This window comes from Chlorocebus sabaeus, chromosome 20 (genome assembly GCF_047675955.1).
Source record: "Chlorocebus sabaeus isolate Y175 chromosome 20, mChlSab1.0.hap1, whole genome shotgun sequence".
Classification (NCBI taxonomy): domain Eukaryota; kingdom Metazoa; phylum Chordata; class Mammalia; order Primates; family Cercopithecidae; genus Chlorocebus; species Chlorocebus sabaeus.
This window is the reverse complement of record NC_132923.1, coordinates 17117065-17175105: the sequence shown is the minus strand read 5'-3', so window position 1 is coordinate 17175105 and position 58041 is coordinate 17117065. Positions and strand designations below refer to the sequence as shown.

The 58041-nt window shown below is 43.5% G+C and overlaps 1 protein-coding gene, 1 long non-coding RNA gene and 2 pseudogenes across 2 annotated transcripts; 2 read left to right on the top strand and 2 right to left on the bottom strand.

Annotated features, from left to right (window-relative positions):
• The first annotated feature begins 1303 nt into the window (after positions 1–1303).
• LOC103224102 (3 beta-hydroxysteroid dehydrogenase/Delta 5-->4-isomerase type 1-like) lies at positions 1304–13045 on the top strand (annotated as a pseudogene).
• Positions 13046–28881: 15836 nt separating this feature from the next.
• Positions 28882–30554, bottom strand: LOC103224103 (glyceraldehyde-3-phosphate dehydrogenase pseudogene; annotated as a pseudogene).
• A 4323-nt stretch (positions 30555–34877) lies between these two features.
• LOC103224104 (3 beta-hydroxysteroid dehydrogenase/Delta 5-->4-isomerase type 1) lies at positions 34878–42655 on the top strand. Its single transcript, XM_073008436.1, has 3 exons — positions 34878–35111; positions 39001–39165; positions 41433–42655. Exons 1-3 carry the CDS (start codon positions 34967–34969, stop codon positions 42242–42244), a joined length of 1122 nt encoding a protein of 373 aa, XP_072864537.1. The 5' UTR covers positions 34878–34966; the 3' UTR covers positions 42245–42655.
• A 1737-nt stretch (positions 42656–44392) lies between these two features.
• LOC140709353 (uncharacterized) lies at positions 44393–57090 on the bottom strand. Its single transcript, XR_012089864.1, has 3 exons — positions 56664–57090; positions 45348–45452; positions 44393–44476 (listed from the first exon to the last, which is right to left on the bottom strand). It is a non-coding gene; the product is annotated as an uncharacterized lncRNA (long non-coding RNA).
• Between the last annotated feature and the right edge of the window lie 951 nt (positions 57091–58041).

The following is a 58041-nucleotide window of genomic DNA, read 5'->3' as shown; positions in this document are numbered from 1 at the left end:
CAAGTTTTCTGTACTCCATGAACAAAACTTCATTTCAGAATGATTTTATATTTAAATATATATCCAGGACCACAGAAATCTTAAAAGAAAAAATTAGGAAAAGATGGGAATAAAATAAGAATAAAAATCAGAAAGTGGTTGCCTACCAAGTAGGTTGGGTACAGTGCGAGGAATTAACTAAGAACTTCTTTCCAAGAAGAAAATGGCCTCTGTTTTTTTGGGTGGTACTTACATGGGCATACATAACTGTCAAGTTTCACTGAACGGAACACTTGAGATCTGGGCAGTTTAATGAAAATAAATTACATTTTTTTAAGAAAATAAAGTGTCTCGGGAGCTTATGGTGGGTAAATTCAGGCAGTTCTAATGCATAGGCTTCAGCAGCACTCACAGCATGTTCGGTTCAGGAATTTGCTGAAAATGGTTTCGCAGTCAAAAATATGGGATACGTTCAAACATCTATGACAAGAGTCATTGGGGCAAACAACTACAAATCTCCACTCTTGTGGTACAGGCCGTATTATTAAGCAGTTACCAATAGATAGCTTTCCTTCAATGATGTTCTTCATCTAGCAACCCAGAGCTCTTCAGGGGAAAATGGCAATTGAGGTTTTGGATGTATTCAGTAGGAAAGAAAGTCACCTCACATAAAACTAAGTGATTGGAGATGTCACCATTGCAAATTTCTAAACTTTGCAAGACAGCAGCAACATTTCAAATGCCACTCAGGCAGGAAATAATGGGTTCATATGGATTTCCCTCCAAACATATTTACTGCACAAAGACAAAGTTCACATTGCACTTGGAGATTTCTCCCAGTCTAGTTTAACTTCACAGATTGCAGATCCTAGACAGCTGGTATCAACTGACCAGTGTCTGTTAAGGCTAAGTCTAAGACTCTTTACCACAGTCTTTTCCACAGACTCTTTACCACACACTTTACCACTTACTCCTTTTCAAGAGTAGCCTTAGGATTGGATTTCTCCTCCTGTTCCTGGGAAGAATCAGAGATGTAACCTAAAGGTCACTATTCTTCTGAGAAAAAGAATGCTTGAGGAGGTGGGAGCAATGAGTATGTGGCAGTTCAAAGTGATAAAGGGCAAGCCAGGAGCCACAGAGCATAAAGCTCCAGGGCTGCCTTAGGGGATGAAGTGACCAGCACCCCAACTCTTCTGTCCAGCTTTTAACCATTTAACTAATGATTAGAGCTTTTTCATTTTCTTTCAGCTACTCTTGGCAGTGGTGGGGACATGGAATTTTTGCAAAAAAATAGGGTGGAGGAAAACAAGGCATCTGTGCAAGTCTATAACCATTTTACCTCTGTTTTTAGTCTTCTCCATGGTCACCCTAGAATAAGATCTGCTCCCCAGCATCTTCTATTTCCTGGCAAAGGTTTCCTGAAATCTTGGATTGGCCATGACGGGCTGGAGCTGCCTTGTGATAGGGGCAGGAGGGTTTCTGGGTCAGAGGACCGTCCACCTCTTGGTGAAGAAGGAGCTGAAGGAGATCAGGGCCTTGGACAAGGCCTTCAGACCAGGACTGAGGGAGGAATTTTCTAGTAAGTAAACTTGAGTTTTGGGTGTGTGGCTCCATTTTAAACCCTGCATAGGTGTGGGGAGGTGGAGCTTTTCTGGCAAGTTATGGAAAGTTGTAGCCAAATCTAAGCCAATCCCACATCCAAAGTCATCAAAAAAAGAAAATTAAATAGTATAAAATGGTATAGTGTGAAAGATACTGGACAGGCTGTCCAGAAACTGGATTCTGGCCCTGACCTGGAACTTGAGAGGCAGCCACCTCAGCCTCCAGGCCCCTTTTCTTTTCATCTAGAAAATCCCACATCAGTTATCTTTCTTGTCTGCAACTCTTTTATGCTCTGAAGCTTTTTGTCTTGGCAATTGCTTTACAACATTCATAAAGGACAGTATGTACCTGGAGACCTCACAAGTGGGTCCCTGCCTCTCTGGACTGCCCTGAGCTTTGTTTTGTTTTGTAGCATCTTCAGCATCTTTAGTGGAGGTAAAATAAAAGGAAGCAAAGGTAAAGATGAGTGTTTAAGCATGTGTGTGTGTGCATGTGTGCCTGTGTGTATGTATCAGAGAGTGAGAAAGAGAGAGAAAATGAAGGGGAGGGAAAAATCAGAGAGAGAAAATGAGAAAGACAGAGAATGAATGAGAAAGAGTGAGAGAGAGAGCATCAGTGAGAGGGAGAGAGTGTGCACAGGTGCACAACACAGAGGAGAGACAGAGTAAGGGGCAGTATGAGACCAGACATGCCTCATTTTCATTTCTCATATATGGCTTTTTAAAAACCATTTGTCTCTGTTGCTCAATACCACCCCCCTCCAAAAAAAAAAACTGCAGAATTTGTTGTAGCAACTCCTTGTGCAAATAACACTATGAGGAAGGTAGAAAAGGGGTGACATCCAAGTGGACAATGAATGTATCATCAAGGTCCAAAAACATAAAGCGACTTGCCAAGGTCATCTGATTAATGTGTAGCAGAGCTCAGACCAAAGCTTCATCCAGAAGAGCTCAGACCAAAGCTTCATCCAGAAGAGCTCAGACCAAAGCTTCATCCAAGCTTCACTTGGCTCTGGGGCTGATGCTTGGCAAAGTGGGTCTTCAGTCTCTCCCTTTGCCTCCCTGTGTGCCCAATTCCCTGTCCTCCTCCCCATCCCATGGGATTGGGAGGACTGTGTGTCTACGTGTGGGCTCTGACTGTGCAGAAGGTCATGCCCTGCCCACAGAAGAGTCCCCCCTTGACAGCATTCAGGGACCACACCCAGCACTCTACTCTTCTTTTGCTCTTCTCTGACCTCTTCTGATTTCCTCCACCCTCTGTTCTAATGGTGTCTTTGATAAACACATATTAACACTTGACCAATTTTAAATGATTGTAATCCTTATGTCTCACCAATATTTGTACTCTAACAGTTAATACAAAGAAAAAGCAATGCTCAGCCTAGAGGAACAATTCCCTGTGTGAAAATGCAGGGGATATAATGGATGGGCAGAAGATTGTATGAAGATAAAAACAGAATGCTTTTGATGTTTTTTCTGTGCCAGGCACTGTTCTACATGGTTTGCATGTGCCCACTCATTTGCTTCTCATAACAGCCCTATGAGATTGTTAATATTATTATCCTCCTTTCTTACAGATGAGGAAACAGTCAGAGAGAGGTTAATGCACTTGTCCAATGTCCCGCAGTTAGAACATGGCAAAGTTGGATTTGAACCCATGTAGTCTAGTGCAGCATCTGTGCTCTTAAGCAGTAGTTCGTCTAGCAGCTTGGGGAACGAGGGAACTATGGCTCCATCCACAAAGTCCCCTTTCCTGGTCTCTTTAGTTCCCTGTGAACTCGTTGGGGAAGAGTGATTTTCTCTTGCTTTAGACTTCTTCAGTTTTGAAATGGCAATTCCTTTGAGCCAGTCTGTCTGAAGTCAGCAGCAAATGGGAAGCAGAGGAAGGGAGCAGGAAGCGCAGAGGTGGAAATACAACCAGAGAAAATTCAACTCTCAGGCTGTCACCCACCTCCTCCCCAGCAGCCTCTTCCCTGCCTCCCCCATTGTAGGGCCTCCTTGGAGGTGCCTGACAGTGGGAAGGGGCTGGGAGTAGATAAAACAAGGCAGAGGCATCAGGAGAGTAAATAGTCCCACCTGTACCACAGAAAAGAATTTCTCCAGCCTTGAATTTTTCACTCTGAATTTTACTCTCACTGTTCTTTGGCCTTTGTTGCCAATTTCAGTTAAACTGACTTATTCTTACTCTTTCTCAGAAAAGTTGATTCTAAACAGCTAGTCCTGCACCTGGTGTACAGGGTACAAGACTCGGAGGTGGGGTGGGCAACTTTGAGCCTTCACTAGAAACGTGACTTTTAATCTGTCCCTTAACCTGAGCCTCAGTTTCCTCACCAATAAAATGGGACTCAGAATAGCTACCTCATGAGATAGCAGTAAAAGGAAAGAAGCAAGCTGTGAGCCGTATGCCGATTATAAAGCACAAATGAGTGTAGAGTATTTATCTGAGCTCCATGTAGCATGATGTTCATTTTGTGGGCTAATTCCAGGTGACAACTTTACTGGCAGCATCACTTCCTGTGGATTTCAGAGGAGCCTGAAGACATTAACGTTGTAACTGCTGCCCTGGGCTACACAGCTAGATGTTAGTCCACTGGTGACTAACTCATTTTCAGCATTGCTACTTGTTTTTGATAATATCCGATAAGAATTTTCAATAGAATTCATTATTTAAACTCTTCTGCAATTCCCTAATAATGGCTCCACTCTCCTCTCAGTTGCCCAAGCAGGAAACTGTGGGCATGATTTTATCTTCTCCTTTTCCTCTCAGCCCAGCTTCAACAGGTACCAGGATCGTCAAGGTAAGGTCTGAAATTCCAACCTGGTGTATCTCTCCCCTCCTCTGCTTCCACTGCTGGACCCTGCCTCCAGCCCTCATCTAAACTTTGGCACAGACATTCTGATTAATCTCTTGATCACCTGGCTTTCTCATGTCCCCTATACCAGTCTGTTTTATATCCTTGATGCAAGGTTAACTTCTACACTACAATTCTGCTTCTGTTTTTCTTTTTCTTTTTGAAACAGGATTTTACTGTGCCACCCAGGCTGGAGTCCAGAGGCATGATCTCTGCTCACTGCCACCTTCACCTCCTGGGCTTCATCCATCCTCCTACCCCAGGCTTCTTATTAGCTGGGAATATAGGCACTCACCACTAAGTCTGGCTAATTTTTTTATTTTTAGTAGAGAGGGGGTTTCACCAGGTTGTCCAGGCTGGTCTTGACCTCCTGGATGCAAGCAATCCACCTGCCTCAGTCTCCCAAATTGCTGGAATTACAGGGGTGAGCCACTACCCCTGGCCTGTTTCTCTACTTATTCCAAATATAAATAAGGGGTTTTCTTTGACGTGGTGCTGGAGACCAAAAATCATGATTCTGCATTACCTACAGAATTAAATTCAAACTTTTCCCTCTTAAACCCAACTCTCCACAGTCACCCTACTCTCCTTAAAAATTTTGGTGAGTCTCCCATGATCTTAGCAATGCTTATATTCCAGGCACAGCTGGCAGCTCATTGCTCAGATTACTTTTCTGAAATGAGATGGGGTAGAAACAGATGTGTGCTCTTTCCCAAAAAATTGCTAAACATGCTGACTTCTCTGTCTTTGTTTACTTGTTCCTTCCATGGAACGTACACCCTCCACTCTAACAACTCGACTCTAACCATCCCCAAACACCTATGTAACATCACCTTTATCAGGGAACTTCGAAGCCAGATTTGGAAACCCTTCCAAGGACCTGACCTGTGTTCTTGCAGAGCTCCAGAACAAGACCAAGCTGACAATGCTAGAAGGAGATATTCTGGATGAGTCATGCCTGAAGAGAGCCTACCAGGACATCTCGGTCGTCATCCACACTGCCTCTATCATTGACTTCTTCGGTGTCACTCACAGAGAGTCTATCATGAACTTCAACGTGAAAGGTACAGTAGCCTGAGGAGGAGATGGAGCAAGGTGGGGCAAACAAGGATGAGAAAGACAAACAACGAAGGAAGAGAAGTCCCTCCACTGAACACCTGCTGTGCTCTGGGCCAAGTGTCTCTGCTAATCACTACCAACTGGGGGAGTTCAAAGCTGCTACCTTCAGTTTTTTACATGAGAAGACTAGGGCTGAGAGATGGCAAGTAACTAGTCCAAGGCCTCCCAGGTAAGTGAGTAGGAGAGTTAGACTTTAAACTCACCCCTGTGTGACTCCAAACACTGTGGACGCTCTTTCCACTGTGGCTCCAATCAAAAGTCAACTAAACTCTGACTTCAGACTCTTGATATCCAGCCACCCCTTGCCTTGCCTCTGTGGGCCTGCCAGGTGCCACCATAGTCATCATTTTAAACCTTGTTTGTAGGCTGATGATCATGAAATGGGAAAAATCCCTTGTCCCCCTCACAGTGTGTGTGATGGGGGTGTGGCTCCCTCCTTCAGTGCCCCGGCTCAGACCTCTAGGGGAGCATAGAGACGAGCAGGCTGGGGGCCTCCAACTCCAAAGCAGTGTCTGGGGTGAATGTTTACAGCTCCCGAAGCCCCAGTGGGTGTGTGTTACATGGTGCTCCTTTAGTTTTGCTCTTTTAGTTTTGCCGTCTATAGGCAGCTTGTGTTAACCAGCTCAGTTAGACCTTAGACCTTCTACCTTGTCACAAGGACAGAAGGCTTTGTATATCCTGGGTTCTTCTCTTAGTGTACCAGAAAAATTTAATCATACCTGAGCTTGGAGAATGAGTGCAAGTTTTTATTGAGTGGAGGTAGCTCTCAGCAGATGGGGGAAGCCAGAAAAGCATGGTTTTCCCCTGGAGTCTGCTGCTCAACGGCCTGACTCTTCTCTAACTGCTTGGCCAAACTCTGCATCCTTCTGCTGGTCAGTGCATTCCTCTCGACGTCCAACTGCCCTGTGTTCCTTCACTGATGTGCTTCCCTCGACATCTAGCTGCTTCTGTCTCCTTTCCCTGATCTGCTCCTCTTGACATCCAGCAGCTTGCGTGTGCCTGCTAGAATCTTGGGGCTTTTTAACAGGTACAGGATGGGGGTGTGGCAGACCAGGGTGGCCTTGGGAAATGAAATATTTGGGCAGAAAATGCCTGTCCTCACATAGGTCTGTGGGGGTGGAGTCTTAGCCACAGACCACTCCCTCCCGCCCCTTCCCTCCTACCCAGCACGTCTTTTTCCCCAGTCCATATCATTTAAAGGGACCATGCTTTTCCCTTTATGGCGCTTCTGTATCGTATCCCCCCTCTGAAGAGGTACATCTAACTGCCGTTAGAATATGGACAATTACCAGTGTTAGCTGCCTCCTGCTGACAGGAGGTGTTGTTTTGGGGAAAACAGCAGTCAGATTCTTTCCAGAGGTCTATCTAAGGGTTCCTAGCAAAGGGGAGCCATCCTCTGAGGCTCCAGTTGCCTTACTGTTTGGGATTTGTTGGTTCCTAGGGAGAAAAAACAAGTTTTATAAGGTTAAGTATGCATGGGTTAAACATGTATATTACACAAGGAAAGAATTTAGTGCTAAACATTACAGAGACAAAATGTAAAATGTACTAACAACATTGTACCCTGATCTGTTTCACCCTGGACTGGTTAAACTTTAGAAGAGACATAACTGTTCTTGGTATATCTTCAGCAGTTGACAGGTGCGCTCCGGGAATTCTGGGGTTTGTGGACTTGCACCAAGGCCGTTAAAGGTTTTGTTTTTTTTCCTGTATCTCCTATCTCTTTCCTGGACCTTTCTGTCTCTATTGTGAAAGACCGAGATGGCCACTTTCAGGAGCTCCTCTAATGTACTATCTGGTCCCAGGGCCTGTTTCTGCAACTTCCTCCGGATGTCAGGAGCTGCCTGAGTAATAAATTTATCGTTTAGGATTAGATGTCTCTTGGCTGAAGCAGGAGATAGAGAGGTGTGCATTACTAAGACCTCACTTAGCCTTTCCAGTGGGATTTTCATCAAATCCTTGGTCAGTCATGGACAACTTGATATAATTGAGAGGCTTAGTCTTAGTTCTACATAAACCTTCCATTATTCACACCTGAAAGTGTCTCATTTTCCAGTCTTCCATCTCATCATTATGATCCCATGTAGGGTTTGTCACTGGTACTGCTTCTCTTTCAGTTGGATAATATTCACCCCTTTCCCTGACATTATATGTGATACAAAGCTCATCCTGAAATCTCTCTGCCGCTTGCGCAGTGGCCTGTTTCTCAGTATCTGTCAGGGTCTGATTCAAAAGTAACATAAGATCTCTCCAGGAGAGTTCAAATATTTGGGTGAAATCCTAGAAAGCCTCTATGTATCTATCAGGGTCATCTGAAAGCTTCCTAACATCCCCTTAATTTGCTTTAAGTCCTGTGGGAGAAGGAGACCTGGAACTTACTGAGCCCAAATTCACTGGGCATCTGTTGGAGGGGCAAGAGTGAGACTGGGGCTTGTTTAGGGTGAGGATTTCTAGGAGGGGCTTTGAAGCTGGATAGGGAGGTCAGGGTGAACACAGAGGAGCAAGGCTGAAGGGATCTGGCTTCTCTGGTGGGAGTGGTTCTGGGATTCTTATCTTTAACTCTGTGGGCTTGCCCCTTGCAGCCTTTCCTGTGATAGCAAACAGGAGGGTTGGATCAATCCTACATTGTCAGCAAAGGTCTGGATCACCTTGCAAGGTATAGAAAGCCTGCTCATATGGAGCCTCAGACCATCTGTCCTCGCATCTACAGAAAAGTTTCAACTGCCAGATGGTATAAATAAATGGTCCCTTCCTGAGGCCAAGTCAGTCCTTCATATAAATCATAATTTGGCCAAACCTTTGTGCAGAGGGATATGAGACATTTTTTTTCTCCAGATTCTGAGGGTCAAAGCAGTCCCAAAGGTTTACAATACACTCCAGAGGAATATAAGCTGGGGGTGGTGTAGAGAACTGGTTGCCCATTCTGAAAGACAGGGAACAGAGGCATCTATCATTTCTTCTTTCAGAAAATACTCAGGGTGTGATGGAGAGAGAAAGAAAATGTCCTCCCTTCACTTTCCACCTCTTATTCCTGAGACTCAGTGACCTTGGCAGGTGCTGGCCATAGATACCAATGTGGTGTGTCCTCATAAGGCAGGGAAAGCCTAGAGAGTAGGAATTACCTGCCCTTGCCTATGCATCCATTCCTCCCTACTGTTGGCAAACTTTGAGTTCCCTGGATCTGTTTATGCCATGAAGCATGGCCTCCTTCTGTAGAGTGGGGTTCATTCAGCAGGAATTGGTCCTGCCCATTTACACTGTACCTGTTGACTGGCTTTGGATCCCTCACCTGTTTTTTCTTTCTGGAGTCTAAGCATGAAGCTTGGAATTGAGTTTAGGACTGAAAAGGCATTTCAGAGGCTCTTTGTATCCATGAGCCATGCTGAATTTGCAGTTTTCAGCCAGCAGGGGTCACCCCTCCATTAACTTCTCTATCAGAAACAGAGTCAGAGGGGGGCCCCTCTCACCTACAAAAGGAAAAAAGAGAAAAACAGTTAAAGGGACAAAAAAGTGGGGGATGCTAGGGGAAGAAACCTTTGCTTAGTGCAAGTGGGCCCCTTTAATCCTTATAACTTTCCCCTGGTTCAGACCAGGTTAAATTCCTTGGCCAGGGGAGGAAAGGTCCCATTGGCACAGCAAGTGAGAAATGTGTCCATTCCTTGGCCCTGTGGGGTCCCAGCTACCCCTGGTTTTCTCCCGCCCCAACTTGTCGCTGTTAGGCTCAGCCTTTGCCTGCTGTGGGCATGCCCATGTTCCTGAACTGGGAGGGGAAAGAGTAACTGAAGGTGCCCTGAGCCATGCATGCCTGTAGCTGTCATCATGGAGGCATACATGGCACCTTTAGGAACAATTGGTCTGATTTGCACCTTAGGTGTCTGAGTCTAAAGCTCATTACATTTAGTAACATTGCCATAGCCTGTAGCAAAACCCTTAACATTATAAAGAAAGAGATAAGAGATTTCAAACTGTGGGAGAGGGAAAAAGAGAAAAAAGTAACAGAGCATCTTACCCACAGGAAAGAGAGAGAGGTGGCAGGGTTTTGGAAGAAAGGTAGACCATAGAGGTTTGCGTTTGCTCACACTTATCTTCCTGAGAGCCTGGATGAGCCCCCAGTAGAAATGGAAAAAATTCTCTTGTCCCCCTTGCAGGGCATGGGATGGGGTGTGCTTGCTTCTTCAGTGCCCCACTGTTCAAATCTCTAAGGAAGCATGCAGATGGGAAGGCTGTGGGGCTCCAGTCCCATGGCAGTGACTAGGGGTGAATGTTTACAGCTCCTGAAGTCCCACTGGGCATGTGTTACAGGGTGCTCATTTAGTTTTGCTGTCTATAGGCAGCTTATGTTAACAAACTCAGTTAGACCCTCTATCTTGTCACAAAGACAGAAGGCTTTCTGTATACCAGGTCCTTGCCTTGGTGTACCAGAAGACTCAGATCACACCTGGGCTTGGAAAATGAGTGCAAAGTTTTATTGAGTGGAGGTAGCTCTCAGCAGATGGGGAAATCCGGAAGGGGCTAGTTTTCCCTGGAAGTTGGCCACTCAATATCTCAACTCGTCTCCGACCACACAGGCCAAACTTTGCATTGTTCTGCCAGTTGGTGCATTCCTCTTGACATCCAGCTGCCTGTGTGTTCCTCCACTGATGTGCTCCATTCCACATCTAGCCCCTTCTGTCTTCTTCCACTGATCTGCTGCTCTTGACATCCAGTAGCTTGTGTGTGTGACTGCTAGGGTCTCAGGGGTTTTTATAGGCACAGAATGGGGACATAGCAGGCCACGGCAGTCTTGGGAAATGCAAATACAAGACCTCACCTAGGTCTGTGGAGTTGGAGCCCTAGCCAGGAACCACACCCTCCTCTACCCAGCACTTCCCTTCTCCCCTTCCATATCATTTAAAGGGATCATGCTCTTCCCTTCCAACCACTTCCATATCAAGAACATACAGAGCTGTCCTGACCACGTCAAAGAAATTCTCTCGAGAGAACTAGCAAAGCTGGTTCACAGAGGTCTATCAGAACAGAATTATCCAGTACATGCTTTCTCACAATATTTTCTTAACAATAAGAGTTTCCCAGTATCCAGAATACGGTCTCTTCAGCTCACCACAGGGGCTACTATTACCGAGCTATTTTCTGTAAGGTGCTCAAAATGCACTCTCATTCAGTCCTCATTCCTTAAATGCTTGGTGGTCTTTCCGAATTGCGACTTACCAACCTACTTTAAATTCAGACACATTTCCTTAAGCAATCTTTCCATGCAGTCTCACCTGCTGATTCCCAGAGCCCAGTCTCTTAAGCACCACAGTACACAACTGCTGGCCTGGCCCTCCAAATTCAATCTACTCTGATGCGTTTTCTAACAAAACTAATTGCTTTTGGGTCTCCAGCACCATATATAAAAAAAAAAAAAAAAGAAAGGAAGAAAAAGGAAAAAAAAATCTTTCCAGTTTCTGGTTAGCCATACCTCTAAGTACCCCTACAGTGCAAGGAGGGTGCTAAGAGTAACCAGTTTTTCATTTTAATTCTTACTCTCCACAGCTCCCAACAACAGGGGATGTGAAATGATAGGGAAGTGTTAGAGGCATCTGTTTCCTCAAACCATTGTCACTCCCAGGCTTAGAAAATACTTCACAATGTTGGTCAATTCCCCCTTGAAGGTAAACTAACTATAAATTTTCTCTGCCACCAGATTAATTTTTGAGAACATAAGGCTGTCTCTCCAGAAACCCAAATTCCACAGAGAAGGGGCCAAGAATTAAAATAATAATAATAATATTTTGCCTAGGAAATTTCTTCCTTCTTCAAGGGAAGGCACTCCAGATACCTCGCTTCCACACAGCTCAGTGGAGGCTGCCAGGTCCTCCCAGTGCAGATGTTACAAGCAGAGGACACACTCCCTCCCCAGTCCTCCACCAGACTCCACAGGAAATGCTGGTGCAGAGTTTAAAGGAAGGTTTGTCACCCCCACTATGCATTACCAGGTAAACGGAGTCACAGCCAGAATTGGAAGCATCTTTTCCAGGGAACTCACAATCAGGAAAAGAGTGTGGGTTTCCAGCATGTTCCCATAACTCACCGTTTGCTCAGTGACTCCAGGGATAGTCCTTGTGACAAAGTTTTATTAGTCCTCAACAAAAGGTAATAAATATCAACAATTTCATGTATATTTAAGAGGTATATTGCCTATATACAACTGTGAATGTGTGTGTGTGTGATGTGAATTCTTCCACTGCCTCTTTGTGCCTAAGGACTGGGACTGTCTGTATTCTCATAGTATAGCCTCCTGATTTTTTAGATTTTAAATGATCTATTTTCAAAGGTATTGATGACAAATTATTATTTTTCAATATCTCTTCTTGGCAAAATATAAAGTGATAACTTTATATATGTCCCTTTATATAGTTCCTTTTCCAAAATCATGGTACACACACAAGCACACACACACATGTCCATGAAACCCCAAAGTCTAGAAATTCTTGCTCTCCAGAACCCAAATGTCAGTTTCTTTTCGTTTTTGTGTTTTTCCTATGGCTGTAGCATGACCCAGTCTCAGTCAGATCCACTGAAGAATGCACCTCGAGTCTATTACAACCACTGAACTTGGGAGTGGGGAGTGAGACACACGGATCTGTTCACATGGTTAGCACCCCTTAGGGATATTTCCTGACATTGACAGCATGCTCCTCATGGACAAGTACTCAACAGCTGTTGGAGGCCTGTGTCCAAGCTAGTGTGCTAGTCTTCATCCACACTAGCAACATACAGGTAGCCTGGCCCAACTCCTACAAAAAGATTGTCCAGAATCAACACGAACAAGAGCCTCTGGAAAACACACAGCCCGCTCCATATCCATACAGCAAAAAACTTGCTGAGAAGGCTGTGCTGGCGGCTAATGTGCGGCCTCTGAAAAATGCTGGCACCTTGTACCCTAGTGCCTTAAGATCAATGCATATCTATGGGGAAGGAAGCCCATTTCTTACTGCCAATGTAAATAGGGCCCTGAAAAACAATGCAATCCTGTCAACTATTGGAAAGTTCCCCACAATCAACCCAGTCTATGTGGGCTGGGCCCACATTCTGGCCTTGAGGGTCCTGTGGGGCCCCAAGAAGGCCCTAAGTGTCCGAGGACAGTTCTATTACATCCTAGATGACAGGCCTCACTAAAGCTATGATATCCCTAATTATACCTTGAGCAAAGAATTCGGCCTCCGCCTTAATTCCAGATGGAACCTTCCTTTATCCCTGGTATGCTGGATTGGCTTCCTGCTGGAAATAGTGAGCTTCCTTCTCAGGCCAGTTTACACTTATCGACCGCCCTTTAACAGCCACACAGTGACATTGTCCAACAGCATGGTCACCTTCTCTTATAAGAAGGCTCAATGAGAACTGGCATATAAGCCACTTTACAGCTGGGAGGAAGCCCAGCAGAAAACCATGGAATGGGTTGGTTCCCTTGTGGACCGGCACAAGGAGAACCTGAAGTCCAAGACTCAGTGAGTTAAGGATGACAAAGATGTGCATGTGGTTATTATTAGGAGAAGTTATCAAGCTCTACCCTCCTGGCTTCATACAGAAGGTGACAAGTGCACAAGCCCGGGTCCTGCTGCCTCCCTTTCACACAATGCCCAACTTATTGTCTTCCTTGTGTCATCAAAACCTGTGCAGTCACTGGTCCAACCAAAAGCTTTCTGTCCTAATCGTATACCGGAGGACACACAATGCGACTTGCTGTTACCAAATCTCATGGGCTGCTTCTGAACAATTTGGGATCTCTTTTAACTTGAGGGTCTCTTTTGACTACCATAGCTCCATTCCCCTCTTAAATGAGAAGGGATTTCTTTTCTTTTAAATTTCCTATTTCTTCACAGCGTTCAATGAAAAGAGTAATAAATGATTCAATGCTTAACGTGGAGAAAGGTGTGGTTACTGTTAATACATAGTTTTCTCCTTTCTCTTACATTTCCAGGTATCACCATCCCTCATTGAGAAGAGTTGGATGAAACAGGGGTTAGCGGGTAGGCAGAGTAGTGGGAGGGTCAGGAAGGGCGGATGAAGACTGAATGAATAAGCTCTATGTTTCACACATGTACAACATGACCTACATATGATATATATTATCTCATTTAATACTCATCAGAAACCTGTGAGGTAGAGTGACTATTTCCATTTTATCAGCAAGGAAACTTGTGCACAGTCACACTGATTAGCGACTAGGCCCACTATGAGGGAGTTGGCCTTGAAAGTCCTTATCTTTCCACCCAGTTACACAGCCTGAATTCTTGTCAGTGGTATGGCGGAGCACTGAAGCATGGGGTGCCGATTTATGGGAGAGCCCTGGCTACCTTGTATTACCTCCTTCTTGCCCAGTCCCTTGCAGGGGACTCTCTAGAACCCAGAAAAATCCTTGAGGAGCATCTGGAAGGGTTTGCATGCCTTAGCAATTGGCCCTGAGCATGGGAGAGAGAAGCAAAAGTGCATCCAGCCTCCACCTTCAGTGCCAATTTCCTTGAAGGTCTGTAGAACACACCTGGCTGTGTGTGTGTTGATCATTCTGGTTATTCATAACCCTTCATTTCACCCTTTCAAATCACACAATGAAGCCACACCATGTTGTCCTGGGCAAGTAAAGAAAACAAGTGTGAACTTCCCCAAAATATACCTTCTATTCAGCCCCAAAGCAGAAGTCTCAGCCCCACATCTCCAGATTTACTGGTCTCTCTCTCCTTTCTCTTTTTCATTTTAAATTACATCTGTTCTTCCTTCATTCTTCCATCTCCTTAGCCACTTTCTTCTCTCTATCTCCCCTTTAATCACTCTCATTTGTCTCAATTTCCCTGAAGAGAGGAGGCCAATCAAGACAAGTTTGAGGACTTCAATGACAACATAGTTATTAAGCAACCAACAAAAACACAGTCAAAAGAACCACTGTCAGGGGCATCAGGGACAGAGTTGAACTGAAGCAGGTGAGGAGGTTGCTGTGGGTCCAGAGTGTGGGGAGGGAAGCTGTCTCCCTCTCGACCTGGGTGTATCACAGCATGATTAGAGTAATACCCAACATCAAGATGACTTGTTTCTTACACAGGAAATTTACAGATCATTAATCACTTGAATTTGATTACCACAAAGGAATTAGTTTCAGTGTTCAACTGTAGAGAAAGGGAAACCATATTCTGGCCCAGATGAGCAGGTTTCCACCACCATCAAAACCACAAGGGACAGATGATCAGCACTAGCATCGGGGGGAGTGGCCCCATGCAGTGGGGTAACGTGGAAAATGGAACACCCATCCTTCCCCAGCCGCTGCACAAAATGCAAGAGCCAGCATCTGTCCAGCTCTTGAAAGGCATCCACACCATCCATATGTTAATGCCAAATAGAGTGGGAAAAAAAAGGAGAGTGGTGGAATCTGAGGAAAGACTGCTTCCCCCTGATTTTTCAGCCTAGCGAAACCCCACGCCTATAAAACCACCAGGGCAATTTTCACAGGGAAGGTAAAGAAAAGGACGTATTTTCAACAGGCAGCGAGGGTTGCTCAAAGAAAGAATCAGATGGGCCGGGATTCTCAACTGAACAAGCAAAAAGGCCTTGTTGTGTTGTGACCAACAAAATGTGCCATCCCTTCTTATACCTGAGGGTGTGAGGCCAACAGAGCTCCTGCACCAAGCTCCGCGGCATCTCGTGAGACTCACCACACAGGGGCAGCAAAGTCTCGGAGGGAAGAACAAGGAAGAAAATCTGACCCAGCAGGGACTTTTAGTTGTCTTTTCTCCACCTGAGTGGCTCTGCAGGGTACCTGGCAAAGGAATGAATGAAAACACAGGCAAGTGCTCAGCCACCGGCTTAAGGGCTAGGTGTATATGAGTACAGAGAATGTAGCTGAGCTGAAGCCACTGGGAAAAGCCACAGGAGCCAGTGGGGCTTGAAGGAGGCCTTGGATTCCTAGTCCCAGGCAGGGGGCACAGCCTGGGCAGTGGTGGAGGAGGACGAGGGACATGAGGATGCCCACCCGCCTTCTGGAAAACGTGTAAAGAGGCCAGATGAGGAGCTCAGGTGCCAGACTCAGCCATGGACTTAACAATCAGGCTCCCAGGCCAGGGATGGGGTGGGGAGCCCACAATGGCCTAAAGAGATCTTGCAGAAAAGTGGCCGAAGGGCAACTCTTACATGAAATCTTTTCATTTCTAAATATTATTGACTAACTCTAAATTTGAAAAAGCAGTGTGAAGACCAGTTCCAGGAAAGGGATATGTGGGCTAGTGTTTGAACTGTATGTGTAATATTTTGTATCTTAAAAGGTGGGTGGCGAGGTGTCAGCAGCAAATCTGTTCATTCTTGGTAATAAGTCCCAAATCTATGTTATTATATAATATTCTCAGCTTTTCTGTATGTTTAACACAGGTCATGTTTTTTTAAAAAATTAAATTCTGTGGGGGAAAAATATGCAAATTAACAAAACACATACAAAGGTTGGCCCCAGGCTTAAGGCCTCCAATTTTCCACTTCTGCTCCCAGTCTAGCAGTCCAGTGGGGGAGATAAAATACGAGACATGTTGGGTGCTGTGCACAGTAAATGTGCAGAGTGTCGTAACAGAGGATAGTGCTTCCAGTGGATCCATTCCCATAGGGGATTCATGGGGTCCTTGCATTTGGGCTGGATATCAAAAGATGGGTAGGATTTCAACAGACAGGAATTGAGTGAAAGTATTCCAGGCAGAAGCAATGCAGTCTGCAAAGACCCAGGTGGAAAATGATCATTTTTCGGCAACAATGAGACCAGACTAGAGAACACAAGGCCAGGGGAGAACTGGAAGATGCACCTGGAAAAAAATGATGGGCACAGACCATGATCACCCATGATCACCCCTGGAGACACCCCGCCTCCTTCCTTCATCACCCTCAGAGTAGGAGTTCTGGGACCCCCTTAAAGATGACTTGACATTCAATTACTTCACATATAACATGCCTCATGTTCTCTCAAAAACTGGACTCTGTGGGAAAAGAAAGTCTCCTCTAGCTATGAATATTGATGGTGATGCTAAAAGCTGGGACATCGTTCACTATGCAATGGGAATTGTTCAGCCGTCCCTGGATTACGATGGCAATATTTTGTAGGATGGACTGAAAGAGATGAAAAGGATACTTCAAGAATCTAGGTAAGAAATGAAGGCCTGATTTATGTGTTGGTAACAAAACAGAAGACGGGGCAACTGAGGCAGGTCCGAGGCAGAATGGCTACTAGTTTAGACAGGACTGAGTGTGGGCACAAAAGTCTCATGCACGCACTTTCTCAAGCCAGAAACCTGGATGGCAGCCCCGACTCCTACTACCTATCATTCAGGGCTACCAACTTTACCTCCACAACGCCTCTTGCATGTGTCCTCTTCCTCCCTGGTAACATCGTTCCGACTTTTACCCCCCACAGGCCTCCCTGTCTTGGAGAGTCACCCATGAAACCGATCCTCAGCAGTGTTGCCAGAGTGCTGTCCAAACTAGTCTCACCATGTCACGTCCTTCCTTAAAACCAACCACTGGGTGGAGCCCAGGACTGTCAGGATGAGCCTGAGAGCCTTAGCATAACATAGAGGGCCTCTGAAACCCTGGACCCTGCCTGACACTCCAGACTAATTCTCACCAATCCCTGCCCTATCCCCAGATTCTCCTACTTTGTGCCTCAACAATTTTCCAAACTCAGCGCTTCCTGCATGCTGCATGCTTTTACATCCACCCAGGCCGGTGCACGGCATTCCTTCTGCTTAGAGGGTCCCCAGATCTCCTGTCAGCACATCCTTCCCAGCTCCTTATTCACCATCCAAAGCATCTCTCTTACAGCCTCTGTGCTTTGTGCAAATCTAATTGCACTGCTACTGATTTTTCACTTATATATCCTCTTCCCCATCCCTATGCTGCCATGTCATGGGGACAGTAACTCACCATGTCATCTCTCTGTCCCCAGTGACAGACACAAAATAGACACATGGGCTGATGGTGGGATGGATGGATAGAGGGAGGGAGGGAGGCAGGGAGGGAGGGAGGGAGGGAGGGATAAAACACAAGCAAACTCAACTGTTAGAATGGAGCAAAGAGAGGATGGGGAGTCAGGGAAGAGAATGCTTTGAATGGCAAAGTAAGAACGAATTCAAAAATGACTTTTCAATGTGTCAATGAAGCTAAAGAAGCTGGATTATCATGTTGAGAACTGGAGAAAAAGAGAAGACACACGGGGGGTATGGGGATGAGAATGAACTTATTTTTGTGATACGAAGAGTGAGTGGGGTTGTGAGAGGCCTATGAGCAGGGAAAGGGAAAGGCTGATGAAGGTGAAGCCCAGCTGCTAAGGTTATAAAGGGACTGGGAATTAGATCCAAAACCTGAAATCGTGCAATGCCCAGAGCATTTGTATACAGCAAAAAACAGGAAATCTGCTTAATTGAATTCAGAAGAGAATCTCCCACTCTTAGGTGATACAGGTGAGGATCACTCAACATCTCTGGTTGATGTGCTTCTTAAGACATCAGGGGACTCTGGTGGATATTTGGAGGGAGTTCTTTTTCTTTATCATGGCCCAAGATGCCACTCAAGACTAATGAGCAGGGAATGGAGTCTGTGCCTTGAAGCATGAAAGAAGATTGTTATGAGGCAGTGAAGGGGAAGGCTAGATGAACAGAAGAAAGTGGCTTGGCTACTCTGTCCCCAAAGGCAGGGGCACTAGAGCCAGTTGCAGACTCCAAAATAGTCGGTAATCTGTTCTGGAAACCTGAAGTTCCCTATTGAACAGCACAATCTTTCCTCAAGAAATGGAAGAACGAGCACCAGTGAAGTTAACCCTTCTTCCAAAACAAGTACTGGCAACAGAGGTGGGCATGAGATCGGCTGTGGGCCTATTGTCATCTTAGCATGAACTCTGGCCACTGAGGTAGGAATACGCTTCTCATGGGCCTGGCTCTAACTCTCTCTGGCACCCTCTGGAGTCTGTCACATCCCTGGTGTAGCTCTGAGCAGGGCAGTTCTGTGAGCACACGGCTGGGGTGTGGTCACCCAGGGCCTGTGCTTGGCCTAAAGGACTGCCATGGGACCCCACATTTTATTTTGCACTGATTCTATATCTGTAAAATATGCAGCCAATCCTCGTTATGACAGCTTCTTTCAGCAGCAGACTAAACAGCTATGGCCTGAGATCAATCGTGGGTAAATGAAAAAGGCTCCCTGGCTCCTCAAGGGCAGGTCAATGTTTTTGTGAAGTTCAGACATTTTAACTAAAAAGGCTTCATTAGGGATGGTGGGGCACTTCTGGAGTCCCAGCTACTCAGGAGACTGAGGGGTGAGGATCCACTGAGCCCGGGATTTCAAGGCCAGCCATGATCTCATCTCTAAATTTTTTTTAAATTAAAACTTAAAGAAAGTTCTAGAAACATTTACTCCAGGTTTTAGCTGTAGACTCCTTTCCTTCTTCCATTTACCAGTGAGAAAACTGAGGCCTGTGGAGTGAACTGACTTTCCAACAGTCACTGAAACCATCAGGACCGGAGTTGAACTAGAACCCAGGTCTCTCCACTCTGCTATCTTAAAACATGTTGGAATCCACATGGTAAAGAAAGGAGAAGGGTTTGTGACAAGGGTCCTGGGTTCAGAAGACACAGATTTCAGAGCAGAAGCACAGCACAGCCCAGGGGAATTATAACTTCTGCTTCAGCTCCCAACACCACTTGCACACAACCAGCCACACCAAGAGTCCGCCATGGCTGCTTCTGTCTGCAACATGTCCCATCCCCTTGGCACCCTTTCCTCAGCTGACTCCTCATGGTCAGGCTGCACCTTTCCCAGGAGGTCTCCGGCATTCCAAGGACCAGTAAAGTGTCTGTCTAGTAAAGACCACTTCCAATACAGTGTGGGTGCCCATTAACTTGACTTGAGGGAGGGAGAGAAGGAGGGACAGAAAAAAGAAAGGAAGGAAGAAGGAAGGAAAGAAGGGAGGGGGGAAGAAAGGAAGGGAGGGAAGGAGGGAAGAGGGAAGGAAGAAAGGAAGGAAGGGAGGGAGAGAAGGAAGAAAGAAGAAAGGAAGGAAAGAAGGAAGGAAGGAAGGAAGGAAGGAAGGAAGGAAGGAAGGAAGGAAGGAAGGAAGGAGGGAAGGAGGGAGGGAGAGGAGGAGGAAGGAAAAAAGGAAGGAAGAAAGGAAGGCAAAAAGGAAGGAGGGAGGGAGAGAAGGAGGGAGGGAGGGAGAGAGGAAGGAAGGAAGGAAGGAAGGAAGGAAGGAAGGAAGGAAGGAAGGAAGGAAGGAAGGAAGGAAGGAAGGAAGGGAGTTCTCAAAAGAAAGGGACCCTGGACCAGAATAAATGAGATCTTAGGAAATGGTCTAGAGGCTGTTCAAGTATGAGTATTTCCTGAGGAAGACAAACTTGGACTCCATTCTCCCCTGTAGTGGTGACCTAGTATTTGTTAACCCTAAGCAGAGAAGGCAGGTGAAGCCACAGAGCCAGGAGGTCGTCCTACCAACATATGTATTAAGAAAAAAAAAAACTGGAATGAGACCTTTGAAAAGAGGGCAGAAGGCAGGCCTAACCACCAACCAGCTGCCTAAGTCATCTGCCTGGCTCAAACAGCCCATCTCCCACCTCAACATCAGCCTGAAAGATGAGAGTTCTGCATAAACGGAGACGGGCAGGTACTTCATGGTATAGAAATAAAAGCTGGGGTGACTGAGACGAAGGAAAGGGGAAGAGGAGGGCAAAAAGAAGTAAGTACTCTTTCATTTTAGAAGCAGAATATTTCTGCAAATGAGAGTGAAGGATGCAAATCCTGGGTTCTCATTTCAATTTTGCGTCACAGTTAAGCAAATCTCTTCACCTTCCTGGGTCTGTTTCCTTCCCTGCAAAATGAAGGTTATGGCTCATTTCTAAGGTCTGTTGCCAGTAACATCGGGCTGTAAAAGTGTAAGATGATTTGCATCCTCTGGCACCTGCCCACTTCTGCAGCTAAACTTCATAATAACACCAGCCTCCATGTGCTTATGTGCTTGTGTGAAGCCAAAGCTATTTGAGAAAGTGGTTTCCCAGTCATTCCGTGGCTCTAGTGGCACCTGGCACCTCACTGGGAAAGGGGCATCATACCTCTCATAGGGTTGTAAAGAATCAAGAAGTGGGGCCAAGTAGGAACCAATTCCCTCTCTCCCTGATATCTGATGACTGCTGAACTGCAGAACTTAATGCTGATTTAAATATGGTCTCCTGTTTTGGCATTTAGCTATGGATGTTTCCCAAGTAGGTTTTAAAATTGTTAAACAATCACTAGACATAAAAGTGGGCAGAGCCAACAGAGACAGTGCCTACCGAAGAGGAACCAGAAACCCAGAAAAGTCATGCCTTGCTCAAGACCACTGCCAGTTCATGCCAACGCTCTGTCCTGCACACTCCACCCACAGCACACCCTCAAAAAAGAAGCAGAACTAGTTCCTTCTTTCTTCCTGTTCTTGGGAAAGGGAGGCCATGCCTTCTCACTCTCTCATCACCCTGCCCCAGGAGCTGGAAATCCCAGAGGACACAGGCCACATGCACAGCAACTGCCTCTCTCCTCCTTCTATGATCTCACAAGCTATGATACAGGACTTTAAGATGCCCCTCAGCAGCCCCTTCCCTGCAGCACTGGGAACAACCACCCGATAACCACCTTGCCTCCTAACATTCACACAAGCCCCTGAATCGTACAAGAGCCTTCGTATTTGTCATTTTGTTTGATTTTCCCACACCTCATACCTGCATCTTTCCACTGCACAGATGAGGCCAAGATCAAGAACAACTATAGGGCTTGGTCTAGGCTGCAGCAACATTGAACAGTGGCTGTGTGAGTCCAGTGAATCTCAGGCTGTGAAATCATGTCTGTGATTTCTACCAAATCTATTAACTTCAATCCAGAGAGCAGTAGAGTTACTTCAGCTGAAATCTTGAGACGATACTCATTTCAGACATTTGCTAATGCTACCCTGGACAAGAGAAATGTCTTGCCAGACCCTTTTTCAGCCTCTTGCCAAAGTGAACTACTTTTACAAGGTCACACACTGTCCCTTCCCTTGCCCAAAAAAGCCAGCAAAAGTTAACATTGCCTGAATTGCAGCAGTGGTGGGGACCCTGACTTACAGTTGTAAAGTCCTTGGCAGAGAATCTGCTTAATGTTCTGCCTTTATTGAATGTACCATCTTGCCCTAGCATAATATGTGAAGCTTTGATATGAAGTTCCCCTCTCCACCTCCCACGCCCTGAATCTCCTAGTGCCAATCCCGAAAGTAATACTTAAAATTGGCAAAATAATTCACCACAAGCAGGTTGGACAGGAAGGGAACAATATCAGCCTTCACTTTCACCCTTAAATGATGTTGAAATGTGTAAGCATCTCTACCTCTCTCATGCCTGTCTCCCTAGCACTGAGCACTATGCCCAGTACTTGCCCACTCAACTAACAGGTGAGCTTCTTAGAGGCTCTGATCTTAATGAGACACAGCCTTGGGGCCTGGAGTAGGCCAGTCACACACAGATGGTATCAGAACCCCCAGGCAGAACCACTCCCTACTTCAGCCCTAGTAGGTCCAGAAATGCATCTCAGTGGAGTGTCTTCAGTGAATAAAAAGAATGCATGGAGCTGCTTCCAAAGAATCCCTGGTTTCCAGGAACTAGAGTCTGTCATTCTTTTTACTTAGATTGAACATTCTTCAAATATATATGTGGGAATGCCAACGTGAACACCACACGTACACTGACACTTTTTCAATCTTCTTAAACATAGGGCAACGTGGTATATAAAACACCTTGCCACCCACCTCACTGGCTTCCAAAGCTGAGCATTCCTGACTGCTGGAATGAGGCAGGACACCAGCTGGATGCAGAGAGCATTGTGAACAGTGGCCTGGAAATCAAGGGAGCAGCTGGAAATTGAAACCCATTGGAACGTGCTGTGGGTTAGTGGAGATGACCTTGAAAACCAGAAAACTGCAATCTGCAGGGCACTTGCAGCTGTGATAGGGAGACAGAGGAGCAAGCACTAGGCAGTTCATGCTGGAGACTGGTCAGGTGTGCTCCTCCCCTCCCACCAGGGGCAGAGAGGATAGAAATTATGTGATTGTCAAGGGCAGCTGAGAAAAGGATTCATGCCTGGGGTTTGCATAGTTAAGTGAGCTGAGTTGGGGGAATGAAGATCTGAGAGAAGGGGAAGAAGGCTGATTATGAGTGGCGAAGACAGTGAAGGCCAGCAGCAGCCTTCCACATCTATTCCATTGTCATCTGATGGACAGCCAAGACAGGCACTTTTCCTGGCTCTTACTTATTGTATTGCCTTCACTATTTGGGGCAGTTGTGTGAAAGGCTAGCCTACCAGAAGCAGACAAAGCCTGTTGCATCTTGCACTGCCCTTTGCCTCCATATCCTGTGGCAGAGGAAAGTATTTGATCCTTCTGTGTTATACTTACTGTGATCCCCAAAAAAGAAATGGGATCCCTATAAGAGATAAAGAAAGTGGAAAGTAACATGAAATGTGACTCAACAGTCGAAGACAGATGTATTTTAGAGAAATAAACTAGAAAGGGGCTTCTGGCCGATTTCACTCAGGAGCATTCTCTCTTACAGACTAAGTATACATATTAGTTTTAGGGTGAAGGAGCTTATCACAAGGTTGGAATGTTTCCGCCTGGGGGAGAAATTTATGGCAGGGTTGGAATGTCTTTGAGTGGAAGGGAGGTTATCTTGGGGCTGACGTCTTTCTGGCTGGAAGGGAGGTTATCTCAGGGATGGCATGTCTCTCGTAGGGGAGGGCTTTGGAATGTTTATGGTAAGAGATGTTGACGGGATGGCGTTGCTGACCTTAGCCATTAGGCTGATGCCCTTTGGATTTAGGCAGTTTCTGATCAAGGTGAATTTTAAAATGACAGTGCTTGTCCAAGATGGCAATTCTTGTGCTCTGTCAATCCCGACCCTACAGTTATAAAAAGGACCAGGGGTGACTTGTTCTTTCTGGCTACCACCTGCCAACAAGGGGACAGAGAGTTTTCTGGTCTCAGATTGACTGTAGGAGCAATGCTGTGTGTGGATGTTTTGGGGTAGTTGTTTGTGCAATGTCCATGATCCTGTCAGTTAAAAATCTTCGAAAAAGGTTAATTAGGCAGGGTAAAAACATTAGTCCTAGGCATATTATTAATAGAGGGCCCAGGAATTGGATGGTCCATGCTATGATTTTGTTCCCAAACCAAGGATCTATTTAGTTGTTTTGGTATTCCAGCCTTTTTTTTTTTTCTTTTTTTCTTTTTCTTTTTTTTTTAGTTTTTTAGCAGCATCTCTTACTAGACCTAATTCATTGAGATAGAAACATTCCTCACCTAATGACAGGCAGAGGCACATGTTTGGAAAGGCCTATGTGTTATTTTCTGTTAGTAACCATTATTCCTGCTATGAGGATAATAATTAAGCAAAATGCTATGGTAATTGAGTTTCTCTGATATTTTACCTAAAGGATGCTATAGTATATAGTCCTACTGCAAATAGTAGACTGAGTAAAGCAATTCCCACAAGGGTGGCATAGTAATAATTTCCATTTAAAAGTTTTAATATTTGGCTTAAAAGGAGAGGTAGGAATGACAAAAAGTATTTGGTGAGGTAGGGGTGAGACTGAGTAAGATGAGTAAGTCTCACTTGGTTTTTTTTTTTTATGATTTTTGACTTAAGATTTCCTATTTCTTTATTTCCTCATGTGAGGGTTGGGGTTCTAGAAGCAGTGCCTGATGAGACAGGTTTTCAGTTTATAGGGCTTTAAGAAAGCACAGCTAATTTGGAAACTTATAGCCAGAAAAATTAGAATTTAATTTAAACAGTAGAAAATAATAAGAATTGAAAAACATTAGGCAACACTAGAATTTAACAACAGGTATGCTACAGTTTTTGAAACATAATGTTCTCTCTTCAGTTTCCCATTTTTATTAAAAGACAAATCATGGTAGGACTGGTTTGGTTTATTTTACTTGGCTTAATTATTTGCATACAGTGCAGCAAGAATAATTATTTGTTACATAGACCATTTAAATTGGCTTTGATGGAACTTTGTTCCATAGAAGGAATATGAGATAAGACCTTTTTAAAGCCAAGTGCAGCCATGGATTTGTATCATCAAATAACTATGAGTTTGGGGAATTCCTCTCCTCTTGAGGTTCCAAATAAGTTGGGCCTCCCGGCCTGTCAGAAAGTGACATTTGTTACTTACCACAGATCAGAAACCCTGTACAGGGACTGTGTACACAAAATATGAGGCCAGTTTCCAAGGGCTTTATTGGCTCCATAAGTCAAGTTTGATTCCTTGAAGGAAAGCACACCATTCCAGTCAAAGCCTTGGTGAAATAACCAGTTTATCCAATTGTGTCCTGTTACAAAAGAAAGCAGATTCTTATTGTACTTGTGCAAATAACTGTATTGCCGTAACTTAAGAATACTCACAGTTTCCAAATTTTGGAGAAAATCAGGTAGAGAGAAACAAGTATATTCCAAATGTGTTAGTGCCTTATAACTGATTATAAAACCACCTTCTAAAGAGGACCTAAACAAGACAACAATTGTTTACGGATGACACAAAGTTTTAGGGTAGCTATAAAGGCATAATTGACAAGGATATCTGTTTCCTCTGTGGCACACAATACTATTTTAATTATTACTGATAATGTACACTGAGATATATCAGAATTAGAGTCTCCCATAACTTTGGAACACATACCAATAACGTATTTATACAAATATAGCCCAAAGAAAGCCAAACACCATTTTATATTTTACAATTCTTCCTGTATGATTTTATACCAAATAAGCTAAATTTTAGCTTTATATTAGTGTGCTCAATTGTTAATAAAACCTTGTAGACGCATTTACCCAAGTTTATGTTTGACCATAAGGTAAGATTTTTATAGACTCTTTTTAACCCTTTATAATTTTTGTTAAAGAGCAGGTTAGCGCTTTAAGAGAAACCCATTGTGCTTTTATTTTAAGGCTCAATTTACAGAAAATGTAAATGATACCTCTTCAACTTTAGCCAATATGTTTACACACAGAATTTCCTGTACAATTAACCTTCCAAAATTTTCTTAAACCTTCAAAACAATTCTTTAACTTTTAATCTAGGTAAAAATCCACATTCTCATGCCTCCTTAAAATCTTTTTGCCAAAAGTATATGCAAACTGGTTTTTCAATAGTATTACATTCATGTTATACTGCTAACTTTTAGCAACCTTTACTTTTGTTGATAAGTTTGGGGTTTTAATGATATGCTAAATGTGGAGTCTAGGACCTAGACAGAAATGCAGTTAAGCTCTAGCTTATTCCAGCATTTAACTCCATGTGTCCTAGGTTTTACCTAGCTACAAATCAGGCAGTTTGTACAGTTAAGAGTTATAGTGACATTTTAGGCCGGGCGCGGTGGCTCAAGCCTGTAATCCCAGCACTTTGAGAGGCCGAGACGGGCGGATCACGAGGTCAGGAGATTGAGACCATCCTGGCTAACCCGGTGAAACCCCGTCTCTACTAAAAAATACAAAAATTAACTAGCCGGGCGAGGTGGCGGGCGCCTGTAGTTCCAGCTACTGGGGAGTCTGAGGCAGGAGAATGGCGTAAACCCGGGAGGCGGAGCTTGCAGTGAGCTGAGGTCCGGCCACTGCACTCTAGCCTGGGCCACAGAGCGAGACTCCAGTCTCAAAAAAAAAAAAAAAAAAAAAAAGTTATAGTGACATTTCATAAAGCATTCAGAAGGTCTACTCACTTTTAAATTGTACAACATTTCTTACATAAATTCCCTTTATAAAATTTTTCACGATCTTTGCAGACAATCTCCAACATGTCTGGACTTTCTGAATTATTGTAAACATTTCTTTCTTTAAACAACCAGTTACTTTACTTTAGGACAAGAATGTACCATATAAGATTCATTTTTATATAAATTCTCTTTTCTTTAATATTAAAGATGATAACAGTCCTTTCCCAAAACAAACTTCTTTCATGTCTGCGGACAAACTGACTAAGGCCATAAAATTAGAAGTTAGGGGATTTTACTCAATAGTTCAAGATGTGGCGATCTTCATTAAACCAATATTGATGTTTCACTTATTAAAAAATTACGCAAGTAAAGATTATTCTGTTTGGGCTGAGTTATAGTTTTGTAACCTCTGTGTCAAATTTTGACACCTTATAATACTTGGCAGAAGTAAGTATGAAACTGCTTGATCAATAAATGCAAATAAAAATGTATGCTGGCAACTCTTAAGACATTTCTAATCTTACTGTATCACGAAGTTTTAAAGATTAAAGTCACATGAACAAAAAGGTCCCACAGCTTTTACTTTTCCCTTAAAAATATTTAAGTGCTTATTTTTCTTAGGTCAATTAATTAGAGCTCTTTTAATAGACATTGCACACGTAACACATACATAGCCACACAGACAAGCAGATTCAGTAGCTATAAGATTTTTTTTTTTTTTTTTTTTTTTTGCTAATTTCCCAATTGGATTATTGGCCTTTGGGTGAGGCCCTTTAAGAACAGGGCTAGAAAAACAGTTTCCAGGGCCTAATAAACAAGCATAGCTGGAAGACAAAGACAGATTTTGAGAGGTACTTATTTACCTTTAATTCCAGGGGCTCCATAAGGAAACTAGAAATTTTTCCCAAAATGGGATTTGTGGCACCTTTTGTGTTTTCCCAAGGAGTCCCAGGCAATCAGAAGTCATTTTAGGGTTTTTCATGCATGCACCAAGAGTGGTGAGATGGAGTGGAGAAAAGTAATTCAGTTAACTGAGAAAAAAACTTTTCCAGGAAAACAAGATATGTGAAGAGAAAAACATAAAGGCCTTTCGAATATACTCACAGCTCGAATATCCATTTTAAATAAGCTCAGCACTCTTTTTGACTGGATTATGTGCAGGAACTCCCTGCGATAATGAGAGGGATTTTTAGAGAAAGACCTCTTTCGCAGACACTGCTTGATGTGTGACAAATCACACATGGAAAAAAAGGGACTTGAACACAAACAATGCCTTCAGTCCCAGCCACTTCCCAGAGAGGGAGAATAGCAGAGGTGGTTTTTAAACGTGTAACAGGTAGAGAAGGAGGAAGAGCAGGGTTTGGGGCTGAAGGCTTGGGGACAGGAGGGGCCACCAAGTCAGAGGGTTCGAACAGGCAAGGAGCAGATGATGTAGATGGATGAGAATACAGAGGAGGTTCATCTGCAGGGTAAAAAGGGGTTTCAGAGGAAGAAGAGACCAGGGGAGGGTTTTTATCAAGAAGAAAGATTTCATGAGTGGGTGCAAGCTTGACACATGGAGGGTTGGGATCTAAGTAGAAGCAGAAGAAAGCCTGAATATAGAAAACCTCTTGTCATTTGACATTCCCGGTTATAAAGTCGCCAAGGTTCCTGAGAATTTGGAAGTTAAAGGTGCCATTTTCAGGCCATCTGCTGTCATTGTGTAATTTGTATTGGGGCCAGGCCATGTTGCAATAAAAAACCAAACACTGTAAGCCAAGTTTGGCGAGGTTATGAAGGAGACAGCACAGTGGAGAGGGCATAGGAATGTGGAATTGTTTGGCACCCATGTAGACTGATGAGAAGAAGCCGAGGGTGTCTCTTTTTGTTCTAGGTGTCCCCAGACAAAAGACAGAGACCCGGAATACTCTTTCTAAAGAGGATAGTCAAGCTGAGAAAAAACTGGGTGTCCCCAAGATTTCCTCTAGCTTAGTCCCGCTAGTCCTCCAAGGACCGGGTTGGTAGACCTGACTTTCCTGGGTACCGTGAGAAAGTCAGGGGAGGGCAAATTTTACCAGTCAGCTGGATTAGTGTCTGATGCTGGATGTTCCAGTTGGAATTGGCAAAGGGCCTCTTAGACTGGAGCCGCACAAGGAAGAGAGAAAGAGGGAGAGAGAAGAGAGGTAGAGAAAGAGAGAGGATGAGGGAAGAGGAGGGGAGAGAGTGAAATATCCACTGCGGGTGGTTGAAGGTGGATTCCCAAGACTGAGGGTTTTGAGAACTCTAGGGAGTAGCCCTGGCCAGAGCCTCTCAGTTCCCTTCAGGTTATTTGTCCTCCTCATGAAAATTGCTAGAAAAGTGAAGTAGGAGAAAAGACGGGGCCAGTGACCAGAGACCCCCAGAATCCAGGAGTTAGCTCAGGATGAGCTGCCATTGCCCACTGTTTCCTGGGTTGCAAAAGAGCCTCTGCCCTCAGCACTTGTCCTGGGTTGTGGCACCAAATGTAAGAATTAAAGGGAAAAGAAACACGAAATGTGGCTCAATAGTCAAAGACAGATTTATTTTAGAGAAATAAACCTGTGGCTTTCAAACTGGGTTCAATGAAGGGATTTTTGTAATGCAAAAGAAATCCCCAAGGAAAGAAAGCAGCTTGTTGGACAGTCTGCCTCTTTTTTTCCTTAAACATTGGAATTCCAAGAGCCCTTGTATTGGCATAAAACTCTGTTTTCATCTGAAGACTCCACTGGAGAAAGGCCCACTTTCAAGTTCACTTATATAGTTGTTGAAAGATTCAGTTCTTCTAAGGTTATTAGACTGAGAGCCTCAGTTTCCCCTTGACTGTTGGCTGCTCTCAGTTCCTTACTATATTGTCCTCTCCAGCAGGGCAGCTTGCTTCGTTAAAGCCAATGAGAAAGAGCAATTGTAAAAGCAAGCTGAAAGTCACAATCCTTACTAACCTAATCATGAAAGTGACATTCCATCATTTTTATTATATTATACTAGTTAAAAGCAAGGTACTAGGTTCAACCCACCCACAAGGGTACAAATACCAAGAGGTAGAGCTCACTGGAGTCACTTTAGAGGCTGGCTACCATACCATTACTGTCAGCCTCTGGAACTCTTGGTTGAATGGCGTCTATTTGACCTCTCCTCTAAGATAATTGGCAGACAGAGTAATAAGTAGGGGATGGAAAAGAGATTTTGCTAAAGCCTCTCTTTTCCTCATACTATCGCTGGGGCTGGTGGTCCAGGGGTCTTATTCCTTGAAGGCCATATGGGCAATGAGTTTCACCACCCTGTTGCTGTAGTCAAATTCAGTGCCATACCAGGAAATGTGGAAAAGGTGGAAGAGTGCATGATGCTGTTAAAGTTGGAGGAGACAACCTGGTGCTCAATGTAGCCCAGGATGCCTTTGAGGGAGCCTACCAATGCTGCTTCACCATCTTCTTGATGTCATCTTATTTGGCAGGTATTTCCCAATGGCAGGTCAGATTCACGACCAACACATTGGTGGTGGGGACACGGAAGGCCATGCCATTGAGCTTCCTGCTCAGCTCAGGGATGACCTTGCCCTCAGGCTTGGCAGTGACAGCAGATGTAGTGATGATGTTCTGGATAACCCCATATCCATTATGCCAGTTTCCTGAAGGAGCCATCCACAGTTTTCTAGGTGGCAGTGATGGCATGGACAATGGTCATGAGTACTCCCATGACACCAAAGTTGTCATGGATGACCTTGGCCAGGAGTGCTAAGCAGTTGGTGGTACAGAATGTATTGCTGATGATCTTGAGGCTGTTGTCATACATCTCATGGTTCACACCCATCACAAACATGGGGGCATCAGTAGATGGGGCAGAGATGATGGCCCTTGTGGCTCACCCCTGAAAGTGAGCCCCAACCTTCTCCATGGCAGTGAAGACAGCAGTGGACTCCACGATGTACTCAGTGCCAGTATTACCATATTTGATTTTGGTGAGATCTAGTTCCTAGAAGATGGTGATGGAATTTCCATTGATGACAAGCTTCCCGTTCTCAGCCTTGGCAGTGCCATGGAATTTGCTGCGGGTAGTACTATACTGAAACATGCAGGGCATGTAGTTGAGGTCAAGGAAGGGGTCATTGATGGCAACAATATCCACTTTATCAGAGTTCAAAGCAGCCCTTGTGACCAGGAGCCCAAATATGGTCATATCTATTCACTCCAGGCTTCACCTTCACCATGGTGTCTCAGGGATGCAGCTGGCGCTGCATGAGATGTGGCTGTCTGTCGAATAGGAGAAGCAGAAAGTTACAGCATATTATTTAACCCATAATTATCATATTGAGAGATTGTGAACTCTGATGCCAATAGGCGGTGACTCAGATGGGCATCACTTGACATAGCAGGCTGACATTCCCTGAGAATGTGGACAATTCAGTTGTCTCAGTATCAGTCGTTTAAAAGACCATTCTTTTCCCTCATTGAATTTACTTTTGTCAAAATCAATTGGTCATTAGATTTTGGCCATTAACTCACACATAAGTAAAAATTCTCTCAAAATGGGTTATAAGCCTAAATTTCAGGGATAAACTATACACTTCTTCGAAAAAAATGTAAATTAACATGTTCATGACCTTAAATTAAGAAAAAAAAACCCTTTCTCTGCTAAACAAAAAAGTTAAAAAATGAGACATGATCAAAACTAAAAATGTTTGCTCTTTAAAAGACATCAATAAGAAAATGAAAAGACAAGCCACAAAATGAGAAAAAATATCAAATCATTTATTCGACAAAGGACTTGTATCCAGAATATAAAATACAATTACAACTAAAGAACACAAGGATAAATGACCCAATTTTTAAATCAGCAAAATATTTGAACAGTCAATTAATCAAAAAGGTGTAAGAATGGCCAATAAAGCACATGAAAAGGTGGTCAGCATCACCAGTCAGCAGGGAAATGCAAATCAAAACTACAATGTGACACCACTTCTTACCCACTAGAATGCCATAATAAAAGAGAAGGACAATAACAATTGGAGGAAGTGAAAAACAATGATGTGAAAAATTGAACTACTCATGCATTACTGATGGGACATACAGCCACATTGGAAAACAGATTGCCAGTTTCTTAAAACGTTAAAGATACATTTACCATATGACCTAGCACTTTCACTCCTAGCTGTCTACCCCAAAGAAATAAAAACCTATGTCCACACAACACATGAATGTGAATATTCATAGCAGCTTTATCCATAACAGTCCATAAAGTGGAAACACATCAAATATCGATCAATTGATGAATGAATAAATAAATGGGAGCCATACATACAATTTAATAGGGTTTGGCACCTAAAAGGAATAAAGTATTGATAAGTGCTACAACATAGATGAACCACAAGAGTCCATTAAGCTGGCCAGGTATGGTGGCTCACACCTGTAATCCCAGCACTTTGGGCGGCCGAGGTGGGTGGATCATTTGGGGTCAAGAATTTGAGACCAGCCTGGCCAACATGGTGAAATCCCACCTCTACTAAAAATACAAAAATTAACCAGGCAGGGTGGCAGGTGCCTGTAGTCCCAGTTACTCTGGAGGCTGAGGCAGGAGAATCACTTGAACCTAGGAGGTGGAGGCTGAAGTAAGCCAACATCACACTAAAAAAAAAAAAAAAAAGTATATTAAGCTAAGTGAAAGAATAGAAATGCAAAGATCACATATTCTATAATTCCATTTATATAGTGTCCAGAAAAGGCAAATCTGTAAAGTTAGTGAGTCAATTACAGGTTACCTTGAGCTGTGAGTAAGAGTAAGGAATGGTGACTGATAAGCATGAGGGATTTCTTAGGAATGATAGAAATGCTGGAAAACAGGATTGTGGTGATGGTCCACACAAGTATAAAATTTTACTAAAAATAATTGAACTGTCCACTTAAAACAAGCAAATGTGATGTCAATTATACCTCAATAAACCTGTTTAAAAATAAAAGACAGTTGGTATTATGGTTCCCAATTACTCTTGACCTTTGTTTTATTTTTCCCTTTCTTTAGGGCTTATATTTATTGCTTCCATTCAGAGACTCCAAAAGACATGAGCTGAAATCTACCAGCCTCCAGAACATTCAACAGCTGAAGGAATGTCCGGCCCTACCCTGAAGGCGGTGGGGGGATCTGTAAGGTGCACTCCCAGCATCTGCTACGTGTGTGATGCACCTGGGTGATTTTAGATAGTGCTCCACAAGTCTCAGCAAGACCCGGGGTCTGTAGATAGTTCTGATAGCTTCAGAGAACAAGCTGCTACATCTTGCAGCACAAAGCCAACCTTTCCTAGGCAAGTGGTTTTGAAGCATTGGTCATCAGGTCCAAAATAGAAGATGAATGTCTACAACATGGGAGGAGGGCAAGACCCAGAGTGGGGTGTCAAACTAAATCATTTGTAGAGTATTACTTTCAACAACTGCAGAAAATGTTCTTTTCAAGTGCTTACGGCATGTTCACCAATGTAGACCATATGCTGGACCATAAAACAAGTCTTAGTAAATATCCAAGAATCAAAACTATACACAGTGTGTGCTCTGGCCACAGTAGTATTTAATTGGAAATCCATAATAATGAGATATCTAGAAAATCCCCAATTTTAGAAAACAAGCAACATGCTTCTGAATAACACTTGGGTCAGAGAAGAAATCACAAGAAAACATTTTAAATATTATTAACTGAATGATGATAACCCAATACATCAAAATGTTGGATACAGCTAACATAGTGCTTAAAGAGAAATTTACAACTTTTAATGCCTATAGGGGAAATAGGAAAGAAGTAAAGAAAAACAATTTTCTATGCTTTTATTATCAGAATCCTGAAAAACGGGGCTGGGTGCGGTGGCTCACACCTGTAATCTCAGCACTTTGGGAGGCTGAGGCGGGCAGATCATGAGGTCGGGAGTTTGATACCAGCCTGGTCAACATGGTGAAACCTCGTCTCTACTGAAAATACAAAAATTAGCCAGGTGCGGTGGTGGGTGCCTGTAATCCCAGCTACTCAGGAGACTGAGGCAAGAGAATTGCTTGAACCCAGGAGGCAGAGGTTGTAGTGAGCTGAGATGGTGCCACTGCACTTCAGCCTGGGTGACAGAGCAAGAATCTGTCTCAAAACAAAACAAACAAAACAAAACAAACAAACAAAAACAGAATCTGAAAAACAAGAGTGAAAAAAAAAACAATAAATGTAAGCCAATAATAAAAATAATGAAAATCACGAAATAGAAAAATAAACAATAGAGACAATCAACGGTCAATTTTTCTGTATTCCCTGCACAAAACTTCATTTCAACAAAATTTTATATTTAAATATATATCCAGAACCACACAGATCTTAGAAGAAAAAAAAATAGGGAAATATAAAATAAAATGAGAACTGTGGGAATAAAAATCAGAAAGTAGTTGCCTATGAGGTAGACTGGGGGAAGGGCAGGGAATTAACAGGGAACAGGCAGAAAACAACTTTCTGGAGTGAAGGAAATGGTCCATATCTTTTTTGGGGTGCTACTTACATGGGCATATATAACTGTCAAGGTCCACTGAACTGAACACTTAAGACCTGGGCATTTTAATGCATGTAAATTATATTTAAATTTTTTTAAGTAGAGAAAAGTGTCTTGGGAAGCTTATGGCAGTGATATTTGGGCAGTTCCAGGCATAGGTTTCAGAAGCATTCACAGCATATTCAGTTCGGGAATTTGCTGAGAATGGTTTTGCAGCCAAAAATATGGGATAAGTTCAAACATCTATGATACGAGTCATTGGGGCATAAACCACAAATCCCCACTCTTGTGGTACAGGCCATATCAAGTGGTTATCACCAGATAGCTTCCCTTAAATGATGTTCTTCCTCTAGGAACCCAGAGCTCTCCAGGAGAAAATGACAATTGAGGTGTAGGATATACTGGGTAGGAAAGAAAGTCACCTCACATAAAACTCAGTGATTGGAGCTGTCACCATTGCAAATTTCTAAACTTTGCAAGACAGCAGCAACATTTTAAATGATAGTCTGAGAGAGGAAATAAGACAATGAGCAAACATGGATTTCCCTCCAGATGGATTTACTGAACAAGGGCACAATTCAAATTGCACTTGGAGATTTCTCCTGGTCTAGTTTAAGTTCACAAATTGTGGATCCCAGACAGCTGGTATCAACTGACTAGTGTCCTGTGAAGGCTAAACCGAAGACTCTTTGCCACACTGCAGCATTAGGATGGGACTTCTCTTCCTGTTCCTAGAAAGAATTAGAGATATAACCCAAAGGTCACTATTTTTCTGAGATAAGGGATCCTGCAGGAGGAGACAGCAATAAGTATGTGGCCAGAGATCAAAGTGATAAGAGCTGGGCCAGAAGCCACAGTGCATAAAGCTTCAGCCCTGCCATAGGGGATGAGGGGACAAGTACTTCTACTCTTCTCTCCAGCTTTTAACAATCTAATGGTTAGAGCTTTTTCACTTTCTTTCAGCTACTCCTGGCAGTGGTAAGGACACAGAATGTTTGCAAAAAAAATGGGGTGGAGGAAAATAAGGCATCTGTGTGAGTGTATAACCATTTGACATCTCTTTTTAGCCCTCTCCAGGGTCACCCTAGAATCAGATCTGCTCTCCAGCATCTTCTGTTTCCTGGTGAAGTTTTCCTGCTACTTTGGATTGGCCATGACGGGCTGGAGCTGCCTTGTGACAGGAGCAGGAGGGTTTCTGGGTCAGAGGATCGTCCGCCTGTTGGTGGAGGAGAAGGAGCTGAAGGAGATCAGGGTCTTGGACAAGGCCTTCAGACCAGAGCTGAGGGAGGAATTTTCCAGTAAGTAAACTTGGGTCATGGGTGGGTGGTTCCATCTTAAACCCTGTATGCATGTGGGGGAAGGTGGACCTTGTCTAGCAAGTTATTGAAATTTGAAGCCAAATCTAAGCCAATCTCACATCCAAAGTCATCAAAAAATAAATATTAAATAGTATACAATGGCATAGTATGAAAGATACTGGATGGGATTTCCAGAGACTGGATTCTGGCCCTGACCCAGAACTTGAGAGGCAGCCGCCTCAGCCTCCAGGCCTCTTTTCTTCTCATCTAGAAAATCCCACACTAGTTCTTATTCTTGTCTGCAACTGTTTTATGTTCTGAAGCTTTTGTCTTGGCAATTGCTGTACAACATTCACAAATGACACCATTACACTGGAGAGCTCACCAGTGGGTCATTGTCTCACTAGACCGTGCCAGGTTGTGTTTTGTTTTGTAGCTTCCTTAGTATCTTTAGTGAGGGAAAAATAAAAGGAAGTGGAGGTAAAGACGAGTGTATAAGGGTGCGTGTGTGGGACAGAGAGAGAGGAAAACAATAAGGGGGAGAGAAAGTCAGAGACAGAGACAATAAGAAAGAGAGAAATAATGAGAAATATATAGTGAGAGAGAGAGCATCAGAGAGAGAGAGTGTATGTGTACAGTGCAAAGCACAGAGCAGAGACAGAGTAAAAAGCGGTATAAGGCCAAATATGCCTCATTTAGATTTCGCATATATGGCTTAAAAAAAAAATTTACCTCTGTTGCTCATCATCAAAAACAAATTGATTGCAGAATTTGCTGTGGCAACTCCTTTTACAAATGGCCCCATGAGGCAGGTAGAAAAGGGGTCATATTCAACTGGACAATGAACGCATCAAGGTCCAGAACCATAAAGCGACTTGCTAAGGCCATCTGATTGATGTGCAGCAGAGCTCAGACCAGAGCTTTATCCATAGGCTATATCACTTGGTCCCAGAACTGATGCTTGGCAAAGTGGATCTTCAGTCTCTCCCTTTGCCCCTTGGTGTGTCCCAAAATGATTCCTTGTCTTCCTCCCCAACCCAGGGGATTTGGGGGACTGTGTGTCTACATGGGGGCTCTGGCTGCTCAGAGGGTCCTGCCCTGCCCACAGAGAAGCCCCCACTTGACAGCACTCAGGAACCACACCCGGTACTCTACTTTTGATCTTCTCTGACCTCTTGAAACTTTTGATTTCTTCCGCCCTCTGTTTTAATGGTGTCTTTGATAAACAAATATTAACACATTACCAATATTAAATGCTTGTAATCCTTGTGTCTCAGCAATATTTACAATTTAACATCTGAAGCCAGAAAAAAGCAGTGCTCGGCCTAGTGGTATTGTTCCCCTAGGGCAAAAATACAGGGCATATAATAGATAGGCAGGATTCTGTATGAAGATAAAAGCAGAGAATCCTTTCGGTGTTCTTTTTGTGCCAGGCACTTGGCGAAAGGTTTGCTGACTCATTTGCTCCTCATAACAACCCTATGAGATCGATGATGTTATCCTCCTTTTTTACAGATGAGGCGATAGAAACAGAGAGGTTAATTAACTTGTCGAAGGTCCTACAGTTAGAATATGGCAAATCTGGATTTGAACTCAGACAGACTAGTGCAGCATCTGTGCTCTTAAGCGGTAGTTTGTCTTACGGCTTCTCTGGGCCTTCTTCTAGCCCAGCTTAAACCATCTAAGTGACTCCATTTAGTCTACATAAGACACTTGCCAAGTCTACAGTGCCTTAGAGAAGAAGAGAGCCATGACTTCATCAACGAAGTCCCCTTTCCTAGTCCCTCTAGGACTTCACCAACAAAGTCCGCCTTTCCTAGATCCCTGGGAACTCACTGGGGAAGAGTCCTTTTCTCTCAGCTTTGGACTTCTTCCACTTTGACACTCCTTTGAGCCAGTCTGTCTGAAGTGGCAGCAAAGAAGAAGCAGAGGAAGGCAGCAGGAAGGGCAGAGGTGGAAATAGAACCAGAGAACATCCCACTCTCAGGTTGTTACCCACATCGCCACCAGCAGCCTCTTTCCTGACTCCCCCACTCCAGGACCTTCTTGGAGTTGCCTGACAATGGGAAGAGGTTGGGAGTAGACAAAACACGGCAGAGGCATCAGGAGAGCAAGTAGGTCTGCTTGTACCCCAGGAAGGAATTTCTCCAGCTTTGAATTTTTCACTCTGAATTTTGCCCTCACTGGTCTTTGGTCTTTGTTGCCAATTTCAGTTAAACTGGTTAATTCTTTGGAAAAGAATGATTAAACAACAGAAAAGTTGGTATTAAACAGCCAGTCCTGCACCTGGTGTACAGGGTACAAGCTTGGAGGCAGGGTGGGCATGTTTAAGCCTTCAATAGAAACGTGACCTTAGATCTGTCCCTTAACCTCTCTGAGACTCAGTTTCCTCACTGATAAAGTGGGACTCAGAATACCTAACTCATGAGATAGCGGTAAAAAGAAATAAACCTCCTGTAAGTTGCATACAGATTATAAAGCACAAATGAGTGTAGAGTATTTATCTGAGCTCCATGTAAAATGGTGTTCATTTTAGGAGCTAATTCCAGATGATAACCTTACTGGCAGCATCACTTCCTGTGGATTTCAGAGGAACCTGAAGACAATGATGTTGTAATCACTGCCTCTGGCTAGACAGCTGCGATGTTAGTTCATTGGTGGTGAACTCATTTTCAGCATGGCTACCTGCTTTTGATGATACCTGATAAGAGTTTCTCAGATAATTTCATCATTGAAGCCCACCCACAATTCCTGAGTAATGGCTCCACTCTCCTCCCAGTTGCCCAAGCAGGAAACTGTAGGTGTGATTTTATATTATCCTTTTCCTCTCAGCCCAGCTCCAATAGGTACCAGGACCTTCAAGGTAAGGTCTGAAATTCAAACCTGGTGTATCTCTCCCCTCCTCTGCTTCCACTGCTTCCAGTCCTCACCTAAACTTTGGCACAGACATTTGATTAATCTCTTGATCACCTGGCTTTCTCATATGCCCTATACCAGTCCATTTTATATCCTCAAGCCAAGATTAACTTCCCACACCACAATCCTGCTTCTGTTTCTTTTTCTTGTTTGTGTTTTTGTTTGTTGGTTGGTTGGTTTGGGGTTTTTTCTTTTTTCTTTTTCTTTTCTTTTCTTTTTTTTTTTTTTTTTTTTTTTTTTTTTGAGACAAGGTCTTGCTCTACCACCCAGGCTAGAGTGCAGAGCTGTGATCGCGGCTTACTGCCAGAAGCCAGAGACCCCCAGCCTCCATTTATCCTCCCACCTCAGCCTGCAGAGTAGCTGGGACTGCAGGCACACGCCACCATGCCCCATTATTTCATGTATTTTAATAGAGATGGGGTTTCCCCCTGTTGTCCAGGCTGGTCTCAACCTCCTGCACTCCAGTGCAGCCTCCCAAACTGTTGGGATAACAGGCATGAGCCATGGGGCTTGGCCTTTTTGTTATCTTATTCCAAATATAAATAGGGGGTTTTCTTTAACATGGTGCTGGAGTCCCAAAATTATGATTCCATACATGATTTCTCATTACTTACAGAATTAACTTCAAATTTTCCCTCATATTCTCTACAATCACCCTACTCTCCTTAGAAAATTTGATGAGCTTCCCATGGCTCTAGAAATGCTTATATTCCAGGCATACCTGACAGCTCACTGCTCAGATTACTTTTCTGAAATGAGATGGGCAAGAAACAGATGTTTGCTCTTTCCAAATAAATTTATACATATGCTGATTTCTGTGCCTTTTTTACTTGTTTCTTCCAAAGAATGTACACCCTCCTCTTTAACACCCTGCTCTAACCATTCTTGAACACCTGTGTAACATCACCTTTATCAGAAAACCTCTCAGCCAGATACAGAAATCATTCCTATGACCTGACCTGTGTTCACACAGAGCTCCAGAACAAGACCAAGCTGACAGTGCTGGAAGGAGACATTCTGGATGAGCCATTCCTGAAGAGAGCCTGCCAGGACGTCTCGGTTGTCATCCACACCGCCTGTATCATTGATGTCTTTGGTGTCACTCACAGAGAGTCCATCATGAATGTCAATGTGAAAGGTACGGTAGGCTGGGGAGGAGATGAAGCAAGGTGGGGAATTAAGGATCACAAAGAAGGGCAGGAAGGGAAGAGAAGTTCCCTCCACTGAATACCTGCTGTGCTCTGGGCCAAGTGCCTTTGTTGATCACTACCAACTAGGGAGTTTAAGGCTGCTAACTTTAGTTTTTTAGATGATAAAACTAGGACTGAGAGATGGCAAGTAACTTGTCCAAGGTCTCCCAGGCGACTAAGCAGGTAGGAGAGCTGGACTTTAAACTCACCCCTCTGTGACTCTAAAGGCTGTGGAAGCTTTTTCTACTGTGGTTCCAATCAAAAGTCAACTAATCTCTGACTTCAGACTCTCGATATTCAGCCACCCCTTGCCTCCTGGGCCAGAATCAGACCTTGGAGGTGCAACTGTAGTCACCATTTTGAACCTTGTGTGTAGGCTGATGAGAACATTCAGAGCCCTCCTGCCCACTTCAAAGAAGAAGTCCTCTCAAGAGAACTAGCAAAGCTGGTTCAGAGGTCTGTCAGGACAGAATTATCTGGCACATGCCTTCCCACAAAATTTTTTAACAATAAGATTTTTCCAGTATCAAGAATACAATCTCTTCAGCTCACCACAGGGCCCACTATTCCAGAGCCATTTCCAGCCAGGTGCCCAAAGTGCACCCTCATTTAATCCTCATCCCTTAAATTCTTGGGGTTTCCTTTCAAAGTATGACTTTCCAACTACCTTAAATTCAGACACATTTCCTTAAGGAATCTTCTCATAAAGTCTCACCCTCTGATCTCCAGAGTCCAGTCTCTTCAGCACCATAGCACCCCAAACTCCAATCTGGCCCTCCATATTCAGTCTACTCTGACTCTTTTTCCAAAGCAACCAATTGCTTTTGAGTCTCCAGCACTATAAGAAAGAAAGAAAGAGAGAGAGAGAGAGAGAGAGAGAGAGAGAGAGAGAAGAAAGAAAGAAAGAAAGAAAGAAAGAAAGAAAGAAAGAAAGAAAGAAAGAAAGAAAGAAAACAAACAAAAACAACTTCCAGTGTCTACTTACCCATACCTCTAGGTACCCCTACTGTGCAAGGAGGGTGCTAAGAGTAACCGGTGTTTTATTTTCATTACTACCCTTAACAGCTCCCAAAAGGAAGGGATATGAAATGACAGGGGAAGTGTTAGAGGCATCTGTTTGCTAGAACCATTACCACTCCCAGGCTTAGAAAATACTTCAAAATGTTGGTCATTTCCCCCTTGAAAGTAAACTAACTGCAAATTTTCTCTGCCACAAGATTAATTTTTGAAAACATGAGGCTGTCTCTTCAGAAACTCAAATTGCACAGAGACATTAAAATGGCTAAGAATACAAAAATTTGTAAATAAAAATGATCCTTTGCCTGGGAAATCCCTTCCTTCTTCAAGGGAAGGCACTATGGATACCTCCATGAGCTTTGCTTCTACACAACCCAGGAGAGGTTGCAAGCTCCTCCCAGTGGAGGTGTTACCAGCAGAGAGCACACTCCTCTCCCCAGTCCTCCACCAGGCTCCACAGGAAACACCAGGGCAGGGTTTAAAAGGAAGGTTTATCACCTCCACTTTACATAACTGGGTGAACAGAGTCACAGCCAGAATTGGGAAGCAGCTTTCCCAGGGAACACACAATCAGGAAAAGAGTGTGGGTTTCCAGCAGTTCCCCACAACCCACTGTTTGCTCAATGACTCCAGGATGGTCCTTGTGACAAAGTTTTATTAGAGCCCAGTGACATGAGAAAAGTACCAGCAATTTCATATATATTGAAGAGTTTATATTGCCCATATACAAAGGTATACGTGTGTGTGTGTGATGTGAATTCTTCAACTGCCCATTTTTGCCTAAGGACTGGAACTGTCCATATTCGCAGAGTATAGCCTCCCGATTTTTCAGATTTCAAACGATCTGACTTCAATGCTACTGATTACAAATTATAATTTTTCAATACCTTTACTTGGCAAAATAAAAAGTGATAACCCTAGGTCCCTTTGCAAAGTTAAAGTACACACACACGTCCATGAAACACAAAAGTCTAGAAATTCTTACCTCCAGAACCCACATGTCAGTTCCTCTTCATTTCGATGTTTTTCCTATGGCTGTAGTATGACCCGATCTCAGTCAGAGACACAGAAGAATGTGCCCTCAGTCTGTTACAACCATTATGTTTGGCAGTGGGGAGTGGGGCACATGGATCTGTGCTTGTGGTTGGACCCTCTTAGGGATATATACTGACACTGACAGTATGCTCTTCGTGGGCAGGTACCCAGCTCCTGTTAGAGGCCTGTGTCCAAGCTAGTGTGCCAGTCTTCATCTACACCAGTAGCATAGAGGTAGCCGGACCCAACTCGTACAAGGAAATCATCCAGAACGGCCACGAAGAAGAGCCTCTGGAAAACACATGGTCTGCTCCATACCCATACAGCAAAAAGCTTGCTGAGAAGGCTGTGCTGGCAGCTGATGGGTGGACTCTGAAAGACGGTGGCACCTTGTACACTTGTGCCTTAAGACCCATGTATATCTATGGGGAAGGAAGCCAATTCCTTTCTGCTGGTATAAATGAAGCCCTGAACAACAATGGGATCCTGTCAAGTATTGGCAAGTTCTCCACTGTCAACCCAGTCTATGTTGGCAACGTGGCCTGGGCCCACATTCTGGCCTTGAGGGCCCTGCAGGACCCCAAGAAGGCCCCAAGTGTCCGAGGACAGTTCTACTACATCTCAGATGACACGCCTCACCAAAGTTATGATAACCTTAATTACACCCTGAGCAAAGAGTTCGGCCTCCGCCTTGATTCCAGATGGAGCCTTCCTTTATCCCTGATTTACTGGATTGGTTTCCTGCTGGAAATAGTGAGCTTCCTTCTCAGGCCAATTTACACCTATCGACCACCCTTTAACCGCCACATGGTGACATTGTCAAATAGTGTGTTCACCTTCTCTTACAAGAAGGCTCAGCGAGATCTGGCATATAAGCCACTCTACAGCTGGGAGGAAGCCAAGCAGAAAACCGTGGAGTGGGTTGGTTCCCTTGTGGACCGGCACGAGGAGACCCTGAAGTCCAAGACTCAGTGATTTAAGGATGACAGAGATGTGCATGTGGGTATTGTTAGGAGATGTCATCAAGCTCCACCCTCCTGGCTTCATACAGAAGGTGACAAGGGCACAAGCCCAGGTCCTGCCTCCTCCCTTTCACCCAATGGCCAACTTATTGTCTTCCTCATATCATCAAAACCTGCGGAGTCACTCGCCCAACAGGAAGCTTTCTGTCTTAATCATATACCAGAGGAAAGACCATGTGATTTGCTGTTACCAAATCTCAGTAGCTGATTCTGAACAATTTGGGATCTCTTTTAACTTGACTGTCTCTTTTGACTACCATAGCTCCATTTCCCCTCTTAAATGAGAAATGATTTCCTTTCTTTTTAATCTTCCATTTCTTCACATAGTTTGATAAAAAGATCAATAAATGTCTGAATGTTTAACATGGAGGGAGGTGTGAGTTATGTTAATACATACTTTCCTCCTTTCTCCTTCTTTTTCAGGTGTTGCCATCTCCAATTTAGAAGAGTAGAATAAAACCTGGGCTGGGGAGAGGGCAGAGTAGTAGGAGGGCCAGAAAGCGCGGATGAAGACTGAATAAGCTCTACTAACTTTCAGGCATGTACGACATGACCTACATATGACATATATTATCTCATTTAATACTCATCAGAAACCTATCTGGTGGGGGTGACTAATCCCATTTTACCACTGAGGATACTTGTTCACAGTCACACTAACTGATTAGCGGCTATGTCTGCTACCAGGGAGTTGGCCTTGAAAGCAGTTATCTTTCCACGGAATCATGCAGCCTGAACTGGTCTTGTCAGTGGTACAGCAGAGCACTGGAGCATGGGGTACCGATACTTGGAAGAGACCCATCTCCCTTGGGTTACCTCCGTCTTGCCCAATCCCATGCAGGGGACTCTCTGGAACCCAGGAGAATCCCTGGGGAGCATCTGGAAGGGTTTGAATGTCTTACCAAAAGGCCCTGAGCAGGGGTGAGTGAAGCAAAAATGCCTCCAGCCTCCACCTTCAGTGCCGATTTCCTTGAAGGTCTCTAGAACACACCTGGCTATATGTGTGTTAGTCATTCTGATCATACATAACCCTGCATTTCACCCTTTCAAATCACACAGTGAAGCCACACCATGTGTTCCTGGGCAAGTAAAGGGAACAATTAAAAATTCCCCCAAAATGTGCTTTCTATTCAGCCCAAGAATAGAAGTCTACTGTCCCACATCCCCAGATTTAACTGCCTCTCTCTTCTTTCTCCTGTCTTGAGATCACATCCTTTCCTCCTTTATTCTTTCATCTCCTTAGCCTCTTTCCTTCCCTCCAAATCCCCTTAAATCATTGACTCTCTCATTCTTCTCAATTTCCCTGAGGAGAGGAGACCAGTCAAGACAAGCTTGGGGACTTCGATGATGACACAGTCATTAACCAACCAAAGGAGCAACAGTCAAAAACAAAAACAAAAACAAAAACAAAACCACTGTCAAGGCATCAGTGACAGAGCTGAACTGAAGCGGGTGAGGAAGTTGCTGTGGGTCCAGAGTGTGGGGAGAGGAAAATTGTCTCCCTCTGGACCTGGGTGTATCACAGTCATGATGAGATCATATCCAACTTCAAGATGGCTTCTTTCTCACACACGAAATTTACAGAATATTAATCAGTTGAATTTGATTACTACAAAAAGATAGTTTCAGTACTCATTCTGAAGGGAAAAGGTAAACACATTCTGGTCCAGAAGAACAGGTTCCCACCACCATTAACATGTCAAGAGTCAGATAATCAGCACCAGCATCGGGGGGAGTGGCCCCAGGCAGTGGGGTAACATGGAAAATGGAACACCCATCCTTCCCCAGTGCTTCACAAAATGCAAGAGCCAGCATCTGTCCAGCTCTTGAAATGTATGCACACTGTCTATATGTTAATGCAAAATAGCAGTGGAAGGAAAGGAGGGTGGTGAAATTTTGGAAAAGGGCCCTTTTGGGTCCCTTTTCTCCACCTGGGTGGCTCTGCAAGGTAGCTGGCAAAGGAATGAATGAAAGCACCAGCCAGCACAGCCTGAGCTTTTGCTGAATGTACCATCTTGCCCTAGCATAACATGTGAAACCTTGATATGAAGACATTTCCCCTGTCCACCTCCCACCCCCTGCAGCCCCCAGCCCAAAATTCCTAAAGTCATACTTACAGTTGGCAAAATAATTCACCACAAGCAGGTCGGGCAGGCAGGGAACAAAATCAGCCTTCACCTTCACCCTTAAATGGTGTTGAAATGTGTAAGCATCTCTATCTCTCTCATGCCTGTCTCCCTAGCACTGAGCACTATGCCTGGCACTTGCCCACTCAGCTGAGGGGTGAACTTCCCAGGAGCTCTGCTCCTACTGAGACATAGCCTTGGTTCCCGGGGAAGGCCAGCCATTCACAGATGGTATCAGAACACCCAGGCAGAACCACTCCCTACTTCAGCTATAGTAGGTCCAGAAAGGCATCTCAGTGGACTGTCTTCAGTGAATAAAAAGAATGCATGGAACTACTTTCATTGAATCCCTGGTCTCCAGGAACTGAACTCTGTCAATCCTTTTACTTGTGTTGAACGTTCTTCAAATAGATGTATGGGAATGCCAGCTTGAACGCAGCATATACAATGATACCTTTTTCAAACTTCTTAAACAGAGGGAAACATGGGATATGGAACAACTTGCTGCCCACCTCATTGACTTCCAAAGCTGAGCACTCCCAGCTCCGGAATGAGGCAGGGCACCAGCTGGGTATAGAGAGCACTGAGAACTGTGGCCTGGATCTCAGGGGAGCAGATGGAAATTGAAATCCATTGGAATGTGCTTTGGGTTAGTGGAGATGACCTTGACAACACAGTCTGGCAGCAGAAAACTGCAATCTGCGTAGCACTTGAGATTGTGACAGGGAGACAGGGGAACAAGCATTAATAGCAAAGTTAGAGATAGCTGGGCACTAAGGCTCATGTCTATAATCCCAGAATTCTGGGAGGTCAAGGCAGAAGGATCACTTGACCCTAGGATTTCAAGATCACCCTGGGCAACATAGGGAGACTCCATCTTTACAAAATTAAAAATGTATTAAAAGCCAGTCAGGGCTTGGTGGTGTGCACCTGTGGTCGCAGCCACTCCCAAGGCTGAGGTAGTAGAATCACTTGGCCTGGGAAGTTGAGAATCACGCCACTGCACTCCAGTACTCTGGGTGACAGAGAAAGACCCTGTCAGAAAATAAGAAAACAATAAAGAAGAAAAAATGGTTAGAGGAAAAAAAGAATGTCTGAATGAATAATGTCAGCACTGGATTCCCCATGATCTTTTGCTACTTGCCACACTCTGTTCTCCATACAGAGAGATGTTTTTAAGTAAATTCAAATCCTATGTCCCACCTATATAAAACCTTTCTGGGGCTTCCCATTCCATTTACTATAGACTCCAAACTGATCTCCAGCTCTCCCGGACACTGCATGATCTGCTCATCCTTCCAGCTCATGTCCTCATCACTCTCCCTTTTACTCATGATGCCTCAGCCAGATTGGCCTTCCTTCTATTCCATAAACAAGCAAATCTTTCTTGCTTTTGGATCTTCACATTTATCATTCCCTTTACATAAAATGGTGTTCCTCATCTTCTCATGGTTGGCTCTCTGTTGACATGTAGCTCTCAGCTGAACTGTCACGGCCCTGATGAAGTGAGACGTCCCTGTCCATCCTCTCCCGAATAGGCTCTGCTTCACTCATCACATCACACTGTTTCTCCCCTCCTAGCTGTTACCACAACCTACAACTAACTTACCTGTTGTCTGTTTTATTGTTTATCTGTACCTGCATAGAGACCTTAGACAGTCTTGCTCCCTGCTACATTCCCAAGAACCTAGAATCATGCCCAATGTCATAGAAAGTCCCATAAATATTTATTAAATAAATTAATCCAGGAAGGCAAAGCTGGATCAAATACATCAGCACATCTGGAGAATTATAGCAGTCAGAGGAGGAAAACAGTGAGTTAGGATGGAACGCAGCAGAATGGGTCACTACCCAAGCCAACAGACCTGAAAAGTCTCCTATCATTCCTCAACTGGACAGTTTCCTGCATGAACCCATGCCATAGTGCAGGTCCACTTTTGCCCAGATTAACCCACAGAGCCAAGAGTTGGGTCAAAGAAACATTCGCATGGAAAACACCAAAAGAGAAAGCAGTCCCACAAGGAGTTGCTCTGGTAGTAACTTTTAAGGCCTATTTGTTTAACCCAAATATATGTATAGGACGTATACCACCCACATATTTGTACAGGAAAAATAAACTACCATTGTACAGCTCTGCTTTCACATGACTGTAATTCAGAACACAGAATTCAGGAAAGTGAACATCAAACTTTCAAATCAGCAGTCAATTAAAAAATTGTTTTTCATAAAGTGTCTGATTCAAAGCAGCTCCTTTGATTCCTCTCAGAACAAAAGATCTTAAAAGAGCAGATCAGTAATGACTGAAACAGCCAGTGGATTATAATTTTTTTCACATCCTTTATATCTCTAGGAGATAACTATGGAACGTTGCACCCTGGACAGAAGAGCAACACTTATAAAATATTTCCCAACAAAAATCATACTCTATCTATTTTTTAAGTTATTTTATTTTTTATTATACTTGAAGTTATGGAATACATGTGCAGAATGTGCAGGTTTGTTACATAGGTATGTACACGCATGCCATGGTGGTTTGCTCCACCCATCAACCCGTCATCTACATTAGGTATTTCTCCTAATGCTATCCCTCCCTCTGTCCCCATCCCCTGATAGGCCCTGGTGTGTGATGTTCCCCTCCCTGGGTCCATGTGTTCTCATTGTTCAACTCCCACTTATGAGTAAGAATATGCTGTGTTTGGTTTTCTGTTTCTGTGTTAGTTTGCTGAGAATAATGGTTTTCAGCTTCATCCATGTCCCTGCAAAGTACATGAACTCATTCTTTTTTATGGCTGCATAGTGTTCCATGGTATATATGTGCCACATTTTCTTTATCAAGGTTATCATTGATGGGCATTTGGATTGGTTCCAAGTCTTTGCTGTTGTAAATAGTGCCGCAGTAAACATACATATGCATGGGTCTTCATAGTAGAATGATTTATAATCCTGGCCAGGCGCGGTGGCTCAAGCCTGTAATCCCAGCACTTTCGGAGGCCGAGACGGGCGGATCAGGAGGTCAGGAGATTGAGACCATCCTGGTGAACACGGTGAAATCCCGTCTCTACTAAAAAATATTTAAAAACTAGCCAGACCAGGTGGCTGGAGCCTGTAGTCCCAGCTACTCGGGAGGCTGAGGCAGGAGAATGGCGTAAACCCGGGAGGCGGAGCTTGCAGTGAGCTGGGATCCCCCCACTGCACTCCAGCCTGGGCGACAGAGCGAGACTCCGTCTCAAAAAAAAAAAAAAAAAAAAAGAATGATTTATAATCCTTTGGGTATATACCCAGTAATGGATTGCTGCATCAAATGGTATTTCTTGTTCTAGATCCTTGAGGAATCACCACACTGTCTTCTACAATGATTGAACTAATTTATGCTCCCACCAACAGTGTAAAAGCGTTCCTATTTCTCCACATCCTCTCCAGCATCTGCTGTTTCCTGACTTTAATGATCGTCATTCTGACTGGAGTGAGATGGTGTTTCATTGTGATTTTGATTTGCATTTCTCTAATGATCAGCAATGATCAGCATTTTTTTTTTCTTGTGTTTATTGGTCACATAAATATCGTCTTTTGAGAAATGTCTGTTCATCTCCTTTGCCCACTGTTTGATGGGATCATTTATTTTTTTCTTGTAAATTTTTTTAAGTTTCTTGTAGATTCTGGATATTAGCTCTTTGTCAGATGGATAGACTGCAAAAATTTTATTCCATTCTATAGGTTGCCTGTTCACTCTGATGCTAGTTTCTTTTGCTGTACAGAAGCTCTTTAGTTTAATTAGATCCCATTTGTCAATGTTGGCTTTTGTCACAGTTGCTTTTGGTGTTGTAGTCATGAAATATTTGCCCATGCCTATGTCCTGATTAGTACTGCCTAGGTTTTCTTGTAGGGTTTTTATTGTTTTAGGTCTTACATTTAAAACTTTAATCCATCTTGAGTTAATTTTTGTATGAGGTATAAGGAAGGTGTCCAGTTTCAGTTTTCTGTATATGGTTGACCTGTTTTCCCAACACCATTTATTAAATAGAGAATCCTTTCCCCACTGCTTGTTTTTGTCAGATTTGTCAAAGATCAGATGGATGTAGACGTATGCTGTTATTTCTGAGGCCTCTGTTGTATTCCACTGGTCTATATACCTCTTTTGGTACCAGTAGCATTCTGTTTTGGTTACTGTAGCCTTGCAGTATAGTTTGATGTCAGACAGTGTGATGCCCCTAGCTTTGTTCTTTTTGCTTAGGATTGTCTTCGCTATATGGGTTCTTTGTTGGTTCCATATAAAATTTAAAGTAGTTTTTTATAATTCTTTGAAGAAAGTCAATGGTAGCCTGATGGGAATAGCATTGAATCTATAAATTACTTTGGGTAGTATCACCATTTTCACGATATTGATTCTTTCTATCTATGAGCATAGAATGTTTTTCCATTTGTTTGTGCCCTCTCTTATTTCTTTAAGCAGTGGCTTGTAGTTCTCCTTGAACAAGTCCTTCACATCCCTTGTAAGTTGTATTCTTAAATATTTTATTCTCTTTGTAGCAATTGTGAATGGGAGTTCACTCATGATTTGGCTCTCTGCTTGCCTATTATTAATGTGTAGAAATGCTCGTGATTTTTGCACATTGATTTTGTATCATGACACTTTGCTGAAGTTGCTTATCAGCTTAAGGAGTTTTTGGACTGAGATGATGGGGTTTTCTAAATATACAGTTATGTCATCTACAAACAGAGAGAATTTGACTTCCTCTCTTCCAATTTGAATGCCTTTTATTCCTTTCTCTTGCCTGCTTGCCCTGGCCAGAACTTCCAATACTGTGTTGAATGTGAGTGGTAAGAGAAGGCATCCTCATCTTTTGCCAGTTTTCAAAGGGAATACTTTCAGCTTCTTTCCGTTCAGTATGATATTGGCTGTGGGTTTGTCATAAATTTCTCCTATTATTTTGAGACTTGTTCCGTCAATACCTAGTTCATTAAGTGTTTTAACGTGAAGGGATGTTGAATTTTATCGAAGGCCTTTTCTGTATCTATTGAGATAATCATGTGTTTTTTGTTATTGGTTCTGTCTATGTGATGAATTACATTTATTGATTTGTGTATGATGAACCACACTTGGATCCCAGGGATGAAGCCAACTTGATAGTGGTGGATAAGCTTTTGGATGTGCTGCTGGATTCAGTTTGCCAGTATTTTATCGATGATTTTTGCATTGATGTTCATCAGGGATTTTGGCCTGAAATTTTCTTTTTTGTTGTTGTGTCTCTGCCAGGTTTTCATATCAGGATGATGTTGGCCTCAGAAAACTAGTTACGGAGACGCCCCTCTTTTTTTGTTGTTTGAAATAGTTTCAAAAGGAATGGTACCAGCTCCTCTTTGTACCTCCAGTAGAATTTGGCTGTCAATCTGTCAAGTCCTGGGCTTTTTTTGGTTAGTAGGCTATTAATTACTGCCTTACCTTCAGAACTTGTTATTGGCTTATGCAGGAATCAGACTTTTTCCTGGTTTAGTCTTGGGAGGGTGTATGTGTCCAGGAATTTATCCATTTCTTCTAGATTTTCTAGTTTATTTGCACAGAGGTGTTTAGAGTATTCTCTGATGGTAGTTTGTATTCCTGTGGGATCAATGGTGATATCCCCGTTATCATTTTTTTATTGTGTCTATTTGATTCTTATCTCTTTTCTTCATTTGTCTGGGTAGAAGTCTATCTATTTGTTAATCTTTTCAAAAAACAAGTTCCTGGGTTTATTTATTTTTTGAAGGTCATTTCATGTCTCTATATCCTTCAGTTCTGTTCTGATCTTAGTTATTTCTTATCTTCTGCCAGCTTTTGAATTTGTTTACTTTTGCTTCTCTAGTTCTTTTAATTGTGATGTTAGGGTGCTGACTTTATATCTTTCCAGCTTTCTCATGTGGGCATATAGTGTTATAAATTTCCCTCTAAGTACTGCTTTAACTGTGTCCCAGAGTGTCTAGTATGCTGTGTCTTTGTTCTTACTGGTTTCTAAAACCTTATCTATTTCTGTCTTAATTTTGTTATTTACCCAGTAGTCATTCAGGAGCAGGTTGTTCAGTTTCCATGTAGTTGTGCAGTTTTGAGTGAGTTTCTTAATCCTGAGTTCTAATTTGATTGCAGTGTGGTCTGAGAGACTGTTTGTTATGATTTCAGTTCTTTTGCATTTGCTGAGGAGTGTTTTGTTTCCAATTATGTGGTCAGTTTTAGAATAAGTGCTATGTGGTGCTGAGAAGAAATGTATATTCTGTTGATTCAGAGTAAACAGTTCTGTAGATGTCTATTAGGTCCACTTGGTCCAGAGCTGAGTTCAAGTCTTGAATATCCTTATTAATTTTCTGTCTTGTTGATCTTGCTGATATTGACAGTGGGGTGTTAACATCTCCCACTATTATTCCGTGGGAGTCTAAATCTCTTTGTAGGCCTCTAAGAGCTTGCCTTATGAATCTGGGCGCTCTTATATTGGGTACGTATATATTTAGGATAGTTAGGTCTTCTTGTTGCATTGATCCCTTTACTATTATGTAATGCCCTTCTTTGTTGTTGTTGTTGTTTTTATCTTTGTTGGTTTAAAATCTGTTTTATGAGGGACTAGGATTGCACCCCCATGCCCCCCATCTTTTTTTTTGTGTGTGTGCTTTCAATTTGCTTGGTAAATATCCCTCCACGCCTTTATTTTGAGCCTATATGTGTCTTTGCACATAAGATGGATCTCCTGAATACAGCACCCCAATGGGTCTTGAATCTTTATCCAATTTACCATTCTGTGTCTTTTAATTGGGACATTTAGCCTATTTACATTTAAGGTTAATATTGTCACGTGTGAATTTTATCCTGTTATCATGATGCTAGTTGGTTATTTTGCGCATTAGTTGATGCAGTTTCTTCATAGTGTCATTGTTCTTTGTATTTTGGTACCTTTTTGCAGTGGCAGGTGCTGGTTTTTTCTTTCCATTTTTAGTGCTTCCTTCAGGAGTTCTTGTAAGGCAAGCCTTGTGGTAACAAAATCCCTCAGCATTTGCTTGTTTGTAAAGGATTTTATTTCTCCTTCATTTATGAAGCTTAGTTTGACTAGACACGAAATTCTGGGTTGAAAATTCTTTTCTTTAAGAATGCTGAATATTGGCCCCCACTCTCTTCTGGCTTGTAGGGTTTCTGCTGAGAGATCTGCTGTTAGTCTGATGGGCTTCCCCTTGTGGGTAACCTGACCTTTCTCTCTGACTGCCCTTAACATTTTTTCCTTCATTTCCCTTGGTGAATCTGATGATTACGTGTCTTGGGGTTGCTCTTCTCGAGGAGCATCTTAGTGGTGTTTTCTGTATTTCCTAAATTTGAATGCTGGCCTGTCTTGCTAGGTTGGGGAAGTTCTCCTGGATAATAAACTGAAGAGTGCATTCCAACTTGGTTCCATTCTCCCCATCACTTTCAAGTACACTAGTCAATCGTAGTTTTGGTCTTTTCATATAGTCCCATATTTCTTGGAGGCCTTGTTCATTCCTTTTCATTCTTTTTTCTCTAATCTTGTTTTCATGCTTTATTTCATTAAGTTGATCTTCAGTCTCTGATATCCTTCCTTCTGCTTGATCCATTCGGCTCTTGATACTTGTGTATGCTTCACAAAATTCTCATGCTGTGTTTTTCAGTGCCTGCCAGGGTCATTTATGTTCTTCTCTAAACTGGTTATTCTAGTTAGTAGTTTTTCTAACCTTTTATCAAGGTTCTTAACTTCCTTGCTTTGGGTTAGAACATGCTCCTTTAGTGTGGTTCCAAGATGGCTGAATAAGAATAGCTCCAGTCTGGCCGGGCGCGGTGGCTCAAGCCTGTAATCCCAGCACTTTGGGAGGCTGAGATGGGTGGATCACGAGGTCAGGAGATCGAGATCATCCTGGCTAACATAGTGAAACCCCGTCTCTACTAAGAAATACAAAAAACTAGCCGGGCGAGGTGGTGGGCGCCTGTAGTCCCAGCTACTGGGGAGGCTGAGGCCGGAGAACCCGGGAGGCGGAGCTTGCAGTGAGCTGAGATCCGGCCACTGCACTCCAGCCTGGGAGACAGAGTGAGACTCCATCTCAAAAAAAAAAAAAAAAAAAAAAAAAAAAGAATAGCTCCAGTCTACAGTTCCCAGTGTGAATGATGCAGAAGACGGGTGATTTCTGCATTTCCAACTGAGGTACTGGGTTCATCTCACTGGGGCTTGTCAGACAGTGGGTGCAGGATAGTGGGTGCAGCCCACAGACTGGGAGCTGAAGCAGGGCAAGGCATTGCCTCACCTGGGAAGTGCAAGGAGTCAGGGAATTCCCTTTCCTAGCCAAGGGAAGCTGTGACAGATAGCACCTGGAAAATCGGGTCACTCCCACCCTAATACTATGCTTTTCCAATGGTCTTAGCAAACAGCACACCAGGAGATTATATCCTGCACCTGGTTTAGAGGGTCCCACACCCACAGAGCCTTGCTCACTACTAGCACAGCAGTCTGAGATCGAACTGCAAGGCAGCAGCAAGGCTGGGGGAAGGTCGCCCACCATTGCTGAGGCTTGAATAGGTGAACAAAGCGACCAGAAAGCTCAAACTGGGTGGAGCCCACCACAGCTCAAGGAGGCCTGTCTGCCTCTGTAGACTCCACCTCTGGTGGCAGGGCATAGCTGAACAAAAGGCAACAGAAACTTCTGCAGACTTAACCGTCCCTGTCAGACAGCTTTGAAGAGAGTAGTGGTTCTCCCAGGACAGAGTTTGAGATCTGAGAATGGACAGACTGCCTCCTCAAGTGGGTCCCTGACCCCTGAGTAGCCTAACTGGGAGGCATCTCCCAGTAGGGGCCAACTAACACCTCATACGGCCGGGTGCCCCTCAGAGATAAAGCTTACAGAGAATGATAAGACAGCAACATTTGCCATTCTGCAATATTTGTGGTTCTACAGCCTCTGCTGGTGATACCCAGGCAAACAGGGTCTGGAGTGAACCTCCAGCAAACTCCAACAGACCTGCAGCTAAGGGTCCTGACTGTTAGAAGGAAAACTAACAAACAGAAAGGGCATCCACACCAAAATGTAAAGACCATCGATGCTAGGAAGAAACTGTGTCAACAAGAGAAAGCAGGAAAGATCTAAAATTGACACCCTAACATCACAATTAAAAGAATTAGAGAAGCAAGGGCAAACACATTCAAAAGCTAGCAGAAGGCAAGAAATAACTAAGATCAGAACAGAACTGAAGGAGATAGAGACACAAAAAACCCTTTAAAAAATCAATGAATCCAGGAGCTGTTTTTTTGAAAAGATCAACAAAATTGATAGACAGCTAACAAGATTAATAAAGAAGAAAAGAGAGAAGAATCAAATAGATGCATTAAAAAATGATAAAGGGGATATCACCACTGATCCCACAGAAATACAAACTACCATCAGAGAATACTATAAACACCTCTACACAAATAAACTAGAAAATCTAGAAGAAATGGGTAAATTCCTGGACACATACACCCTCCCAAGACTAAACTAGGAAGAAGTTGAATCCCTGAATAGACCAATAACAGGCTGTGAAATTGAGGCAATAATTAAGAAGCTACCAATCAAAAACAGTCCAGGACCAGATGGATTCACAGCTGAATTCTACCAGAGGTACAAAGAGGAGTTGGTACCATTCCTTCTGAAACTATTCCAATCAATAGAAAAATAGGGAATCCTCCCTAACTCATTTTATGAGGCCAACATCATCCTGATACCAAAGCCTGGCAAAGATACAACAAAAAAAGAAAATTTCAGACCAATATCCCTGATGAACATCAATGTGAACATCCTCAATAAAATACTAGCAAACTGAATCCAGCAGCATATGAAAAAGCTTATCCACCATGATCAAGTGGGCTTCATCCCTGGGATGCAAGTCTGGTTCAACATACACAAATCAATAAATGTAATCCATTACATAAAGAGAACCAAAGACAAAAACCACATGATTATCTCGATAGATGCAGAAAAGGCCTTTGACAAAATTCAACAACACTTCATGCTAAAAACTCTCAAAAACTAGGTATTGATGGGACGTATCTCAAAATAATAAGAGCTGTTTATGACAAACCCACAGCCAATATCATACTGAATAGGCAAAAATTGGAAGCATTCCCTTTGAAAACTGGCACAAGACAGGGATGCCCTCTCTCACCACTCCTATTCAACATAATGTTGGAAGATCTGGCCAGGGCAATCAGGCAGGAGAAGGAAATAAAGGGTATTCAATTAGGAAAAGAGGAAGTCAAATCGTCCCTGTTTGCAGATGACATGACTGTATATTTAGAAAACCCCATCATCTCAGTCCCAAATCTCCTTAGGCTGATAAGCAACTTCAGCAAAGTCTCAGGATACAAAATCAATGTGCAAAAATCACAAGCCTTCCTATACACCAATAACAGACAAACAGAGAGCCAAATTATGAGTGAACTCCCATTCACAATTGTTTCAAAGAGAATAAAACACCTAGGAATCCAACTTATAAGGAATGTGAAGGACCTCTTCAAGGAGAACTACAAATGACTGCTCAGCAAAATAAAAGAGGACACAAACAAATGGAAGAACATTCCATGCTCATGGATAGAAGAATCAATATCGTGAAAATGGCCATACTACCCAAGATAATTTATAGATTCAATGCCATCCCCATCAAGCTACCAATGACATTCTTCACAGAATTGGAAAAAACTATTTTAAAGTTCATATGGAACCAAAAAAGAGCCCCATTGCCAAGACAATCCTAAGCAAAAAGAACAAAGCTGGAGGCATCACGCTACCTGACTTCAAACTATACTACAAGGCTACAGTAACCAAAACAGCATGGTACTGGTACCAAAACAGGAGATACAGACCAATGGAACAGAAGAGAAGCCTCAGAAATAATGCCACACATCTACAACCATCTGATCTATGACAAACCTGACAAAAACAAGAAATGGGAAAGGATTCCCTATTTAACAAATGGTGCTGGAAAACTGGCTAGCCATATGTAGAAAACTGAAACTCGATCCCTTACTTACATTTTGTAAAAAAATTAATTCAAGATGGATTAAAGACTTAAATGTCAGACATGAAACCATAAAAACCCTAGAAGAAAACCTAGGCAATACCATTCAGGACACAGGCATGGGTAAGGACTTCATGTCTAAAACACCAAAAGCAATGGCAACAAAAGCCAAAATTGAGAAATGGGATCTAATTAAACTAAAGAGCTTCTGCAAAGCAAAAGAAACTAACATCAGAGTGAACAGGCAACCTACAAAATGGGAGAAAGTTTTTGCAATCCACCTATCTGACAAAGGGCTAATATCCAGAATCTACAAAGAACTTAAACAAATTTACAAGAAAAAATCAAACAACCCCATCAAAAAGTGGGCAAAGGATATGAAGAGACACTTCTCAAAAGAAGACATTTATGCAGCCAACAGACACATGAAAAAATGGTCATCATCACTGGCCATTAGAGAAATCAAATCAAAACCACAATGAGATACCATCTCACACCAGTTAGAATGGCAATCATTAAACAGTCAGGAAACATCAGGTGCTGAAGAGGATATGGAGAAAAAGCAACACTTCTACACTGTTGGTGAGGCTGTAAACTAGTTCAACCACTGTGGAAGACAGTGTGGCGATTCCTCAAGGATCTAGAACTAGAAATACCATTTGACCCAGTCATCCCATTACTGGGTATATACCCAAAGGATTATAAATCATGCTGTTATAAAGACCCATGCATATGTATATTTATTGTGGCGCTATTCACAATAGCAAAGACTTGGAAGCAACCCAAATGTCCATCAATGATAGACTGGATTAAGAAAATGTGGCACATATACACCATGAAATACTATGCAGCCATAAAAATGAATGAGTTCATGTCCTTTGTAGGGACATGGATGAAGTTGGAAACCATCATTCTCAGCAAACTATCGCAAGGACAGAAAACCAAACACTGCATGTTCTCACTCATAGGTGGGAATTGAACAATGAGAACACTTGGACACAGGGTGGGGAACACCACACACCAGGGCCTGTCATGAGGTGGGGGGAGGGGGGAGGGATAGCATTAGGAGATATACCTAATGTAAATGACGAGTTAATCGGTGCAGCACACCAACATGGCACATGTATACATATGTAACAAACCTGCACGTTGTGCACATGTACCCTAGAATTTAAAGTATAATAATAATGATAAAAAGAACACGCTCCTTTAGTTCAGAGGAGTTTGTTATTACCCACCTTCTGAAACCTACTTCTGTCAATTTGTCAAACTCATTCTCCATCCTGTTTTGTTCCCTTGCTGGTGAGGAGTTGTGATGCTTTGGAGGAGAAGAGGCATTCTGGTTTTGGGAATTTTCAGCATTTTTGCACTGGTTTGACCTCATCTTTATGGATGTATCTACCTTTGATCTTTGATGCTGATGACCTTCATGGATTTATCTACCTTTGATCTTCATGGATTTGTCTACCTTTGATCTTTGATGCTGATGACCTTCACATGGGGTTTTTGTGTGGGTGTCCTTTTTGATGATGTTGATGTCATTGCTTTCTGTTTGTTAGTTTTTCTTCTAACAGTCAGGCCCCTCTTTTGCAGGTCTGCTGGAGTTTGCTAGAGGTCTACTCCAAACCCTGTTTGCCTGGGTATCACCAGCGGAGGCTGCAGAACAGTAAAGATTGCTGCCTTCTCCTTCCTCTGGAAGCTTCATCCCAGAGGGGCACCTGCCAGATGCCTGTCGGAGCTCTCCTGTATGAGCTGCCTGTTGACCCATGCTGGGACGTGTCTCCCAGTCAGGAAGCATGGGGGTCAGGGACCCACTTGAGGAGGCATTCTGTCCCTTAGCAAAGCTCGAGCGCTGTGCTGGGAGATCCTCTGCTCTCCTCGGAGCTGACAAGCAGGAATGTTTAATTCTGCTGAAGCTGCGCCCACAACCACCCGTTCCCCCAGTGCTCTGTCCCTGGGAGATGGGAGTTTTATTTATGACCTTCTGACTGGGGCTGCTGCCTTTCTCTCAGAGATGCCTTGCCAAGAGAGGAGGAATCTAGAGAGGTAGTCTGGCTATAGTAGCTTTGCTGTGCTGTGGTGGGTTCCACCCAGTCCAAACTTCCCAGTGGTTTTGTTTACACTGTGAAGGAAAATCGCCTACACAAGTCTCTGTGATGGCAGACACCCCTCCCTCCACCAGGCTCTAGCTTCCCTGGTTGACTTCAGAATGCTGTGCTGGCAGTGGGAATGTTAAGCTATTGGTTCTTAGTTTGCTGGGCTCCATGGTGGTGGGGCCCACAGAGCAAGACCACTTGGCTCCCTGGCTTCAGCCCCTTTCAAGGGAGTAAATGGTTCTGTCTTGCTGGTGTTCCAGGCACCACTGGGGTACAAAAAATAACTACTGCAGCTAGCTCGATGTCTGCCCAAATGGCCGCCCAGTTTTGTGCATGAAACCCAGTGCCCTGGTGGTGTAGGCACCAAAGGGAATATCCTGGTTTGCAGGTTGCAAATTCTGGGGGGAAAGCGTGGTATCTTGGCCAGATAGCACAGTCCCTCATGGCTTCCCGTGGCTAGGGGAGGTAGTTTCCTGACCCCTTGTGCTGCCTGGGTGAGGCGACACCCCACCCTGCTTCT

Bases quoted from the DNA above. Each gene is read 5' to 3' on its own strand.
- LOC103224104 (XM_073008436.1), top strand. From the start codon at position 34,967: ATGACGGGCTGGAGCTGCCTTGTGACAGGAGCAGGAGGGTTTCTGGGT. The intron at 35,112-39,000 runs GTAAGTAAACTT...GTGTTCACACAG, and splicing joins GCTGAGGGAGGAATTTTCCA to AGCTCCAGAACAAGACCAAG. The intron at 39,166-41,432 runs GTACGGTAGGCT...CTTCGTGGGCAG, and splicing joins CATGAATGTCAATGTGAAAG to GTACCCAGCTCCTGTTAGAG.